Source organism: Panthera leo, chromosome A1, assembly GCF_018350215.1.
Source record: "Panthera leo isolate Ple1 chromosome A1, P.leo_Ple1_pat1.1, whole genome shotgun sequence".
Classification (NCBI taxonomy): domain Eukaryota; kingdom Metazoa; phylum Chordata; class Mammalia; order Carnivora; family Felidae; genus Panthera; species Panthera leo.
Genome location: NC_056679.1, coordinates 189,351,023 through 189,423,111, shown reverse-complemented (window position 1 = coordinate 189,423,111; position 72,089 = coordinate 189,351,023). Strand labels below are relative to the sequence as shown.

Below are 72,089 nucleotides of genomic sequence, written 5' to 3'. Positions count from 1 at the left end.
GTTCTCAAATGTCCCAGTTTACCCCCTTTCTTCCAGGTTATAGGTTGGAAAAGACCCAGATTGACTAAATAAGTCCTGGGGTGTGAGAGGTATCCCCTCAGGAAGACTTGCCCTCCATAATGATTTAAGATCCTGGGTTTAGGGGTACGAATGCCTAGGTTTGAATGTGAATTTCTGCTCTTTCACCTCTTTGTGTGTGTGTGTGTATGTGTGTGTGACCTTAAGCATATTACTCAACTTCTCTAAGTCTCATCTGTAAGGCAAGAATAATATTAATAGTAGTAATTATAATAGGTAACATTTATTTGCTTGTTGTGTTCCAGGCAGTGTTCTAAGTGCTTTACCTACATTGGCTCCTTGAACCCCACGAGGAAGGTAATATAATTGTCTTTGGCTTACAGATGTGGACACTGAGGCAGGAGTGGTTAAGGAGTGTGCCCCAGGCCACAAGCTAGTAAGAGTGAGCCAGGATTATTCACTGGGCTGAGCCTCTGCTCCTGCAAGCTAAGTGGAAGTAAGCATAACCAGGCTTACTTACAAATCCAGGCTTTGGGACAGGGGAATTTTCCCTTTAGGATTTTGATTAACCCAAAGTAAACATTTTGAAGTCCACATTTTCAGGCCCAGGGAGATTGTTGGTACAGATAATTATCCCTACTCCACTCAACCTCCAGACCAGCCCTGTACCTTAAAGGCAGGTTTGGGCTTTGCCTCTCCTAAATGTCAACCCATTGGCTGGACAGACTTTGCATTTCAAGATTCTTTACAGCCCCCAGAGCATTGAAAAGTTTATCCTCAGTGTTGAGAGAGTTTTAAAGTCCACTCTGCATGATGGATGAACCCTTGTGTGAGAGCCCTGACTCCCAAGCCCTTCCTCTCCCGATCTGTGTAAAGTGTGGCCTGCCCATGGCAATTCTCCTTTAAGCTGCAAATATTCTTGGTTGGAGAAAACTTTGAGACATCAACTCTTCAGGTGCCTTCATTTGTCAGATCACTGTCCTCTCTGTTGTGAGGAGCCAGTCGCTGTACCCAGGTAGAAGAGAAGTTGGAATTAGGTGTTGACTGTCTGCGTTTGCTTTGTGCTGGCCACCCCTGGCTGGCCTGGACCACAGACTCCATCTGGAAAACTGCCCTGGGTTGTGGCATAGGATGATATTTCTTTTTCAGTCATGGAAAAGACTAAGGGGGCCCTCTTATATTTTTGACTAGCTGGGTTCTGGGCTGGGGATCTTGCATTTGTTGTTTTCCACACTCGCTGCTGCCTCGTTGCTCACTTGTGGACCTCCTAGAGATGAATAATTTAGCTGGCATAGGAATAAAAGTCCCAATACTCTCATCTCACTTCATTTCAGATTCACATTTAGCTACTAGAGGTAGAAGGGGACTGGGAGAGTGACTGAGAGAGACCATAACCTGTGATATGTCACAGCTTTATGGCCTCTCTCATGAAGGAAGCTTGCCAGTCTCAGGCATGAAATGGCCCAAATCCCAACCGTGGGAAGCACGTTCCAATAGGACTCCTGGAAAACGATTCAGCCACACTCACTCCTAATCCGATTTAATGATCCTATTTTGATAGTATTACGTATTTATTTGCTGGTTAGGAGAAAAACCACCACCTCACAAGGTCTCCCTGCAGGTGCTCTAAAAACAGGGCTACTGGAGGAGCCCTCTTCTTGCTCCATGCCAGGGGCTTAGGGCTTTAATGTGAGAATGTGGCCTTCAGACAGGCTGGGATGTTTGAAAGGGCAGGGACCAGGGAGTGGGGTGGCAGTGCTAAAAGTTCTAAACAAGCCAGCTGGGGCGGGAGCATGGTCGTGAGGGAACATTATCTGGTGTGATTCTTTGTTTTCACGGCATCACCTCCTATTCCTCAGCCCAACAGAATCACCAAGCTGTAAACGGCACACCTTACAAATCAGGGTTCCCTGACGTGGCTGGAGCGTTCATTACCAGCCGTAAAGGCACGCCAGCAAGAGAGGTTGCTGTTCTGTAGCCCAATTTTCCATTGCAATAACCCAATTAACTGGTGTGTGTGTTTGTTTTACAAAGCTCCAAGCTACAATAAACCATACAGATACGTGGGCTGCAGAAAGCTCTGTAATTAGGACAAGGTGTACAAATTAAACTACTCTTTTTAAACTTCAAACCAGCTAACTTCTGACATACTGTACTGCTGGGGCTTCTGGGACTGAACCCAATTAACATCTTAGTATTTTATAAGCATCGTTTTAATTGCATTTGTATGCAATCTTCTCTCCAAGTGCCTTTCAAGGTGCTAGTCCTTGGTTCTGCTTTTATTACTTTGGTGATTTAAATCTTCTCTCTCGGAGGTTCCCGTTAATAATGACTACTGCTACTTCAAATGCTGGTCCAACATAAAACTCGTCTCTCAAAAGAATTATGCATTAAAACAGTTACATTTAACTTTATTATTACATTTTTAATTTTTTTCTCTGTTTGAACATTATGCCTTGAAACATTTTATCAACCTGTCAGCCCTCGTAATGGCTAGAAAAGAGATTCTTTTTGGAAGCTAGGATGATGGCTTTTTCCCCACCTCTTCTCCTTACCTTTAGTCTGGATTAAAGGTCTTTGGTGCCATTGGATGGTGTGATGGCAAGGGGGTATTTAAACAAGTAAATTTGGGGTCTTTAAATTTCCTAGAGGGTTTTGGAGCATCTTAGTCTATTCTGGGGCTAGGAGTAGGATAAGGCAAGTGAGACATTTTATTTCTGGGTGAAATTTAAGTAGGCACCAAAAAAATGCAGGGATCAAGATGAATAATATTTTAATGCAATATTAAGAAATAAAATCAGTGAAATATAACTTGCAGACCAGCTGGCCTGTTTTTGTAAATGAATCTTTGTGGGTCCAGGGCTGAGGTGAGTGAGACGACATTGTACAACTATAGACTGGGTTTCTGTTTTTATTTAAAATTCTGGTATTTTGTTCACTGTGGATTTTTTTTTTTTGGCCTTCATTTCTAATTTTTTTAAAAAAATGCATTAAACTACTCATTTTGGTTCCCGAGTTTTTGGTGTCCTCTTAAATTTTGCACCTGGGTAAGTGTCTCATTTGCCTCCCCTGGTTTAGACCCTCCTATAAATCTAAGGGCAGGGAAGACTTTTAAAGGGATTTAAACATATGAAGAAATCCTGAAGGCAAGTTTTCATGCAGTGAGTCAAAAATGTAGGGAAAAACTCAGCTCTGTGTGTGTTTCTTGCTGAAAACGGTGTCCACAGACCTCACTTTCTGCTTAGAAGCCCTCAAAGAAGTGACCACGCCTGAGTTTATGAGAACAGCCGAATGGCGAACTCTCCTCTTTCATAACCCCAGCCTGCAAAAGCAGAGCATTTCCATAATTTTCCTTTGGTGCTTCTTATTTCAAGAAGGAGTTAGGAAAAATGAGTACTAATGTTGTGTTCAATTAGGATTTCTGTTATCTGGATAAAAATATACAGTCTTGAGCAGGCAGTGAGATCCTCCTGGAATATTTTAAACCTTTTTGCTTGATTGAGTGTCTTGTCAAACAAAACTGGCAACCTCTCTCCCAGAGCTGCCTGAATCTATGCAGATATGATTTCTATCATGCCTTTATTATGTGTAGTCTGTAATAAGGATGAGCACATATAAATCATCTCTGGATGGCAGTTAGGATGCAATACTCAAAGGAGAAAGACATTTCTGCTTTCAAATGTCTAGTGATTTCAGATATTATATAGCAAGTCTCCCCCGAACTGCACAATCTTCAATTCTACTCAAGCTCTTCTGTGGAAGAATGAGACTTTCATATCTTTCTTTGCAAGAATCACTAGTGAGATAAGAATTGTGTCACTAAGACCAGAGCACTGTATCTTCTTGGCTAGTCTGATATCAAAGTTGCATTTGAAAAGATGATCCTTCTGTAATTTGATTCAAGAGGCTGGTCTTGAGAGATGGTGGGGAGACCTCCGATTTTGGGTCTGCTTTGTTCTACTAGGAAATACAGAAGATGTGGAGAGGTACAAAATTCTTTAGCAAGGACAAAGTACACTTCTGGTGACATTTCAGAGGGTTGTTCTTTCCCCTGCATCAGGAACTGAGTCATAAGTATCTCAGGCTCCTCTCCATGACACAAAGGGAAATTTGGTAAAAACACAAAGCAAAACAAAACAAAACAAAAACTGTACTGCAAATCCAAAGGGAAAGCCTCCAGACCTGGCTACTAATATTGTTGAATGCTTATCATATTCCAATAAGCATCTTCTTGTACTATTTCATTTAGTCTTCAGTAGACTACAACAATGTAAGTACTATTAAAATACCCATTGTATAGATAAGGGAAGGTAGACAAGTTAAGTAATAAGCGTATGGTTGCAGGATTAGTAGTAGGTGATGGGCCAGGATTCAAATCCAGGTACATTGGTGCCTGATCTAACTTTTCATTCACTTTATTTTCATGTGCTGTGTGGTCTTGGGACCCTTTACCCCTCAGATCTTGGGAGAGCCAAAACAAGAGTGAAATAGCTGGCTTGGAAATTGAAGCAAGTGGGAGATCGGAGGCTCTCAAGAGCCCTGATCTCAAGGTCAGCCTCTGTTAAAAGGCAGTCCATAGGAATTCTTCAGTTGGGTTGTGGTGTCTGTGTGAATGGATTGAGGGTGGCAGTGGAGAGTCGAGTAAATCCCAGACCTATTGTGAAGTAACAGTTATCTTTAGGCTCTCCAATTCTCTGGTCTGGGGTTGTCTTTCCCTTTCAGTGCCTTCCCTTCCTCTCTCTAGGAGCCTTGGATTTGACTGCTGTAGGCCCACCAGATCAGCGCTCAGCCTTTCTCATGATGCAGCACACATAGAAAATGACAAATGAGAACTTCGTATGAGGGACTAGGCTGTCCTTGTATCTGCTGCCCAGCTGCCTGGAGACTGAGAGGAATTAGGATATGCACTCCTATATCAGAGTTGAGGGAATCTGTGTATCAGACCAGGAGTGCCAGGAGGTCTGGAGCCATGTATCTTTATGCCTATCACCGCTGTAGACTAGATACATCACTAGATCCACTCCTGGTACAAAGGGAGACATTGTGATAAAATAATTCCCACCAAGTTGCTAGAGATTTAACTAATCAATATACATATGTCAGGCTGCCCTTCATTTTGGGAACATTAACTCTTGCAAAAGGGAGATTTTGGGGGGCAAGGGACTTTTCCCAGCACCTGTCATCATGTGAGTGGCTTCTCTGCCCTGCAGTGAGAGGTGAGAGGTGAGAGGTGAGGACTAGCATGCCTCTTATCTTATCGGTAAGATAAGGAAGGAGGCTTGGGGAGAGAGCAAAGAACAGAGAGAAGACAAAAAGACAGGAAGAGAGGAGCATTTCATGGCTGGAGTCTTTTTTAATGGGACTATGGGGCAGTGGTTGTCTGAACACAAACCCAGGAAGTAACTGTGACGTGCACTATTTTCTACCTTATCTTCAGGCAGCTCCGGCCAGATAAGGGGTGTCACTGTAATTTCTCACTCTTGGCTGCTGTGGCTGTGCAGCTGTCCAACCCCCAGCCCTCAATGTCTGTGTAGAGCTTCCCTGGGCTTTCTCAGAAATCCAAGTGGTTGGCATAAGGATTCAGACTTTGTCTATTGAGCTACTGAGAGCTGAAATCCCAGCTGGTAAAATGCATGACTCTCCACAGCATGATGGAAGAAGCATTGCCCTGTCAGGGTCCCAAGATCTCATTCTTCATTATAAACTGGAGATACTAATTTCTTCCCAGACTACTTTCCAGAATTGTCAAAGATGATCCAATCTCCATAAAAGACTTTGAACATTGTGAAGTCTATACAGCTGTAAGGTATTACTATGATTTGCAGTGGCAACATAATTTCAGATTAGGAAGGGAGGCCTGTATCAAGGTCAGCTGACATACCCCTTTATCTTAATGCAAGGTAATTTGCCCTGAAGCAATTTGATACTAAGGGTTGCAAATCCTACTCTGGAGCTCTCTAGGGGTGGGCTTTCCATGGCCTCATTCACTCTTGCATTTGGGAAGTCCTTCTTCACACTTAACCTAAAATTTTCCTGTTGCAGTAGGAGCTCTTTTCTTTACTTCTGATACAGACAGAAGAAAGAGAGTCTAAATCATCCACAGAGACATGTACCTTTGTGTACTTAAAGATCATGTGGAGTGCCTCTCACAGATTTCTTTTCCTTCCAGTAGGGGACCCTGATCTGAGAGGTCTTTTGACTCATTTCCCAATCTTATTTTCTTTCCTTCAGTCATTTGTACTGTTCTTTGTGGAAGCTGAGGTTCCAGTCCTTCAACTTCTGTCGTGTCTGGTGGCCAAAGAATGAGGACATGCTTAGCCTACTTTTGGCAGAGAGGAGGTGTGGTTGAGAAGTTGCTGTGGCCAGCAGTTGGTAATAGAGGAGGGGTGGGCCATTTTGGTCCACTGTGTTGCTGATTGTTGACTTAAGAGAATCCTAGTGGCAGCCCCTGGCCAGATTTAGCCCAGCCTCTGGCAGCTGGAAGCCTGTGGCAGGTGATAGTTGCTGAGCAGATTAACTTTGCTAGCTTGATGCAGAAAAACTCTGGGGCATGGCCCAGATAGACTAAACTCAGTGTATGCTGACGTCTGCATATGGAAGACATTTAATATGTGATTTAGTAATTGCTCAGATAGCAGCCTGAGGTCAGCAAAAGAATTCTAGAGAAACAGAATTCGAAGCTAGTTCTAGCCTTTGACAAACACTGTGACTTGGGCAAGTCACTTGGCCTCTCTGAGCCTTGACTTCCTGATCTGTAAAATGAAGGAAATATCTATTTCACTGGATGATGTGCAAAGACTAGATGAGGTCACATGTGTGAAAATGTGGAGGACAGTTTAATTTGCAAATTATATAAAGGACTGTTATTATTTTTATTAACATTCTCATTCACCTCACTAAACAAACTTGGCTATCTCCTTAGACAGAAAGGAAGGGAAACGTAAATTTGTGGCCAAAAAGTCATTGTGTCAGCTTAGATTTCCCATTCAGCACCTAGAACTCCCACCAAGTGGGGGCATTGCCTTTCCATGGTGGAGACTCTGGAGCTTGGCAAAATTTCCTTGTCTGTCTGGGCCTGGAAGGGCCAAGGCTGGTTGAGGTGCCCAAGCCCAAGGGGGACTGAGCATTGATTTACCAGCTGGCCTTTTGAATGTTATGTCAGGATGGTTGAGGGTCCACTGTCTTGGAAACTCTCCTGAGGCCACAGAAATGGCTCTGACACTGACCCTGCACTCGAGGACTTTCCAGGGTTCAATCATTTCTTCATTCAACAGGCATTTATTATGCTACTATGTCTCAAGCATTGTGTTAATTTTTGGGATACCATTGTAAATAAGACAGATACTGTCTCTGCTCTAGTGGAAGCCACATACTAAATTGCTGTGGATGGACTTTAGGGCATCCACGAACTTCCTGAAATTGGATACAAAATTACATGTGTCTGTGCACTCTTTTTTCCCTTGGGGAAATATTTGTATCTTTGATAGGATTTTCAAAGGGGCCCAGGACTCCCAAAAGGGTTAAGAACCATAGTCTGGTGGGAAAGATAAGCTATTCACATGAAGCAGTAACTACAAGGCAGGAAGTGTCTTGTTGTAGAGAATATACTGTGGGAGTACACTGTATACAAAAGAGGGAATGATTCCTGTCAGCTGGGCTGTTTGGGGGAAGGCTGAGTGGAAAAGGATGTATCTGACTTGATCCTTAAAATATGGGAGAGTGAAGTTTATTGCCTCTTCATTGAATAACTCCAGGAGAAACCATTTACATCATACTTTATTTGAATAGTGCCCCTTGGAGTTGAGCAGTGTACAGCCTGAGTAGCCATATATGATGACCCTGATTTGACTGGACGAGCGAAACCATCCTTGTGTTGGTGAGTTATGACTCTCTTGAGCAAGTTATTCCAATTACTCCTTTGTCATATCTTGCCAACAGAATAGAAAGACTAATAGGAGAAACACCAAAGAAGAACTCTGTAATATCACTGCTTGTGGAGCAACCTCAGTATGTAAATAGAATCAATTTTCTTATTTTTCCATGTAATTGGTTGAAATCCTCACATGACTTATTAAAGGAAACCCAGAGTCTCCCACCACCCCTTAACTTATCCCAAATCCCAGGGCTAACTTACTTAGCCTGAAGGGTGGTTAGTCTTTGTTGGATACTTACTGAGGAGGGTATTGGAGTATGGTCAGTCTTCTACTGATGTGGTTTCTCACTGGCCCATGGTGTGACTGGTAAAGCATAATTCTGCACCATTCTTGGGGGGAGGATTCAACTCAAGTCTGGTCATGGTTGCACTGGGAACTTAGGCTCTCTTAGCTTGTCCTCACTTGCTCCAATGTCAGAGTTGTCAATAGTATCATTGGTTAGGGGCTGACTTCAAAGTCTACCTTTTCATCAGCCTAGAACAATGATCTCACTTTGTTTTCACTGACCCCCTCCCCTGGGGTGGGACTGCTTCTTTCTCAAACCCTCAAAAGGCAGAAAGTTTATTACATCCCTATGTGAGAACAGTTGAGTACTCTCACAACACCTCCCTTTTAAAGAAAGTTCCCTTCAGGGATTTATACTGTAACACAGCTGGTAAGAAAGAAAAATAACTTAGCTGGAGCTCAGTCTCTGGTAGGCAGTCGTCTGATGGGCTCCCTCTCTACAAACAGGCTTCATAGACAAGGTTGTGCAAAGTTTAGAGTATGACTTTGGATTTGGATGCTGTCTCAGATCTGTGACCTTGGGCAATTTATTTAATCCTCTCTGAACTTTAGTTTCTTCCTCTGAAATCTTTATATATACTCAGAGGGCTGTTATGCAGATTAAATAAGATGATGCATATAAAGCACTTAACATTAACTTGCCTCAGAGGTAGTACTCAACAAATTTTATCTAGAAGTAGTAGTAAGAGATGAGGAAGAAGAGGAAAAAGAGGAGGAAAAAGAAAGAAAATTGGACAACTGGCTAGGAGGTAGCAGGTAGACAGCCAGCACCCTACTCTGCTCTTACTTTATGTACAAGCAGCTATCTCCCCATTCCTTCTTTTCCTCAAGAGTAGAAAAGAATTGTAACCAGGGTTCTCTCCCAGTTCTGGACCATCATGGATGCCATTTTTGCCTTGGGAGCTTTTACCTCCTGGTTTTCTCAGTGGATAACATTCCTTTGACACCCCAAGCTGACCTTTTCATCTGTGAAGCTTCAGTTATCCCTGCCCCTGGGCAGCCCAATGCATCCTCCACATTCTCCCCAGTAGGTCTGCCCTGGGAACCCCAGCCAGTCTCCCAGTCAGCTTCTCACAGCTGATCCTTCCTGCTTATGGCATGGAGGCATTGGTAGTCTTGGTTCCCTTAGCTCTGTTCTGCCAAGCATCATTGTAGGGATTAAGGGAGCTCTTTCCAGGAGCCTTGGGCCCTCCAGTGGGGTGTCTTGTGGGACTGGGGCCTATGGCCAAGGGATGATCCCAGTGACATAGTGACAGGAATCAGACATGTATTCTGTGCTCTGGTTGCTGCTTCCTGCCCACCGCACCCCCCCCCCCCCCCCCCCGCCGCCGACTCCTGCCAGTCCAGGCAGTGACCCAGGGTGTGTTTCAACAAAACTTGGCATTTGGCTATTGAGCTCTTCTTGGCACCCACTGGTCAAAGAAGAGTGATGTGCTATGGCTATGATCTCCCTGGTAAAGGACAGAGGGACCCAGAATTCTCTGTGCTTCTTTAGGGGTTAGCAAGCCACTAGACTCCAGAAAGGCACTGTTTTGCACCCTGAATCCAGTTGTGGACATGTGGCATTACTTGGTGCTGCCATTTCTCACGGTGTCTAGCCAGATCCCGTGATAATTAGAAAATAGTTACAGCATGTCAAGAGGTGGAGAGGAGGAGCACTCTCCCTTGCCCTCACTTACACATCGACATTAGTTCTGTCACCTGGAGCAAGTCACTTCCCTTGTCTACAGGTTTTCTAATCTGTAAAGTGGCGATGGTAATGGTGATTGTGATAAGATGATTGACACAGTGCCTGGCATGTAGTAAGTGATTAGCAAACATTTGTTACTTATTATTATTTGCTTGGATAGCTCTTTTAATTCCCCAAATCTTTCATACACCTCTTACTTAAAGTTTCAAGCCTGGTAGAACCTCTTGGTGGGAAATCAATCTCATTTGACTGTTGAAGAAATGGAGGCATAGAGAAGTAAGGTGGCCTGACTGCGATAACACAGCAAGCCAGGATCAGGTCAGATCTCCTGACTTCAGGGGTGCTCCCTTCTGGACCCAAGAGAATAAATCCAGGGACTTGACCATCTCTAGGAACAGCCCAAATGCAAAAATTTCCACAAGAGGTTTTGTTCCTCTGGCATACGTTGATGCTTTGGTGAGAGCTTGCAGTAAAATCTTATTCCTTCCTCAAAATCCTGCTCAAATATTATTGACTATGTAAAGGGAAGTTTCCAGCTCCCCAGGCTGAGTTAATCCTTCTTGCCTTGTATTTTGGACAAATATCTTGTGAGACACTTGATGTTATACTAGAACTGAATTATGATTGACTACAAATTTTGTAAAATAAAAAACAATGTTTTATGCATATATGTATCCTAATCAGTTCAGAATAGGTATTCCCTAAATATCTGTTGAATTAATTATACTGATAATGGTGCCAGTAACTATGGCCCCATTTAATCTTACAGCAACCCTATGACAACTATAATTATTCCCATTTTTTAGACAGGGATACTGAGGTCTAGGGAATAAAAGAAATTAAGTAACTTTCTGAGGTCACACAGCTAGAAAGTGGCAGGATCGTGATTTGAATCAAGATCTTATTATCTTCAGCATTGAGCTCTTAGCCAGTTTCAGGTCCTCATACCCATTCACATAGAACTTTTTCTTCCAGGTGATAAATACCTATTTCAGAAGTTGTCCAGGCTTGCCTGCCAAGAGGGATAAGTAAGAGGGAGCTGGGGAGTTGTGAGCTGAATGGAACAGAAGAGCCTGAAAAAGACTCCTTTTCTCTGTATGAAGAGGCAAACGTCTTCAACTCCTCCAAAGTGCCTCTCCCTGAGCAGCCTCATGGCTCAGCCACATATCAGGTTGTAGCATGTTGGAAAGCCTTTGCAAAATAGTATCTATTCTCTTGTAGTTGACCTTTTCCAAGGCCCATGAGCCAGCCAGCTGACCTTTGCATGCCCCCTCACCTGCAGTGGCTGAGGGATCACTCTTCAGCAAACATTCCTTGCCTGTTGCTGCATCAAGTAAATGGAAGTTTCCAGTGTTTCGTCAGGACTAGGAGTTAGGTCTCCAGAAAGGAGATTCTACAGGGAGAATTACCAGTGATAAGTTCAGTGAGACTGGAACTATGGTTGGGTAGCTAGAGCTTCTGGGTCAGGAAGTGACAAAGAAGGCGCCTGTGCAGAAAGCCCTTGGATTAAGTCACATAATTGTGTCTGGGCATCAGGATCATCATGGCATGTCTCTTAACCCAACTTTCTAGTTAAGTTCAAGGAAGAAACCCATGGCACCTGCCCAACGCTCTCATCATAGAGTCTTTTGACTGGAAGGGACTTTAGAGATTATCTAGTCTAGCATGTATGTAATATTCATCTTCCCACTCCCCAGTCCTGTGCCCACAGCAACGGCAGACATCACTAACTGGTGGCAGTATTCTCTCTGGAAAGGCCTAGATACAGCCTCAGAATCCTTTAATACTTAGTGGTCTGTGCAATCATGGAGTTGGCCATAGATGCCAACCAAGACCTTTAATTTTTGGCTTAGTTCTCTCTACATGGTGCCTTCTTGGGTTTGTAGGAATAGGGGACTCGGGGAATCCTTGGGAAATATAGAGGTTTGAATATTTATTGGATGTCACTAGGGGTAACATGAGGTCTTGGAAAAGACACTAGATCAAAGATATGAAGTCAGCACCTAGCTCTAATGTTGTCACAAAGGAGTTGAGTGACTTAGGCAAGGCATAACCTCCCTGGATCATTTGCCCCACCTCTAAAATGAAGGGCTTGAGAGGAGTGCATGATTGCCATGGACCCTCTTTCAGTGGTGTGGCTATGTTGAGATATGGCATGTCCTTGCTTCTAGGGGGCAGTGTCTATATGCATGTGGACATTCACACTTCTATTCCCCACTCCCACGCCTGTAGCTTACATTAGCAATGTGGAACCTGTGTAGACTTGGTTTTAGAGTCCTTTTCAGCCTTTGTGGCAAGGGGTATCCAGGCAGCCACTACCAGTTGATCAAGGTTTGCAAGGAAAATAAAAACCATTTCCTCTGTTATGGGCTGAATTGTGTATTCCTCAAAATTTCGTGTTGAAGTTTGAACCTTTAGTACTGCAGAATGGGGCTGTATTTGGAGACAGGGCCTTTACAGAGGTAGTTAAATTAAGATGAAGTCAATAGGACGGGCCCTAATTCAATATGATTGGTGTTCTTATAAGAAGACAAAACTTGGACAGAACAATGTACAAGGAAGACGATGTGAAGACACAGGAGAAGATGGTCATCTGCAAGCCAAGGAGAGACACCTAGAACAGATCCCTCCCTCATGGCCTTCAGAAGAAAGTCACCCAGCTGACACCTTGATCTTGGACTTCTACCCTTCAGAACTATAAGAAAATTAAACTCTGCTGTTAAAGTCATCCACTGAAGGATATTTTGTTGTGGTAGCCCTAGCAGAATCATACACCATCCTTGCCTACACGGAATCTGGCAGGCGAGAAGCAAACAAAAATACAAAATAACCAGACCAGTTTACTTTTGTACCCATTTGCTTTGTAGAAGCCTGGCCTTGAAGACCTGCTGAGTTTTGGATTTTACTGTTAAGGAGCTAGGAAAGGAGAATGTGGAGAGCTATTCCCCTATTCTATGGGCTTGGGTAAGTCCTTGAATTTCTTGGGACCTCATACTCCTCATCTGTAGAGGGAGACATTTAGATTGAAGCAGATGTTTTCAAACTTCTTCACAAGCATCAAAATTCTTTATTCAAATAAAATTTAGGCAGACATCGAATAAGTAAAACCTAGATAAAAATAAAGCTGCTCTGATAGAGGTAGAAGTGTGTGTGTGTGGGGGGGGGGGGTGGTGGGTATCTTAAGCCTGTCTTCTCTTCTCTATTCCATAGACCCTTAGCACAGCCAGAAATACAAAGTCCTTATCCCGAGTCAGACGTCCTGCAAATCTGAGAGTCTAACATCTGAGTCCATTGGACTGTGGGACACTTGAGGGAGGAACTGTCTCTTAATTAACTTAGCATAGTGCCAGGTATACAGCAGGCACTGAATACATGTGAAAGGAGGGGAGGAAGGCAGGAGGAAGAAACAATTGGAAAAAAAGGAAAGAATAGCAAATGTTGCCACAGAATTCCAGAGGTGGCCTGAGCAGTTCTGCAGATATATCTTTAAGACGTTCCAATTTGTTTGCTTTGGAGAAGTCACCTGCAGTTCCCCAGCATCAGGCAGAGCATGTTGGTTCACCTAGAACTTCCTTGCCTTTTCTAGGAATGAAGGCCACAAACTGAAACTAAACCAGGTACTGGAGAAATAGGCATGCTTGGAAATGGACTAAAAGCTCCAACAAAGCCAAAGGTTAAACTGTTGTTTCAGATCGTTGGGGTTTGACTGGCTGAGAGTTAGAAAGAGAAGCTGGAAGCCTGGGATAGGTGATTTTCTTCTCAGCTCCTAGCTAAGGGTTTGGCATTTCACCTGCTAGATGGCGCTGTCCTCTAAGGAAAGACACTAGCTCTGCTCCACCGGGGACTCAGTCCAAGAAACAGGAACAACTGAAGTTGAAAAGAATTGATGGGGAAGAGGTAGAAGGGATGGAATAGGGTCCTTTCCCTGGGGCAGCAACATCTCCTTTTGTGGTGGTTCTGGTTTCCTTTATAGTTTTTATTTTGCAGTATGGGTGTTTCACACACTTCATCTGAAAAGTCACAGGGTCTTTTGCTCCTAATAAAAGTGAATAAGAAGTGAAGTGTGTGTGTGTGTGTGTGTGTGTGTGTGTGTGTGTGTGTGTGTAGGGATGGTCACTGGGGTTCTACCCTAAGGCTGCAGCTTAAAAATGACGTGTCCTGGCTCTGGTATTTGACCTTGATTTAAAGGAGATCAGTTGGGGGAAAAATAGTCCTTTCTCCATTCTGCTAGCTGAGCTGTATCCCTCAGATTCCGGGTACTTTCTTTATACTGAACCCTTAAAGTTCAGCTCCAATCTGTGTGTAAGGGGTGGGAACTGCATGTAGGGACTGAGACTCCCTTTCTCTGGGCAATGTTAGCTGGCTCCATCCGGGTCTGCCTGTGAAATCAGGGCTGCAGCCTGCAACTACTCCCACTCTATCAGCGGCCAGAAGGAAGGAAAACAAAGATAAGGGGGGGGGGGAGTATGGAAACCAGGAGGGGACCCAAGAGGAGGGAGGGGAGGGCTGAGGAAAGACAGGAGACAAGGGAACAAAGACCAGAGGTGAAGGGTGAAGAGGGTGGGGAAGGGCAAGAGAGACACGAGGGACCAGGTGTCCAGAAAGAAAGGGAAGGGCCATGCAGAGGAGCTGCAGTGGAGGAGAGAGAGTGGACCAAGCAGGGAAAGGGGAAGACGAAGAAGCTGGAGTGGAGCTTTCAAGTCTGTGCTAAAGCCGGGAATCTGCACAGGCAGGGGAAGGACGCTCTGCCAGGCAAACAGGAAAACAGAAGGAGAGGAAGTCTAGTAATTAGAGAAAACCTGACCAAGGGTCTGAAAGGAAGGGAAAGCTACTGCAATGGGGACATTGCAGGAAAGCAAGGAGTGAGACAGTGGTGAGGAAGCTTTGAAGCAGGAGGGTGAAGCAAGGGAGGCAGAGAGCAGAGCAGCGAGGAGGTGGAAGAAGCAAAGCAACACAAGTGAGAGTGAGGGAACAGGGAAGGAACCATTAAAAGAATGCTTACCTTATAGTCATAAAAACAGGAATGTGTGTGTTTTGGCCTGTGGCCATAGTCCAGGAAACACAGTGTGGCTTTTAGGCAAATTGTGGAGTGGTTGGTCCACACATTGGTAGCTTGCCCTGGTCTGCTGCTTTGAAATGCAGCTGCTCTGAGCTGCCCACTTGTTGGCAGGCAGACTGCTATTAGGGACATCAGATGGAACCTGCTGTCTGTACCCAGGGTCATTCCTGCTCGATTTATGGTGCTCTAAGTTCAGAGGCACCGGCTTCTCTTCCAGGGCACTTGCTTCCCTTTGGGGGGCAAGAGCTGAGATGTGTATCATGTGGGTGACTTGCTTGCTGTCTCCTGAATCAAGGGTTCCTTTGAGGATGTTTCTTGGTGGGACTGGCCGTGGGAGGGCAGAGGGGGAGACATGTTAAAGGCAGTGAAAGATGGATGTTAAGGAAAGGGCCCCTGGAGTCTGACAGCCATAATTCGGTTCCTAGTTTTACCATTTGACTGTGTGAACTAGCATATATTCTTTAATGTCTCTGAGCCTCATCTGTAAAACTGAGCTTATAATCACAACTGTCTCACAGGGTTCTGTTGAGACCTAAATGAGATGATGCATATTGCTGGCAGAGTGGCTAGCTCGTATTAATGCTAACTAAATGTTAACTGTTCCTGTCTGTATTATTGTTAAAGACCAGATAACCCTGTGTGTATGTATGTGTGTATGTTTGGAGAATCAGCCCTTGAATGCAGAGTCATGGGCTTAGATTTGAAGGTATTTTAGCAAGGGAATGATTGCTTGTGAGGACAGATCTAACAGTGATAGGTATGCTGCTTTGGGGAGTAGGTGAGACCATTTTGGTGACCAGAGCATGCATGAGATAGTAAGGAACTGGACTAGGGATGGGGGGAGCTGGAACAAATTTAGGGGGTATTTTGAGATGCAGCCCAAACCTAAAGATATTTATGATGGACAGGTGGTGTGAAAGGAACATTTAAAGCATGACTCTAAGGTTTGTGGGCACAGGACAAGGTCAGAGGGAGCTCTCAAGCTAAGAATGACTTTTTATGTTTTTGAAAGATTGTAAAAAACAAAAATGAAAACAAAGAACACAAAGAGACAAAGAATATGGTGACAGAGACCATATGTGGTCTGCAAAGCCTAAAATATTTACTATATGGCCCTTTATAGAGTTACTCCACCTTTGGCCTGGTCTGGCCTAGGGTATCAAAAGAAGACTCTGCCCCCAAATGGGGAAGCCTAGAGGGGTTTAGACAGACAGCAATGTCCCCAGAAAACTAGAGCATTGAGACTAAAGCAGGAATGAGGTTTGTGTGAATAATATACCAATTCAAGAGTCACATAGTGATTCCCTAAATATTTTTTGAATGTGGGTTCATAAGACAGACAGACCTGGTTGAATCCTGGCTCTTTCTTCCTACCTGTGACTATCACCAGGTTATCAACCTCTGTGTGTCTCAGTTTCCCTACTTGTGGAGTGGAGATGATAACTCTACTTACCTCCTGGAATTGTTTTTGGAAGATTAAATGCAATAAGACATGTAAAGCATTTAAACAGCGTCCAGTGCACAACACACAAGAAATACTAGCTTTTAGAGTTTTGAGAAGATAGAGACCTGGAGATGGAAATGAACATGGCATATGGTAAGCAACAGTAAAATGGTGGATTGGTTTGGTAAATAACAGTAAACAAATATCACTTATCATTATTATCATCAATGCTATGACTCTGTTGCTATTATTGGAACTCAGGGTCTGGTTGAGGGAACCTGGTGTTCTCCTCCATAAAGCATGGGGGTTGCTAAGGTCCCTTCCAGCTCTGTCTTTTTAATTTTTTGCCTGTTTCTCCCTCCTTCCTTCCCTCAATGCGGAACATGCTTAATTCTCTTTGACGTTTCTGATAGCAGGGTAATTTCTTCCCCATCCTCTTTAAAAATCCTGATCATGTAAGAACTGATTCTGTTTTTCCCTTCACCATTCCCAGTGATCTCTCTTCCTTTTGTAGCCCCTCCCCCTCCAGGCACTTCCAACAAAAGAGTCAGGTCATTTTTCATGTGGTATCAGCGGAGCGTCAGCCTCCGAAGCGTTTGTCCTTGTTTCTCTGAGTGTCGGAAGTTCTCCGTCTTCCCACTAGGACTTTCTGAGAGCATGGAGTGGCTCCCAGAATTTCTAATCCTTCCTGCTGCAACTGACCCTCTTCCCACACTTTGAGAAAAAAAACGATTGGGGAAGAAAAAAAGGCCAGCAGAAGAGGGAGGTATGCAGCCCTGGCCCACTCAGCCACACAGGGTCTGTGCTGGTGAACAGGCTGCACCCTGCCTGTTACTCATGGCTGCCTTGAGAGGTTGGTCGGGGGAGAAAGATTAGGGTCATCAAGATAAGGCAGAGAATATTCAAACTGGAAGCAAAGAGGGGCTGTTTTTCCAATAGTAAGCAATCAGGGAACAGGAGGATGTAATTTGCAGATTAGGAAAGTGAACAAAGAACATAAAATTAACTTTATAGCAAAGAGGAGCACAGTCTGTTTGAAGAAATAAACCTCCATAAAGCATTATTGTTGATAAAATCAGACTGTTGATTTAAACTAAGTAGGAAATATGACCAAATCAGGGAGACGATGGGGGCTCAGTGGAAGCTGAAGTTGAAACTTCAGGCAGGGATGGAAGGCTGGGGTGGAAGACTAGGGTGGCCCGCAGAAGCCTACTGGGGCATCTCCGCCCTGGGGGAGAGATTTAGGACCAAAGCAAGGATGCCTGTGCTCAGGGCATAGACAGGAGGGATGTGCCTTAACAGGATGGCCAAGCCGCCTTCACTTAGGGATTGTCTTTATTTGAAAAGTGGCATTGATTTCCAAGAACTCATAAATAGCAAACATGCTCCTGCACACATGCATTCCCTTCCTCCCCCTTCTGTTTTTAATTCTCAAAGACCCACAAAAACTCATCTGAAACACCAGCAACTCTCTGCTTGAACGCCAGTAGTGATCTTTGTACCAAAGCAGAAAAGTCCCAACACAATGCCTTTGATCCTGAGGTGATTGGAACAGAGTTTCTGTCTGCCCCCTTTTATCATACACAAGTTGGCCAGACTAGGATAACACTCATGCAGTGGGTAGTGAGAAATTCAGCTCTGTGCTGTGGCTGCACTTTATTTCCCTGTGCCATGCCTTCGTGGCTCCACATTGACTGGCATGAGAGACTTATTATTGTTTTTTTGCTGTCTTTGACCTGTGGAGGCAGGACTCTTCCCAAGGACTGAGGTCCAGAGAAGCATCCCTGTGTAGTAGTGCACTCAGAAGTCTTCATTTGCCTCTCCCAGTCCAATCTTCTTCCTTTCCTATCCTGCTCTGAGCCCTGGAAGCTGCCTTGGAAACCCCTCACCTTCTGGCATTTGGTAGAATGCCAGTACAGCTTATGGGAGGCACCACTAGGACACAAGTAGACTAGAGAAAGAGGGAGAACAGAGTACTATGGCCTAGATTCCCTCCCTGCCAGCCTGAAGGCTGGCAGTGCCTTTCTTTACCAAAGTTCAGAGTGAGTTAAGGGCCCTGGCCTTGTCCCTTCAGGCACAGGGGTGTTCATAGCCCCCTTTATAGCTCCTACACTTGGATTTCTTCACCATCCTTATTTGGCTTCCCTTAAATGTGCCCTTGCATAACAGTCCCTTCATTAAGCTCCCCACTAATGCTCCCATTTGAGTGTGCCATTCTTGTAGGACCTTGAAGGATACAAATAATGAGAGCTCCTATTTGGAAATCAGAAGGTGTGGGCTACAGCTGAGAACCTCTTACAAGTTGACCATGTGAACTGGGCAAGTTGCTTGTCCTTTCTGGCCTTGGTTTCTTCATTTGTGAAATGGGGATGATGGTGAGGTCATCTTTCAGTTAAAACAGGCTATAATTCTGTTTCCACTAGGGGTGTAGTGGGCAGGGCTCTGGAGGAAAATAAACATTAGTTTCAATCCTGGTTTTTATACTTTCTAAGTGTGTGGCCTTGGCCAAGTCTCTCAATCTCTTTAAATCTGGGTTTGCATCTTCAGTAAAACATGGAAGGTAACTCTTTCCTTGCAAGTTGAGGTGGTGCTTGCTTTGGCAGCACATATACTAAAGTTGGAATGATACAGAGATTAGCATGGGCCCTGCACAAGCATGACACACAAGTTGAGGGGGAGGATTAAATAAAATTACATGTTTGAAAGCAGCTAGGATAGTTCTCATTACACAGGAGGTCTCCAATCCATGATAGAACCTTTCTCTTCTTTCCTGGCTTTCTTGAAGGGAAAATGCCAAAGCACGAGGGTAAAGAAGTTTGTTGGCTCTAGAGATTTCCATTCTTTCCACCTCTAATTCTGTTTATTTATATTTGCTTACATCTTAGCTCACAGACTCCAATTCATTTATCCCTTCCAATCTGTCTGCAGATTTCTCCCTGGAGCCGTTGCTTCAAAAGGAGGGCAGGTCTGTGGTTAGCTGGAGGAAGGGAACCAGAAGGATTAGGCTCCAGGTACCGTGCTACTCGGCTGACCTAGTGTTCTGACTAGGACAAGGATTTCTTTCAGCTCAGAGCTTCCTGGGACAGCTGACACATTTCAGGGACCTTACTTTTCTTCTTTATGCAGAAGTCATCCTCATAACTGAAGGATTGGGCCTCTAATTTTTCACGTAACCATTCATACCTGGATTTTAGGTCACAGGGAACTCTCATCAAACTCAATTATAGTCCTGTTCACCCCCAAACTTCCCATAAGTGATTTTGTAAAATATATAGAGTGGGACTCTTAAAATTTTTGCTTCAAGTTTCAGTATTTAAGTGCATGAACTGCCACAGATAGGTCTAGATGTGGACAAAGCTGTGAGTGAAAGAAAGTTTATTATTAGTTTCTTCCATATATTTTCAGTGTTCTCTTCTTACATTTCAGCATCTCAGCCTCCAGGTACCCAACATCTGTAACTGCCTGTAGTTCACCAGAGACCCCTTGCAGTCAAGTAGACCCCTGTAATTCTACCCCTATTGAGTATATAAACTTATGTGTCTGCCCGTACCCACTGAATGCTCTCAAATATGTGATAACTTGATCTGTTCTTTTGCCTATCCACCCATTCATCCGCCCACCCACTTTAACAGTTAATTGACATATGCTGATTGGAGATGCACAAAATGTGGTGATAGGCTTTGTGTAATCATTTTTTAAAAATGTCAGACATAGTTTCAGAAAATATCGAGTGTATTTGCAGGCCCAAAACAAATTAAAAAGATAAAAAATTCTCTCACAATAATACTAGTGCAAGTAAGGGCTAAGTATCCAAAAGTGAGAATAGACATTGTTGAGGTTCAGAAGAAAGAGGAAGCACAACAGGGAAAGAGTAATCAGGACTGTCTTTAGAGAAGATATGAGAATAGAGCCAGACCTTAAAGGATGAGCAGAGTTTCTGTCAGTAGAAAGAAAGGGGGAAGGTACCAGGGAAGGGATGGGGGCAAGGGAAATGAGAAAGATAGGAGATAGAATTCTAAAAGTAGACCTGTTTGACTGGAGTATAGCATTTGCAAAACTAGCTGTGCTAAGATTGGAAAGGTTGGTTGAGACTGGTTTCTGGAAAAGAGGCTGGAATGTGAAACTGGGAAGCATAAGCATTTCCTACAGGTAATAAAGAGCTCCTGAAGATTTTTCTAGCCAGGGAGAGCTATCTAGTAGAAGTCTGCAGAATGACTTTGAATATGGAGTGTTTGCATTGTCTGTTGACTCACTGATTCACTGATTTCATGCAACAAGAGCTTAATGAGCCCTCCTAAGTGCTTAATTCAATGATCATAGCTGGACACTAGTTATTATGTCCTAGTTCCTTCAGAAATCAAAGGAGCCCTTGCTTTGGGGAGAGCTTCTTAATTCATCATGACCAAATATTTAACCCAGAGAGAAGGAATACAAATAACCACTACAGTTAATTCTTTTTTAAAAAAATATTTTTATTGTAAAATTAAACACAGACACAGAAAACCAAACCAAACCAATGTGTGGCTTAGTGAAATTATTATACAGTGAACACTGTTATAACTACCACCAAAATCAAGAAATAGAATTGCCAGCCACCCCTATTATAACCCCTTCACACGCCTCATCCCAACACAATCCCTTCCTATCTCCAGAAGTAATCACTATTGTGACTTTTATAATAATTACTTATTTGCATTTATTTATGGTTTTATCACTCAACTGGCCATCCCTAAACCCTATAGTTTAGTTTTTCCCATTTTTTAAAACTTGATATGTTTTTTAGGTCTCTTTTAATTTATGGTTTCCTCCTTCCACATCTTTCTTTTCCTTATAGTTTATCTGGTAACAGATTTGGGTCATTTAGCCTGTCAAGTTTCCTACAGTCAGATTTGCTGACTGCTCACTCATGGTACAGTTCAATGTGTTCCTCTGTCTTCTCTATTTCCTGAAAATTGGGAGCTGAATCTAGAGGCTTGTCCTGACACAAGTCTGATGCCTTTAACAAGGTTAAGGTAGTATTATGTTTTCTGTCTGGTTTACGTTGTTCTTTAATGTTAGTCCTAGCAGATCTTCAATGTCTACATCCATTAATTCATTGGGAGTTGAAAAATAGTAATATTTTAATTTTATATGTCCTTTTAATTATCACCTGGCATACTTTTATAAAGAGACACTTTCCCTCATCTACTATTTTGTAACATAGTACTATAATTCATATAGGATAGCTAGGATGAGGTTTGATTATTTCCTTTTATTTACCCCATTTTCAAGATGACAGTTGGATCATTGTTTCTTCAGAAGGTGACCAGTTATTATTTTTAAGATATATGTCATAATCTCTTGGATTTATATATATTTATATTTGATTAGTTTCAATCTATTGTAAAGCTCAAATCTTTGGCCAGTGGAAAACTCTTCAAGGTGCTTCCTGAGATCTTCTGACATGAGCCTAGTAGTTTTTGATAGCTTCCTTCTAACTGCATGTCAGGATGTTCCAAACTCATCATAAACATTTCCTGCCTAAGACCTGGAATTAGCCATTTCTCCAAGAAATCCTGGTTTAGTTCAATGGGCTGTGTCATTTGAAGATCGAATCTGAATGCTGGAGATGAGCACTGCTGTTGGGTTGACTTTGTTTTTAAACCCTTTTAGTGAAAAGAGCTGGAATAGACAAATACTCCATGAGTTTATACTGATATGTCTAATTCAGATTCATATCTACATTGTTTATTTAACATCTTCTATTATCTACATAGTTCCTTTAACTAAAAAATCCTTTGAGGCGTGGGAGATGGTAGAATTAGAATGTCCCATAATTAGCATTTGCTTTTTTCTACTTTATATATACAGCATCCTCAGAATAATAATATTTGTACTATTACTGACATTATTGTTAGTGAAAGCAGATAAAATGTTTTTTGCATATGCTAATCATCTCCCCAATTTTTATAGTTGTAGTATATTTGCAGTTGAATCGTATACTAGACTATCTACCTTTCAACCCTCATTTAGTTTTTTATCTACAAGTAACTATATATCTGATATTCACCAGCAGTACCTGACTGAAACTTGTTCTTTAGAAGACTCCTTAGGAAGGGCTCATGGGAATAATATTCTCTGAGTCTTTACATGTTATTAGCAGCTTGTGATTTCCTGGATAAAAAATCCTTAGTTCACATTTTCTCTCCTTGAATATTTTAAATACATTACTCTAATTTCTTCTAGCAAAAAGCTTTGCTGTCAAAAAAAAATCTGAGGATAAATTAATTTGATTTCCCTTGTAAGTTATATGCTCCTTTTGCTTAAATATCTATTTTTTTCCCCTTTTCTTTTAAATACAGTTTTTTTTTTCCTGGAATATGTCTTGGTTTTGGTCATTCTGGGTCAATATTCTCAGGTACAGGGTATGTTTTTTCAACATATAGTTCAAATCACTTTATTATATTAGGAAAACTTTATTGAATTACAGTTTTCGGTATTTTCTTTGTTCTCTTTTTCTCGAGATTCTTCTGTTCCTTTGCTTTCTTCTTTAGGGTTTCCTAGTAGTTGTATATTGGATCCTCTTTGCCTATCTTCCTGTTGACTCTTTTTAATGTAAACTCCTATTGTTTGGATTTTACCATAATTCATAAGAGGTCTGGGCAAATGTGCACCTATTCCTAACTGATTTGTGATTTGGGGATAATGACTGACCATGGTCTTTTATATTATTTTCTTCCTACTGCAGGGGCAGGAGGGGGAACACTGGAAAAACTGAGCTGTAATCCCCAATGGATAGTATACATTTCCAGTAGAATAGTAGGCCAGTAGAAAAGACAGTTTGGTGTCCTGAAACTTTTGTTTTCACTCAGACCATGCAGTCTAAAAATCTGAGATTGGTACCTCCTATCTTTATGAGATTAGAAATCTTTGCTTTTTCTAAATACTAATGCCCATGGGGCACAGAAAACCTCACTTTCATCAAGCATATAAATTTAAGAAGATTTCACTTATTTGTTTCACCATAGAACCCAAAATAACAATGATGAGAATGGCTCTTAAGGCTATTCTTGATATGAACAAATGCATGGAAGCCAGTCTGAGCAAAACATGACTTATGGCTTAATAGAATATTTTCTAATGGAGAAGGGATAAAATAATTGTCCTCCAACATCCTGTGTTCTGTATGGTTCAGAGAAAAACCACTCATTATAATAGTGTGAAGTTGCTGGTCCACATGACCTGGACTTTTGTTTCTGAATTACAAATTTAGTGACTTAAACAATACAGATTTATTCTCATACAGTTCTGGAGGGAAGAGTCCAAAATGGATTAAAATCAAGGTGGGTTAAAATCAAGTGTTCCTTCCTCAGAAGGAACCCTTCTGAGACTGGGGGCAGAATTTGCTTCCCTGCCCTTTTCAGCTTCAGGTAGCCATCAGTATTTCTTGGCTTGTGGCCCTTTCTTTCCATCATCAAAGTGTATCACTCCAATCTCTACCTCATCACTTCACTTTCTCTCTGCAGCCACATCTTCCTTTGCATTCTTCTTATAAGGACACTTGTGATTACATATAGGGTCCACCTAGATAATTCACAATATTCTCCCTATCTCAAAATCCTTCACTTAATCAAAGTCCCTTTTGTCATGTAAGGTAAAATTCATAGGTTATGGGGATTAGGACATGGATATCTTTGGGGGGCCACTATTTAGCATACCATATGCATAACAGTTTTGCACCAGAGAATCCCTAATAACAGAGGGAAGTACACTCATTTCCAGGTTGGTGATAAGGTTGAAGCTCAAAATAGTCTCCTGGAAGCCTGCAATTTCTTTGAAGACTTACATTTTACTTTAAAAATATTTGAGTTTTGCAGGGTACTCTACATGTATGCTTGCTTCCTAATAAGAATAATCTCCCTAGCATAATTTTCTGCAACAAAAGAAAAATTGGTCTGGGAACACGTGCCATAATTCTTCCATGGCTGTAAGGACTCTGGAATACCACATTACACCATAGTAGGAACTGTATCTAATTCGGATGGCATGACATCCCACCATAGGAAACAGTGCAAATTAAGAGGTGTCATTAGCCTCAACTACAACTGACTCAGGCCTAACCCAATAATTGGTGGGGAGAGGATCTCCAATAGATTCTGATTTTCTCTTGTTCAGAATCCCCAATCATGCCTGAGTCCCATGAATGAGGCAGGAAGTCTCAGTGGGGCATGAGGTAAAGATGGCAAGTCATACTTGTTCTTCAATTAGAAAGTGAGTCCCAGGAGATCATGGATACCATCTACTCTACAGTGTTGAATCAAGAGCTGATTCTCATGGAATGCTCATCTGTGGATCGAGTCTCAGAATGGACCTTCGTTGTTTTCCTGACCCAGAGTTCATGGATGGGATCTCCTGCCTGTCACAGGACTTGTCATGCACAGAATCAGCATTCTAGGCTTGATTTCTACTAAAGGAGAGGGAGGAGCTTTTTTTCTGTCCTGCAGTTCTTTGCATGATAGGCCATGCATAGTTATTATTCACACTTCTCTGAATCCTTCCTACTCTTCTCCCCCCAGCCCCTTCTGCTCTGTAACTGCTCAGGGTCCCAGGACAGTTGAAACTGGACCATCTGGGGTACTATTTTTAACTTCTTTGCGCACAGCTGAGGACTTGGCCCCCACACCGTTGCATCCACCGTCTGTTTCTTCCTCTCTGAGGATATAGACAGAAGACCAATACCTGTGCCTGGAGTGGAGGGGGCATGGGAGGCAGGAGGCCCAGTTGTTGTCTCTCAACCTCCTGGTCTACCCACCTCTGCTTTTACTGCAGTGTGTAGTGCAGCAATACGGCAATTCATAAAATGTGACATTCATGTGTGTGGCACACTGCTGTGAGCCTGTTTTATTCCATGATAAAGGCTACATCTGTCAGCCTCTATCTGCTCATGTTGGGGTCAGGAAGAGAATTATATTGCCCAGAATTGCTCTCTCTTTTCCTCTTACTAGAGGCAGACCTCTCCTCCCTCCCTCCAGAGTCAGCTGAGAGGACCTCTTTCAGGGGGCGGAGGGAGTGGGCAGAAATCTACCCACTGGGTGGATATCCGAGTATATAGAAAAAGATGGATCAACTTCAAATTATTTCTCTCTTTAAGGACTTGCCCTAGAGTGTCAGAGAGTCTCTGTGACCTATTAAAAAACTGATACCATATATCTATATGCACACATATAAACATATATACACACAATGTATGATGCAATATATATTACATATCACATTATTATGTATATATGTGTGTATAATACATGTACATATAAAAGAATTTTTTAAACTGATTTTAGTTTTGAAACTTTTCACCAGGCATTTTTGTTTCAGTTAATCACGTTTCTATTGCAGCCTGGGGACTTTTTAAAACATTTCTAGAACCCTCTATCTTGCTCCCAAAGGCTTAAGCATTATTTGATAATTAGCCTTCACAATTATGTTATACGTTTTGGAGAGAAGTGTGGGCTGGGGGAGGGTGGGAGGAAGAAAGTTGTGTGTGTTAGTTAATGTGGGAGGAATGAGGGTTATTATCTAGGGATTGGAGGGATGCTTATGAGAGAAAGAAGTTCACTCTGTCAAAATTGTGTTGGTTGCCAGTTCTCTGTGAAACCCTCACTTAGACACAGGGAAGGATGGTGGGGGGAACACTGGGAACTTTCTCGCCTTTCCTAATTAAAATGATGCCAGAAAACAGGATCCACATAGGGGCCAGCTACATGCCACTTAAAAAGAAATATGCTTCATTATATTTTCTCTCCATTTCCTGGAACTCACAATGGGAATGAGAAAAAGGAAGAAGACGTGTTGAAATTCTGGACATAGCATTTTGGTACTTACCCGACTGTTAACTTGAAATCACAATAAAGTAACCACTGCTAAAATGACAGTTTTTCTCTCTTTCTTTCTGCCTTGTGTTCCTATACTTTCTGCCTCTCAAAGGCCACACACTTACATAATCAAAATGTGCTATCCTGTGCTCTTGAAGACTATTCCTTTGGATCATGCTCTCTCTGACCCTCCAGAGGAAACCATCACATTTTCCTCTTCAAAGAGGTATATTTGCTGTGTGTTTTAATTTTATGAAAATTATTGTATTTTTTTTCTTTTTTAAGGGGAAAATTTCATTTTTGTTGATTGGGTCAGATTTCAACAATGTTGGGCATGTGGCTGATTTTGAGAGAGAGGGAAAATGAGAGAAGGGATTGTGTATTGTACTGTATATTGTGTGTATGTACACATAGAAGGTCTGAGCATTCTTAGTAAAGAATTGCCCTCAGGCAAAATATTAAAGTAGATGAACGTGTGTGCTAGGAACCACTTCCTTCTTCATCACTGTTATTCCAAATCCAAGATGTTAGAGAACCACAATACTTAACCCAAGCTACAGTGGGATTTCAGGCTGTACCAGAAAATGAGAAAGGCTTTTTTGTGTGCTTGTTTGCCTGCAATTTATTGTTGTTATTATTATTATCATTATTATTATTATTATTATTATTATTATTATTATTAGGTTTTGGTTAGGGGTAAGGTGAGAGAAATTACTGAATTTAACAGTTCCTCTAGAATCACATCACTTACAGTGCTGCTTGAGACTAGACATGCTAAATGGTTTTCTTTTGGCCAGGGCAAGAAGCCTGCTGAAAAGTAGGGCTTCTCAGTGTAAAGACATAGGGCCATGACTGTGATGGAGATGAGTGGGGCCAGCTGAATGTTAGGCAACTGAGAGTGAAGGGGACTGTGCAAACAGGAGACCATGCCACCCAACTCCAACCATTGCTGGAGTGTGAGCCCAGGGTTGGCAGACCATTGATTTCTTTTCTGGATTATTTTGTGAAGTTTCATGGTTTTAAAATGCTGATCACTCTTCAAATTAAGATTTGGGGAAAACACTGTACCAGCCAAATAAAACACATCAGAGGTCTGTCTGGATGTCTCTGCTACAGAAGAGAGAGGGTTGAGTGCATTATGATCCATTAACATGCAACATGACCTTGGAAAGTCTGCCTACTCCTTTATGAACCAAATGAATTGGGATAGATGAGCTCCACAATTTCTTCTTGCTTGGACCCGTTAGGATTTTTTGATTCCTGAGTCCTGTGTTCAGACCTCCAAGATCCTTTTGTCTGCTAGTATTTCATGAAGAGCTCCATAGATGCCCAAACGAAGAAAAGAGGAGAAGAAACATATATAGATGAGGGTCAGAAAGGATTATGTAACCTGAAATATTGCCTGCTCATGTGCCACTATGTGCTTTTGCACAAAAGCCTTCCTTCTTTGAATCCTTTATGATAGCCATTTTTTCCCCTCCCCTTAACATCCATAGTCCTTTTTCCAACCCTTTCCTTCAACAAGTATGTTCATTCAATATATTTATTAATTGCCTGCCTGGGGCCAAGTGTACTCTTATGGCTTCCATCGCTTTCCTGCTTGTATTATATTTATTTGAATAAAATGATGGAGAAAACTTTATTCCCCCAATTCCCAGGATACCAGGGAAGGAAGACTGGTCTGTGAGATGTGCTAGCTATGAGAAGAGCAGGGTGGGCTTACACTTCAGGGGAATGTGCACGGTGAGGCAGGCCATCTCCTGGAGAGCCCAGACTTTGGGAGCCAGCGGAGAATGAGGTAAAGAGCCACCAAGATGGCAGAAGACCATGTGGTGCTTGATGCCACCCCTCTCCACTCATTTCAGTTCTTCCACAGAATTACCAAAGTCATGAGATGCTGGTGCCCAATCACAGCAAGAGGCTTAAATGCACAGCAGAGAAAGAAGGCCGGGGTTTTGCAGAGCTCATAGGGCCAGCTATGGATTCCAACAAGCCATGATATTGTCTGAACCAATTTCAGAGGTGGATGAGGCCCCCAGGTGATATCTGGGTATATTTGGGTACGTCCAGGCATGTTATTGCCTTGGCTAGACTGTGAGCAATTTCAGAGCAAGACCCTTAGCAAAGTTGTTTCTGTAGGTTAAATGCAGTCAACATGGTGCTTTGGTACACAGCAGATTCTCAGTGAATACTTGCTGACTGACTGACCAACTGAATGAATGAATTAGTAAAGGAGAAAGCTGTTAACTCTAGCCATGAATGTGAATGCAGGCATTGCATGGACAGACAAGAAAGGAACCAGTCAGGAAAGGGTTAATTTCTGCCTTCAGCATTCACAGGAAGGATAATGTATGCTGGGGAGGGAAAGCATTAGTCTTTCCCTTTTGAAACCCTGAAAAGATTTGTCTGAAGCATGTATTTAAATGGGCAGCATACAGGTGTTTTCAGAGCTGTTCCAGCCCCAGAGAAGGCCTCAGGCAAACCAGAGAAGACGATACTTAGTAACGAGAAACACTCCTCAGCTACTCTGCATGCTTCAGTGGGAAAATGCAAATCAACTCATTTTCGCTTTTGAGGACAACTTCAGATAAAGGGGTCCCCGGGCAAAGTAACCCCTTCAGTGTGCCTGGCTGTCTTTCCCCATTGCTATCTTTTCCTGCACTACCTGCTGAGCAGAGCTGTAGGGGGTAGGGAGGGGCTGTGGATTGACTGCATGGGAGAAGGAGAAGAGATCGGAAGTGCATAGTAATAAGGAACTGAGGGAGGAGAGAGAAGGAAGGGGGCGTTTGTGTGAAAGGCCTTGAACTAGGAGGTGGAATCACCTCCAGTTCTGTCTCTGTGGCCACCAGCTGAGGGTGACCTTGGGCAAGAGGTGGGATTCACAGGCAGTCAAAGCTAAAGTGAATGTTGAAAGTCATGTCAATTCCACCGTCTAGGTTTTTTTTTCCCCCACATAGAGTAACTGAGATTTGAGGTATCAGTGAGGAGTAAGTAGAAAGCAAGGATTAGAATACAGGTCCCCTGGCAGCCAGAACAGAGTCCCTCCGCCCTTCCCAAGTGTCATGCTAAGAGGCACCTGGATAACAGGCATGGGTTTCCATGTTTTATAAATTTGGATGTGAATGTTTGCATGTGTCTCAGGGCTCAATTAAGATTTTAAAGATCTGAATAACTCAAAAATTGTGGTTACCTCTCCATTCCCAATTTAGGTGATTGAAAATAAAAACAAGGCAAAGCTATAACAGAAGTATAAGGAAGTAGAATAAATATTTTTTCCCATGATGACTACTCTGATAATTTTTAAAAAAATGTTTACATATTTATTTAGAGAGAGAAAGAGTAGGTGTGTGCAAGCAAGGGAGGGGCAGAGAGAGAGAGAAAAAGCAGGCTCTGCGCTGTCAGTGTGGAGCCCGATGTGGGGCTCGATCTCATGAACTGTGAGATCATGCCTTGAGCCCAAATCAAGAGCTGGACCCTTAACTGACTGAGTCACCCATGTGCCCCTACTCTGGTAGTTTTCAAGTAGCAAATTTTATTTAAAATTTTTATTTTGAGTGTTCCTGTTTCACAGGAGGTACATGCTTTTTCTGCTTATTGGGAAATCCAGTATATTACTTCATGTCATCGGGTACTTATTTTTGGGGGGTGCATGAGAGGGTTGTATGAACACACATTTGGGCAATTGTCTGTTATTTTTGTGTTTATGTGGTTTTCTATGGTATTAAGTGCATATGTTTTATTTTTGTTTTTGTTTTTTCGGTTTTTTTTCTTTTGGTTGAATATGTATGTATACACATGCAGTTTTCTCTTTTCTTTTTCTACAGAGTGAGACTATCAAATGATTGCTAAAATTGGCAGGCTCTAGTTTGCCAAATGAAATAACGTTTGTAAAAGAGTCTTGCACACAGCCTGTATTCAGTGCATGAAGGTTACTTTTTCTCACCAAGTAAAAGAGAGAGCCACTCTAAGTGAATTTCAATCTAAACCTGAAATAGTCTGAGTTCTAAAAGCATCTGGGACCTGAGTTTTTAGAGAAAGTTGTGTGTCATAGGAGTCAAAGATTGGACAGGTCAGTTTTAGGCTTTAGACATTTTCATAATTTGCTTTTTATGGGTAGAGGAACTTACAATTTTCTGTCAATCAGCAGAGTTCACTGTAGTTTTCTGTGCTTACATATTGTAAACTTATGTGTATGATATATCTATATACCCCTATCTATATCTGTATCTATGTATATAGACACATACAGACCTACGTTACTTTATATTGGTGGCCTTTGGTTTTTGGCTTGGTTTGTCTCTCCAGGAACTGGAGGTAAGATGGCGCCTTCATGTCTTGGTCTGTAATCCATAACCTGCAGTCATTTTACCCCTACTTGCTCCCTATGTACTTCGGAGACTTTGGCCTCCTTTAGAAAGAGGTTTCTGCATGTTAGTGTGAGATACTCAAACTAAAGCCTGGAATTATTCCCAGTGATCATAACAAGAGCTGGCGGAATTCACTGTGGAACACCCTACGGTATTACCCCCCACCCCCACCCCCACCCCCGGAAGCAGCTTTCTCATTTCTCCTGCTAGGTGATTCTCAGAAAAGATCATCCTAACACTGAGCTAGTGTTTTTTGGGTCTTTAGTGTAGACCAGTGGTTCTCAGGGGTGGCAGTTTTGCCTACTACGTCTACCTTCCCCTTCCAAAGGATACTTGGAAATATCTGGAGACAATTTCAGTTGCCACAACTGGGAGGGGAGGAGTGCTGTTGGCTCCTATGGCTAGAAGCAGAGATGCTGCTAAACAGAGTGCAACGCAGACATTCCCCCACCCAGCAAAAAATGTCAGGGATACCGAAGTTGAGAAACGCTGGTGAATGCCAAACTCTGTGTTCCTTTATTACAGGCAAGTGTCCGTTAATCTCACAGATCCAATGGGCTAGGTACCATCATCCTCCTTCATTTGGAAGTGAAAGGTAATATGGAGGGAAGAAATGACGTGACCAAGTCCACTAAGTCCTAGGTGTAGGACTGCGTGTGAGTCAGATGCATCTGCTTCCAGACACTCTGTTTTGAACAGCCTTCTGTGCTGCAGACGTCCTTAGTTACGTCTGACCAGCATCCCAGAGAATGAGCTATTTCCACTCAATACACTGGCACCCCTTGTAGATAAAGATGAATTGTTCCTGCCTTGGAGAAACTGGTCTAGATTTTGTTGTTCTCTCCTACCAGATAGTGCGTTTCTCTGCCAAAAGTCACATTGTAGTGTAAACGTTGTCCCTGTTACCCCCTTTATTTTCTTTCGTTTCTTTACCTTACCCTTTTGGCTTGGCTTTTCTTGGACTGCAATAATTTAGCTCTCCTTCAAAACTATAGCCCCTTTCTTAAAGACCGGTCCAAGTAGCTGGAGGGCCAACTTCACTGATGGCTACCTGAATGGTTGTCCTGGGGGAGAGGGTGTTGATGATTGCCACCAGGCAGGAGAAGAGGACAATTTCCTGTGAAACAGGACAGTCCCTGACATTCATTAAAAATTTTTTTTGATGAAATTCTCTGGCTGTCCAGATTCCAGGAAAACAAAAATAATTCTGAATTTAGGTTCCAGATTGTGCCAAGGTTTCACGGGAAAGCTTTCTTCCATAAAAGCCTTCTGAGGAATTCCTTTATCAGGAGAGAAAAGCATTCCTGGAGATCTCATTAGGTAAATTACTCTCAGATTAACATATTTTATTAATTACCTATTATGAGACCCCAAAGCTAAACAATCATAAAAACAACAAAAAGAAGTAAATATAGTTCCCAGTGACTAATAGATGCCATAAAAGACATAATCAGTAAAATCAATTATATGCATTATTATAATGAAAGGTACAGTTAGTGCTTTAAAAAAATAATTAGGTTATTGGCTAAGAGGAAACTAGCCCCCTCCATTACCCCTGGAGCAAGCCCCGGAGGCTTCACTCAAAGGCTTTTAGTATAGAAATCATTGGTTTTATTGGCCAGGCAAATTAGTGACTCCATTAGCTTCACCAGTGGGGGACTCTGGTTTTCCTAAGTCACCAGGTGCTTTTGATCTGGTTGTGCATTTTCTCGAGTGGAAAAATATAGGGTTGGAACAATGCATCAAGATGTGTACAAAATATCTGCCAGTCTACATGTGCAGCAAGGGTAGGAATCAAGGGAAAGGAAGTAAAATAGGGGGTGATGGTTGGCCTGTGTGTGGACTGTGCAGTTTGCGTAGGGTGTGCGGTATGCCTCGTTTGTGCACTGGGTGTGCATGCCTGCCCAGTGCACACGTATGTGCCACTCGAGAGCTTATCCACAACATTTCCAAACCTCTGTCCAGAGCTCAACTTGGCCATCTTGCTTTGTATGTAAAAAATATTCCACTTAAACCTGTAGCAAAGCTACCTCCAAAGTGCCAATAAATAATATATGCAAAGTTTTTTTTTTCTTATCAATATAAAGAAATGTGGAGTTGTGAGGCTGGTGAAAACTCGCATTAGACAATGTAATGAAGCAGGAATTAGAACAGCGTAGTTCCTCTGGCCATTATAAATGAGGACGGCAGCTACCTGGAGAATGGGAAAACTGATGAGTACAGTCTGTTGGGGAGAGCAGGAGGAAAATTTCCCTCAGGAACACATTTCAAATTACTTATTTATGAACTGATGAACTGGGAGACCACCTATCGAGACATCGGCGTAAGCAGTCTGCTGCAGACAGCTACAGAACTCCAGCTAATTGTGTGGCTGTTTTCTGTTAGAACTCGTGCTATCCAGCTGGGCTTTGGAGGCAGGAAATTTAGGCTGTGACTAGAAGTTACGCTTTTCCTCTTTCTTGTCCTCATAAATATATGCATACATATTTTAATCCACTTGAATCGTTTGGTGGGGGCCTGGGAAGAAGTTGCTACAATTGGCCCAGGAAGGGCTGGAGTGGAGAGGAGGTTTTGGTGTTGAAAGGTTTGCAGTTTATGTCCCTCAGTCTGGGAGGGAGTTGAGTTCTGGACTCCTGCATCTGCTCTCTAAAGGCTATTGGATCAGGCTGTGGAGAGCCATATCTTCCTCTTTCCCTTCTTGGTCAGTGTCCCTCTCCCCTTTCTCAACACCTTTATTGCCATGGTGACAGGGTATCGAGTGCTTCCTTAGTGCTGGGCTTTGTGCGATGTTTTACATGAGTGATCTCATTCTATCCTCCTAAGAACCCTATGGCAAAGGTACCATTGTTGTCCTCATTGCATTCGTATATAGACTGATGAATGAGGGAAGTGAAGTGATTTGGGCAAGGCCATGAGTCCAAGTCCATCTGACCCCATAATCACATAAGCCTCCTAATCACTTCCTGGATGATTATAAATGTTCGTGGTAAGCAGTAGCATCTTTCACTGGGGTGTGCTATGGACTTTTCTCTGTGCTGCAGGCAGTGGGGTGAGGGGAAAGGAATTCAACAATCAGGAACCATGGGTATTGTTGGGAGACAGTGTAACTGACTGGTTAAGAGCTAAGTCCCTTAGGGATTTTTATTATTATCTCCGTTTTACAGATATGGTAACAGAGACTCAGAAAAGTGCTGCAAACTTGTCCTAAATCACATATGCAAGTTGGAGAGATAGGATTTGAACTGGGTCTAGGCTGAGAGCTTCCTACTAGGTAGACTAGCTCCTTGAGGGTAGAGTCTAAATCTTATTCAAACTTTAATTCCCAGTACCTGAGAAAATGCCTTTGGAAATGGATCCTCAATACATATTTGCTGAAATGAGTTTTCAGCCTTAAATCCAGCAAGCTTATGGAGTTTGTGCAAAGATCCCCATTCCTTGGCCAATACTGCAATAATAGCAGCATATATTTATTGACCATCTAACTGTGCCAGGCCGTATGCCACACCAGTACCTGATCATTTCATTCAATCCTCAGAACCTGATTAAGATGGTATTTTTATCATTATTACCTCTAGATTATATTGAAGTCATTGAAACTTGGGGATGGTTCTCCAAGTGGTTGTCAACTGGTAGTGATACCCCCCATTCCTCGCTGCCGACAAAGGGGACAATTGCCATTTTGGACACACAGCCAGGGGCGAGGGAGGAGGTCAGGTGTGCTATTGGCATCTAGAGGATAGATGCTAGGGTTGTTGTAAACATCCTGCAATGCACAAAGTGTCTTCCTACAACAAAGAATTATCCTGCCCAAAATGTCAATATTGAGATAATCTGGGTTAAGCGCTTGCCCAAGCTATTAAGTAGCAGAGCCAGGATTCAAATTCCCTGTCTGACTCCAGGGCCTGTGTGCTAATCATCTACTGAACAATTATCCCAGTCCTTGTTTTCTTGGGCAGGCTATGGTTTGCTCAGAAGACATAGTAACATTATAATGCGAGTGAGAGGGTGGTAAGTGCCTCGAGGGAACATATCAGGAGCCTCTGGTGTGGATCTTTTTGCAAAGTAAATCTTTAATCTCAGCCTGATCTTTGGGTCCTGACTACACCAAATAAGTAACTGCTGTCTGCATGGCAATTCTGTCAGGGCCAGATGAAGCTGGAGCCAGGAGGACTTGGTGGAAAGACTACAGGGCTGGAGGACCCCAGATGGCTGACTTCAATCACTCTTACTGTGTAGCCTCTGGAAATCCCTAAGCACTCCCTGAGTTTTTATTTCTTTAGCTGTGGGACAGAGAAGGCTCCACTCCGCCTGTTTCTCAGAGCTGTTTACAAAAGCCACATGAGAAAATGGCTGCCTGAGAGTTTTGAAAAGGGCTTACACATCGACTGGGATTCCCTTCATTACTTTGACAAACATATAATGATAACAGTAAAAACTTACACCACTACTATTGAGTATTTGTTCTTTGCTAGACATTTCTTTAAGGACTGGATGTACTCATCTCATTTATTCTTCAAAACAACTCCACGAGGAAGGCACTAACTTAGAATGGCCCCATGTTTTGTTCAACACCCTGATGTAACCATAATTCTGGTATAAATTCTTAATAATATTTGAACAAGAGTCCCTGTATTTTTATTTTATAATGGCTCCTGCAATTTATGTATCTGATTCTTCCCTTTAGAACTATCTGATTCTAGCCTAAGTGTATATTAACCCCTCATTAGTGCACCTCTCAGAAATGACCTATTGCTCACTGTAGGGTCAGAGGTATAAAGGTTTTGAAAGTTGATTCTTTCCCTATGAAAAGGAGCAGTGACATTTACCAGGTTTATCAATCAGTTCTATCTACACATTGATCAGGTAGAGAGGACAGGAAACTAGACCAGAGGCAATAAAATAATAAAGAATTAAGTAGTTAGGCTCTGAGTTCAGATAGCATCATGACAACAGCCATGATAATAATGATAACAGAAATAGTATAATGTACAGCAAAACTTTCTCGAATTTCCTGTGTACATAGCCCTATGCTGTGCTTTGACATGCATGATGCTCTTTAATGCTCACAGTAATTCTTGGGGGTGTGCAGTATATTATTATTCATATCTTTCAGATGCAGAAGTCATGGCTGAGTGCAGTGACTTATCCACCACATCATGTAGCCTGAGATGGAAGCCTAGCTCCATTTGCTGGCTATAATGCCTTGGGCAAGCAACCATTCTGTGCCTCACTTTCCTTGTGTGTTAATGGGAATATAGCATACTTTATAAAATTATTATACATTTTGAATTAGATAATATAATCTGGAATACAGAGGAAGGGCTTTGCCCATTTTGTTTACTGCCCTATGCCATATTTTAGAACAGTGCCTGACATATGGTTGGTATATCAGCTATCCATTGCCAAAATGCCATGTAATAACTAGTCACAAAACTCGAATGGTATATAGTAATAGACAATAAAATGTGACATTATTGCTTTTATGTTAAGAGTCAGTTGATATAGTCCCAACAGTACTTTTGCTTTTGTTTTCCTTGTGTTAGGAGGTATACAAAGAAAAATGTTGCTATGGCTAATGTCAAAGAAATCACTACTTATGTTTCCTTTCAGAAGTTTTATGGTTTCGGGTCTCGCATTTAGGTCTTTAATCCATTTTGAGTTTATTTTTGTGTATGGTATAAGAAAGTGGTCCAGTTTTATTCTTTTGCATGTGGCTGTCCAGTTTTCCCAGCACCATTTATGACAGAGATTGTCCATTCCCCATTGTATATTCTTGCCTCCTTTGTCATAGGTTTATCGACCATATAAGCATGGGTTTCTTTCCAGAGTTTCCATTCTGTTTCATTGATCTATTTTTATTTTTGTGCTGATAATATACTATTTTGATTATTACAGCTTTGTAGTTTATTTTGACATCTAGAATTGTGATATTTCCAGCTTTGTTCTTCTTTGTTCGGAGTCTTTTGTGGGTCCATACAACTTTTTGCATTAGTATTTGGTAAGGACTGCATTTAATCAGTAGATTCCTTTGGATAGTATGGACATTTTAACAATATTAATTCTGGGACTACACCAAAATAATAAAAAAAAAAAAACCTCTTACACAGTGAAGAAAATCATCAACAAAATGAAAAGGCAACCTACTGAATGTGAGAAGATATTTGCATATGTTATATCCAATAAGAGATTTTATCCAAAATATATAAAGGACTTATACAAGTTAGCATCAGAAAAATTCAATTAAAAATGGGCAGAGGAGAGGTGCCTTGGTGGCTCAGTTGGTTGAGCATCTGACTCTTGATTTCAGCTCACATCATGATCTCACAGTTTGTGAGTTTGAGCCCCACATCCAGCTCTGCACTGACAGTGTGGAGCCTGCTTGGGATTCTCTGTCTCCCTCTCTCTCTGCCCCTCCCGCACTCACATTGTCTCTCTTTCTCAAAATAAATAAATAAACTTAAAAAAAATGGGCAGAGGAGCTGAGTAGACATTTTCCCAAAGAAAACATACAGATGGCACACAGACACATGATAAGATGCTTGGTATCACTAATTATGAGGGAAATGCAAATCAAAACTACAATGAGATTTCACCTTGCACTTGTCAGAATGGCTAGAAATAAAAAGATAAGAAATAACAAGTGTTGGTGAGGATGTGGAGAAAAAGAAACCATTGTACACTGTTTGTGGGAATGTAAATTGGTGTAGCCATTGTAGAAAACAGTATGGAGGTTCCTCAAAAAATTAAAAATAGAAATACCATATGATCCAGCAATTCAACTACTGGGTATTTGTCCAAAGAAAATGAAAATATTAACTGGAAAAGATATATGAACCCCCATGTTTATGGCAGCGTTATTTACAATAAAGAAGATATGAAAACAAACCAAGTCCATTGATAGATGAATAGGTAAAAAAAGAAATGGTAACATATATACAATAGAATATTACTCAACGACAAAAAGGAAAAGGATGAGATCTTGCCATTTCTGACAATATAGATGGATCTAGAGGTCATTATGTTAAGTGATATAAGTCAGACAGAGAAAGACAAATATTGTATGATTTCGCTTGTATGTGGAATCTGAAAAAACAAAACAAATGAATAAACAAATAAAGAAACAGACCCATAAATACAGAAAATAAACTGATGGTTGCCAGAGGAGAGGGGGTTAGGGGGTTGAGTGAAAGGGATTGGGGATACAGGCTTTCAGTTATGGAGTGAATAAGTCATGGGAAAAGGTACAGCATAGGGAATATAGTCAGTGTATATTGTAATAGCATTGTATGGTGACAGGTGGTAGCTACATCTATGGTGAGCATAGCATTAAGTATAAGCTTGTTGACTCACTATGTTGCACATCTAAAACTAATGTAACATTGTGTGTCAACTACACTTCACTTAAAAAAAAAAAAAAAAAACGAGTCATTTCGACTCTATCTAGATAGGTCTGCTGATCTTGTCTGGGCTTGCTCATGGGTCTGAGGGTCAGCTGTCGAGGGTACCTGAGACAACTTGGTTATACTCCACATATCTTTCCTTCTGCAGAAGGACAGCCTGGGCATATTCTTATAGTAATGTTAGAGTACTAGAGTGCAAGTGGAAATGCACAAATGCTTTTTCAAGCCTCTGGTTGTTTCACATCGGCTAATACCTCATTGGCAAAATCATTGCCTGGGCAAGGAGTCAGGGAGTAGGACAGGTCACCTGGACCAGCGTAGGAGAGGTGAAGATTGGGGCCAATATGCAATCAATTTACCACAATTGACTCTCAATAAATATTGGAAAAAAGGATTTGAAAGTGGTTAGGCATGATAAAGGATCAAAAAATGGTAGTTCACCATTTTGGGCAAAATAGTTGAAGGGAATTAAGAGGTACGAACTTAAAATAATAAGTCATGGGGATTAAAGTATAGCACAGGAAATATAGTCGATACTGTAATAGCTTTGTATGGTGAAAGATGGTGGCTACGCTTATTGTGGTGAGCATTTTGTAATGCATATAAATGTCAAATCACTATGTTGTATACCTGAAACTAATATAATATTGTATGTCAACTATACTTCAATTAAAGAAAAAACCCTGATGGTTAAGAAAAGCATAATAAAATAAAAAATGATAGTCAAAACAGTTATAATAATTATCTGATAAACAATGGATTTTGTAAAAGTTTTAACCCAAGAGAGGGATTTGACCGTACATACTTTTTTGACCTATTATGCATTTTTATTGTTGTTGTTTTTTTTTTACATTTTCAAAATATATTGGGGGTGTCAGCTGGACATAGTGCCACTTTTCCTTCTAAGAAGAACTAAAATTTCACAGGTCACAAAAGTAACTGATGAAACAGTTTCTCCAGAACCAAGGTAACCATAGGGCTCTTTGAATTTGTCAAAATAAATTCCATTCTCAGCAAATTTCCCCTGATACCTTTTCATATCATGGTTCCATTCCTTTGTTTTAATCCAGTGGGGCATGGACTCGGGTTCTGAGAGTAGTGATTGTTTAAACCTTCCTTTTGACAATTCCTGACACAGCCTAGGGTGGAAGCAGCTCACCTTAAACCTGAATTTGGCTGGCCCCCTCTTGCCATGCCCTTTCGGGCTGCTCTTGAGTGCTGGCTGTGGAGCAATAGCCACCCCCCCACCGCCCCAATTCTAATTTCTTCTAACGGGTTAAGGAGTTTGCTTCTAAGTGAGTGTGTGTGTCTCTCTCAGAGCTACTGCTCTGTGCAGCGACAATGATGACAGGTTGGTTTAATGCAGCTCTTGCCAAGATTAAGGGGTTGTCAGACAAGTATCATGGGAGACTGAGGGATTACTCTGAAAAATCACTCTGAATTGCTAACTAACAGAGAGCTGGCATTCAAGTGGGGGTAGGCTTCCTCATATTTGAAGAGCTGCAAAGAGGTCCTTAGCAGATCTGACCTCTCTCCTCACTCTGAGAACAGATTAAGTGAGCCACTGAGATGCCCCCAGCCTAGGGTTATATGTCTCAGGAGGGCAGGAGGGCTCAGGATTAGACAAGGGGCTCCATATCAGCCTTATAAAACAGCATGCAGAAGTATATCCTCATAAACATATGACTTTTTCTGGGAGAGAGGGCCATAGCTTTCAGCAGCATCTCAAGGGTTTGTGACCCCCAGATAGAGGACTGTCCTGTTCAGTGCTTCAGGCAGGGCTCTGTAGTTAATTTTAAGGAGTTTTGTCTGGACACTAAAAGTAACGAGCAGCCAGTAAAGAGTTTAAAGAAGTGAGATGGCATGAGTAGGCCTTATTTTCAAAAAAGGTGACTTTAGGTATAAAACTGATATAAAAATTTCTATAACTATTTTTTTTATCATTTGTGTATTCCATAAATATATATACTGAGTGTCTTTCCTATGCCAGAGACTGGGCAATGAGAATGATACTCAGCGAAATTCTGGCGGTTGAAGTGTCTGCCCTCATGAAGATTAAAATCTATGTAGAGAGCTGAGTAATTCTAGTACAGCTGGAAATTCTAGCACAGTATGAGAAGTGATATTTGTTCATCTATTCATTCATTAATTTGATAAATACTTACTAAGCCTCTACTGTGTACCAGGCCCTGTGCTACATCTGGGGGACATCAGGGAGTTTTAGATAAGCATAGTCTCTGCCATCATAGAATTCACATTCAAATGGGGGATACAGACAGGTGAACAAGCCATTAAAGCACATGGTAACATATACTAAGAGGATGTACAAAGGCAGTGAGGACATAGGGGTAATACATCCAACTTAGCCCCCAGGTCTTGGGGACAGTGAAGGTTCACACACCATTTCATATAGAGACAGAGGGAACCCAGATGCACACTATCCGTGCATTTCCTGCTTAGTAGAAACTTGGATACTTTGAATTAGATGTCTCCTTTCTTGCTTATCAACAGGCATGTGGATTTGCTGAGGGCAGAATGAAGAAGGCTAAGTAGGTTTAGTAGTCTAACTCACAAACCATGAACTGAATGTCAGAAGGCTTAGGTTCAATCTTATTTTTGTGTCACTAGCTGTGTGACCTTGGGCAAATCATTTCACCTCTCTGAGCCTTACCTGTGAAACAGGGTTAATAATGTCTGCTTTGCCTATATCAAAGGGATATTCTGAGTATTCCTGTCTCTCTGCCTATGCAGAGGCTGTTAGCACTTTACAAAGAGTCTATTGCTCTTTTTTCATAGCTGAGGCATTCCTGCAGGCTCTGCTCCCTGACTTTCCACTTTGTCTCTTCTAACCAGGATCTGTTTTCTCTGGATCCATCCTATGAACTTGTGTGTGATTTCTCTCACCCTCTTTGATTGCTTGTAGATTGGTGCTGGTTTCAGTTTCAACCTTGGGATGTTGCCTCTCAGAACACTCACCTCAGTTTCATATTCTGTAGCCAATTCCTGACCCCATACCCTAGTTAGGCTCCTGGGACCCAGCAGTCCAACTTGGGTCAAGACACCTGGGCTCCTGCCGGTCTGGTAAGAGACTGAATACAACAAAACAAAAGATGTGGCAAGGATAACATCTTACTCACCACATTGTTTCCTTTTTGTGAGCGTACAGGGAGATTACATTTTCCAGCCTCCCTTGCTGCTAAGTTGGTGCCATGTAACTGAGTCTGGCTAATACAATGTGGGCCTATGTGATGTACACTATTTCCAAGACTGCACCTTCAAATTTTCATGTGTGATTCTCCAACCCTTTCCTTTTCTGCCATGGGGACCATGTGTTCCAAAATTGTAGCAACAAAGTAGAGAAGAGTCACCTGAGTCCCATGGACTATGATGTGAATGAAAAATAAGCCTTTGTGGTGCTAAGCTTTTAGGGTCTATCTGTTGTAGCAGCTTGTATTAATAACCTGATATAGGTGATAACTATGAAAGTTCTTTGTAAACTTCAAAATAACTTATATTTTATATTTTAACTTATTCATATTCATACTCTCTCACTGACAACAGATGTCCGGTGGTTGTCACATTCTCCTAATTGCTCTTGTTTTTGCCTCTTTATGTTGCAAATGATAGAATCCCAGGGTGCCTGGGTGGCTCTGTTGGTTAAACTTTGGACTCTTGATTTGAGCTCAGGTCTTGATCTCAGGGTTGTGAGTTCAAGCCCCATGTTGGGCTCCATGTTGGGCATGAAGCCTATTAAAAAAAAAAAAAAGAATTAAAAAGACAGAATACCATTCACATAAGGTCTACAGAAAAAGGGGAATTTGGGGGGATGGTGCATATGGGTTTGGGTGGAGAATTGTTCAGGCCCAGGGTTCTAAATGTTATCATGAAGTCTTATTGTTTGTTTCTGTCTCAGCTCTTTCTTCCCTTCCGTTGACTTTACACCCTCTCCACAGGGTGGCCCCTGCCTGCTCTAACCTTATGTTCTACCAGCTTGGAAGAGAAACAAAAATCTGAGACCACTTTTTTCTGTTTTGTTTTGTTTTTTATTTTTAAAAAAAGTTTATTTATTTTTGAGAGAGCACAAGCAGGGGGAAGGGCAGAGAGAGAACAGAGAGAGAATCCCAAGAGACTCCATGCTCTCAGTGCAGAGTCCAACGTGAGGCTTGATCCCAAGAACCATGAGATCATGACATGAACTGAAACTTAGAGTTGGACCCTGAATCAGCTGAGCCTCCCAGATGCCCCAGTGAGCATACCTCCAGGGAGTGCTTTTGTCACCAGGCCTGGCTTGGGTCACCTACTCATCCCTGAACTGGTTAGGCACTGTGCAGTTATTTGCTCAGGCTTAGATTATGGGGTCACCTTTGGAGCCTGGAGATGGTGACAGCTATCCACTCCCAATCATATGGGTTAATATTGGTGTAGAAATGTTTTTGAAAGAAAACTGGATTGTTTGTATCCAAATGGATAACAGATGTTCTCGATAGCCAAATTATAATAATTAGAGCTAATGTTTACTAAGTACTTATTGTATCTTAGAAAAGTACAAAACATTTTTTATACAATATTTCATTTAGACTTTCTAAGAACTCTAGGAGGTAGCTTTTGTTATTTATGGAGTAATGGCAATGGGATCATTGATCATTTTCCGTAATGTAGATTTGATGTGAATTTATACATTTTTTGTAGTTCTAACATGATTGCAGCAGTGACTGTATCCATTGATAATCTAATTGTTCTTGCAGCAAAGGAACAATGGAATTCCAAGGGGAAGAATTGTCTGGCATAGGAATGTTCTTGCTTTAGTGATTCAGGCCATTCTAATGAACAACAAGAAATATGGGGCTTACATTGTATTTATTTGTGGAAAGATATTCATATAACACTGTTCCAGTGTCATCAATACAACCATAATTCATGATCCTGACAACAGAGCAATGGATTCTGTGTGGTCTCACCATCCAGGAAACCTGAATTTGAAGCTGAATCTGCCAAAACAAAAATAAAAGCCATAAATCACAAATATTCAAATTCTTCCTCCTGTTCTGACATGTACAACTTTAGCATTTCAGGGCCACTGAGATGAAAGGAACCTCCTGTTTCACACCTCCTAAATTCTCCCTTCCAGCTGGACTTAGGTTGTCAAACGGTTGGGCACACTTTGAAGCTGATCATTGAGAGTAGAAAGGGGATGGGGAAACAGTCACAGCTCAGCCTATCAGCCAACTCGCTGAGAGATGGGGACTGTTAGAGGGTCACTTAATGAATGTGTGAAAAAGAATAGTGCAAACAGGGCAGATTTCTTTCATCCACAAGCAAGGAGACATTTTCTCCTTGGCTACGAAGGGCATTCTGTCCTTAGGTGTTTGCCATGAATTTACCCTCTGATGTCCTGTTTGGAGAATTGAGTTCAGTGACACTTTGATTAATGCTATTCCTATTTTCACTGACAGAGCAGTAGCTTTTACTTGGGGCCATGTATTAGGTGCTTTCCTTAGCTCAATGTTAGAATCCCAACAGAGGGCTAGGGTTGGTTGTGGCAAAGATGGATAGCTGTCCACCAGAAATTTGTTATCCTCTTTTTATGGTGTGTAGTTATCACTGGGAAGCAGTTGCTTAGTCAGAGACTACATTTCCCTGCACCCATTATATCCAGTGGAATGTGAAGGAACCTTTTTTGGGGTGGGGGGAGTTTACTAAGAAGTCAGTGTGACATTTCTATTTTCTCTCTTTCCATGTACTGCCTAAACACAGTGGCCACCAAAATTTTACAGGATGCTGTAAAGCTATCAGAGGAAGGTGCCTGGGTCCTGAATCACCACATGGAGAAAGAGAAAGCCCTCCAATTAGGAAAGTCCAAGCAAACTTTCAGGACAATGGCAAAATTTTGGAGAGTCTGACACCAGAACACCACAACCTCACAGATCCCGAGTTCCGAGATCTCTTCTCAAGACTTGTCTCTCCTGGAAACATTCTTAATTCTAGACCTGTGCTGTCCAAGATGGTAGAGACTTGCCACATGTGGTTACTAGACTTAAATTTAAATTAATTAAAATAAGTAAGACAGGGGCACTTTGGGTGACTCAGTCTGTCAAGTGTCTGGCATGCTCAGGTCATGATCTCATGGTTCTTGGGTTAGAACCCCATGCTGGGCTGTGTGCTTACAGCTCAGGGGCTGGAGCCTGCATCAGACTCTGTGTTTCCCTCTCTCTCTGCCCCTCCTCTGCTCACACTTAGTCTCTCTCTCTCTCTTTGTCTCTCTCTCAAAAATAAATGAACACTAAAAATTTTTTTTTAGTAAGACAAAAAATTCAGTTCTTTGGTTGTACTATCCATATCTCAATTTGACATGTGGCAAGTGGGTATAATATTGGACAGCATACATATGGAACATTTCCATCATTGCAGAAAGTTCTGTTCGGTAGTACTTCTCTAGACGGTGGGAATTCTAGATGGCAAATTTATCTAGAAGGAGTAGCAGGGAAGTCTGTAAGTAGTAATAGGGCTTCAGCATCTGGGCTACAATTCATTTATTTTTTTTACTTGTTCCTCTTCTTGCTAGAGGTTGTGAAGTGTTTAGAGCAGGGATTACCTCATGCATCTTTGTAGCTCTAACATCTAATGTACAGGAATGTTTTTTGAGCAAATGAAAGAAACTCAATTATCAGTATAATTTGGGAGGGAATTCCAAAGAATTGGTGACTGGCATTGCTTAGATCCTTCCTGTTCATATATGGTGAGGACTGGTCCTAGAGATGGAGCTAAACCAAATTATTTCAGGTGCAGGGAAGGGAGACACAGAGAGCCAAGAAACTATAGAGAGCTTGACACTATGTGAATTTCTTTGAGGTTTTTAGCTGGCTCACCTAACAAATTAAATTATTCTAAATGACCTCCCAGATAACCTCTCTCAAGACCTATGCTGACTTTATACATAATAGGCTCTTCATTAATATTGGTTGAATGAAAGTATTTTAATAGTATTCTATTACTTTTGTTTATTTTCTATTTCCCAACACTGCCATTTGTCTATTCTTTCATCCCATAATGGAAGGAAAGCTCTGTGATGGTAAGGTCTTTATCTATTTTGCTTATAGCCTCATCTTCAGCACTGAGAACAGTGTCATAGCTAATATGTCATAGCTCAACAGATATACCTGAATAACACTGGGAAAACCTTTAATAACTTAACCCAAAGAACTGCATAAAGGTGGAAATTTTAGAGACTGTTGCAAGACAAAGAAATAATTTTGAGGACAGAGGAGACACTTTTGAAGGTTCTCAAATAACCTCTTAAAACGATCCACTGACTTTGCCGATATACAAGCCTAGGCCAGCCCTCATAAATGATGTGCCTCAATTTGAAATTTAAATCCCCATAGGACTCTAGGTGCATACACAGCGTAATACTAAATGGCTGATAACTTATGACATTTATTTCCCCACATGAAGAACCACAGGGCAGCATCTCTTGTCAGGAAGGAAACAGATTTGTCAGAAAGGAAACCAGCCATCATATGCTCTTTGTATTTTTATGATTTATGTATTTATTGGATGCACCCACCACTTAACAACCTCTGGGTACTTTTATATGTTTCATAGACAAAAGGCAGACACTGCTATTGTGGATTATGAGGTGGAGAAGTACCAACAAAATAACATCCATAAATCCCAAAGCACATCATAAAATCATCAAATGCTACAGAAGCTGTATTTAGACTCCCCCCATGTAATGAGACACCTAAATGGGAAATACTGAAGACCTGAGCTGTGGTCCTGGCTCTGGCACTTATTAGATTTCATGGACTTAATCCCTCTTAGCCTCATTTGTTTATCTCTAAAATGGGCATAATAATAACAGTAATTGCCTGGCTTATCTGGCAGGGTTGAGGAATCAAATGCTCATGGCTGTGCTTTATGAATCACAGAAGTCCCCAGACGTAATAGACTAGCATTTAAAAAAAATTAAGTTCCTTATCTGTGTGAATTTGAATTTCCTTTTGACTCTCTGTGATGTGAGCCCCAAAATGATGTTTTGTTATTATTTTGTGTTGTACTCTTCCTTAAATGTGATCTGTGATCCCTTCCTCGATGACTTTGATCATAATCTCTGCCTGCAATTTCTCTCCCTGTCATTCTCAGTTGTTGAGATTCTTCATAAGAATTTGACTTTAGCCTCTGGATTCATACCTGAACTACTAAAAGGCAACAAATTGTACTAATTGGTATCATTTATTAAGTCCTTAGTGTATGCCTGACATTATGATTTTATGCACATCATCTCGGTTCATCCTCATAAAAACCCTGTGAGGCAAGTGCTATTATTATCTCATTTTATGAATGAAGAAACTGAGGTTTAGAGAATGCAAGTAACTTGACTAAGGTCATGTAGACAATAACTGGCCAAGTCAGAACTGCAGCTTAAAACTTATGTTTTTAGCCTTTAGTTTTTTTCTACAATATTAATGACTATGTTCTCTATGCTGTACTTTTCATCTCCAAGACTTATTTATTTTATAACTGGAAGTTTGTACTTCTTAATCTCCTTTATACATTTTGCCCATCTCCCACCCACCTCCCCTCTGGTGACCACCAGTTTGTTCTCTGTATTTAAGAGTCTGTTTTTTTTATTGTTGTTTGTTTTTTATATTCCACGTATAAGTGAAATCACCTGGTATTTGTCTTTTAGCATTTCACTTAGCATTATAGCTGCTAGGTCCATCCATGTTGTTGGAAATGGCACAATCTCATTCTTTTTTGTGGCTGGTAATATTCCACTGTGTGTGTATGTGTGTATGTGCATGCGTGTGTATTACATCTTCTTTATCCATTCACCTATCAATGGACACTTACATTGCTTCCTTATCTTGGTTATTGTAAATAATGTTGCAATAAAGATAGGGGTGCAATATCTTTTTGAATTAGTGTTTTTGTCTTCTTTGGGTAAATACTCACTAGTAGAATTATTGGAACATAAGGTATTTCCATTTTCAACCTTTATTTATTTGTATTTATTTAATTTTTTAATGTTTATTTATTTTTGAGAGAGAGAGAGAAAGAGAGAGAGAGAGCATGAGTATGGCAGGGAAGGGGCAGAGAGAGAGGGGGAGAGAGAGAGGGGGAGAGAGAGAGAGAGAGATAGAGAGAGAATCTGAAAGAGGCTCCAGGCTCTGAGCTGTCAGCACAGAGCTCGATGCAGGGCTCGAACTCATGAGCCATGAGATCATGACCTGAGCCAAAGTTGGATGCTAAACCAACTGAGCCACCCAGGTGCCCCTATTTTTAACCTTTACTTTAAAATGTCTTTCTGCATGAAATAAAAATTTCTCCCTTTTGACTTTGGTTTCATGTACTATAGTTTTCCACACAAGGCACACATATAGTGTGAAGAGAGAGTACTAAATTGGGCATTCCAGTTTCTAATTTTATTTCTACACAGATAAATTTTCTGTCTTTGGACACCTGATTTCATCTCTTTCAGTCTCAGTTTCTCTACTTCGAAAATGTCAGGTGAGTGGCAGTTGAGGTTGATTAGATGATCTGGGGTTCTCTTTATTTCTAATACTTCTGATATAGCTTAAAAAAAATCAACTCCTCCATTATGCCAGAACATTGGCAGTATAACTACTTTATTTTTTAGGTTTTAGTGGAATTGGATAACCATCTTACCTCTGAAGGGTCAACTTGTTCTATCACAATTTTAATAGCCTCCCGTTGGTCTTCTTGCTTCTATTTACTCTTATGGATGAATTTCCACACACATAGCTGCTCCCCTTTATACTAAACATCTCAAAAGAGTTTACTATATTGTATTTACTACGCTCTCTTTTCTTTCTAATCATGTTACTCTTTACCACTCCACTGAAACCTTCTTGTCAATGGCACAATGTCTGCCGTCTTGTTAAAATCAGTGACTGATAATCAGTGACTGATGACTTACTCATCCTGTCAGCAGTGTTTGTTACAGTTGACCACAGTTCAAGAAACTTCTTGAAAGTTTCTTTACATGACTTGTGCTGTGTCACTGTCTCCTGCTGTTCCTCCTATCTCACTGCCTCTCTCTTCTCAGTGGGGTTAGTTGCCCCTATGGCTCTTTCTTCAGCCTTCTTTTTTCTCTCTGTTCTCATCCCCTAGGTAATCTGATTCAATCCCTTGGCTTTAAATATCATCTCTATAGTAATGACTCACAAATTGATATTCTAACATCAATATCTCTCCTGAGAGCCAGACTCCCACAATTTCCCTCTTCATTGGTCTATTTGGATTTGTAATAGGCATCTCTAATTTAACATGGCCAGAACTCTTGATTTTCCTTTCACACCCAACACAATTCTCACATCTTCCTCAGTGTCTCCTGTCTCAGGAGAGAGCACTGCCATTCACTCACTCATTTACTCCGCAAACCCAGGAGTCATCCTTGGTTGCTCCTGGCTTCACATCCCCAAACTAATCCAGCAACAAGTCCTGTTGGCTCTCCTTTCAAATAGTTTCTCCCCCATCAGTGATAAATACTTTGTATTTTAATATTATTTGACTTTTATCATACCAAGATTGGTATCTGCAATGACTAGGAAGCAGACATTAACTGCTAATACAAAGAATTTACTGCTGGGAATTTTGAGGTGAAATCCCTCTAAGCCTTTGCATAATTATGAAACATTCACCATATCATATGGATCCACATGGCAATGACTGCAGGAGGAAAAGCCGCACATCATTCTGTCTCTGCTATATTGAGGTTGCTGTGTTAGTGTGCAACAAGATCACTTTCATTGCAATGTCTGGGTAGTTTTGAAACATCTACCACTTGAGAGCGTGGATTACAGAAGAGTGGGAGTTTATGCTGTAGTTGAGTTAGTCAGGGAAGGCTTTGTGGGAAGAGTGGAACTTGAATTAAGCCTTACTATATGGATTAGAGTATATTAAATACCTAGAAAAAAAGAGTATTCAAGCAAGAGGAGTTTTGGGGACAAAAGTATAAAATGCGGGGCTATACAATTTATATTTGGCTAGTCTACAGGAGCAACAGGAAGGCTAACGTAAAAGGTTTAAACAAGATATAGGTGAAAGTTTCACATTGTAGATTTTGCATTTTTTTAAAACCTGTTGTTTATGGAATATATATTGTATAGGCAATCACTGTGTTTTACATGTGTTGTTATATTTAATTATTGCAAGAGTACTACGATGTGGGTACTATTTTATTTTAATTAATTAAGTAAGTAATTTTTGTGGGTACTATTTTAAATCTCATTTTGCACAAGAATAAACAATGGCTCAGGGAGGTAAAGAGACTTGCCTAAAATCATGTAGCAAGGACTAGAACAGGCACTTAACGCCAGGCATTTGGATCTTAGAGGCTGTGCTCATCACCACTCTGCTATACTTCCTCTTAAAGCAACATTACTCCATAGGGATGCAAGTGTAGAGACAGTAGAGCTTTGAGATATGCAGAAGGAACAAATTTTTGTCTTTAATACTTCTAAAAAGAGACAAGCTTAGCCTATCTTTAGAAATAGGCATTGTTGCGAATTTTAGTCACCCTTCGTGGACACAATGTTCTGGATTCTGATACTTTCAAAACTGGGATATATGGCAGACCTTATGGAAAACTGACAGCTATTTCAAGCCGCTTCACAGATATGTCATACTTTTCAAGAGAAAGAATCTAAATCAGCCAGTTTGTCACCACTCAGCATGAGGCATCTGTTGGGTCGGGTTTCATGTCAAGCCAAATGGAGATGGTTTTGACTTTGCCCATATTCAGTCCTTAACATGGATTCTTTGTCAGTACCAGGGGAATAGAAGTGGTTTCTCTCTATACAGGCACTTCATGACAGCAGTTGCAAGTCGTTGCCTGAAGAGGCCAACAGTTAACATAACATGCCAGGAGGCCAGATAGAGGTTATGGGGGTTGCATGAAGATGTAGCCATTACTTAACTTGTGCTGTTACTCACCATGTGGAAACAGAAGGTCAGATGATCTTCAAGAGATGCAAAATCTGAGTTAAACATCCTGATATTTAAAAAAAATATTGATAATAAATTAAAATGAAAATAACAAAGCACTGTTTGGGCTAAAGAAAATGGGCCAGTTTGTTACTGCTGACTTTAATATGCTTCTTCAGTTTTGGGAGATATCTAGCTTTTCAAAACTGGCTTTGGGATTAGTTTCTCCAGGAGACGTCTTAATGGAGTTTTCAAGAGTGATTGAGAGACTAAGTTGGATTGCCCTTGGTGTCCAAATCTGATGCATCCAAAGCCTTTTCATTTTATTTTTTATTTTAGAGAGAGAGTGCACAAGTGGGAAGAGGGTGGAGGGAGAGAGAGAGAGAGAGAGAGAGAGAGAATCCCAAGCAGGCTCCACACTTAGTGTGGAGCTCAACACAGGCTCAACCCCACGACCCTGGGATCACAACCTGAACCAAAATCAAGAGTTGGGCACTCAACAGACTTGAGCCACTCAGCGCCCCACTGTTTCATTTTCAAGGCCACCAATTCTCCTATGTCCATGCCAACTGACCTTCTAAATATCCCTCTGTATTTGTGGAGGTTTGAAGAATTTAGAATCAATGACCCAGTAGTGTGTTTCGGGAGTTCCACATCCGGAATGAATCACCCTTCATTCCCTTTAATAGATCAGTCATCAGGGGAACCTGATTGCTCCCCTATCCATATCATACTTTGATTCATTTACACTTAAGTGATGAAAGTGGTCTTTTTTTCCTCTCTCTTTAAATGGATACTAACCCAGGAGGGGCTTGGGGAGTTGTAAAGGGGAGTGCTGACTCCTTGGACACGCTCTTGGTTGCATTCTCAAATGGCCCACTCAATTAGGGGTAATATTTCATTGACTTATGTGTATGATGACTCCCTAGCCAGCAGTGTTTTCTAAATGGTCCTGAGGCAAGACTTTGGGCTTTGAAAACAGCCCTTCATCACCTTTATGTCTGGGGCTGCGTTGGCACAGCCCAGATTGAAGCAGTTGTTTTCATCAGGGGGAGAAGCCACAGTCTCTGGCTGGAATGTCTTGACTTGGCTGTTTTCACTTGTCAAAAGAATGGAAGTTCTGACACTATCTAGAGCTGGGTTCATGCAACTTCATTATCTACATGTTGAATCTAGCCATTCAGGTACCTGTCTGGATTTTCTATAAAGGTAAAAAAGAAAAAAAAATGTTGGATCAAAAAAAAAAAAATCAGGCTTCTTATATCCCTTCTTACACAGATGGTATAGCTGCATTTGGATAGCCAGTTGTTCCTACGGAAGACTTTAGGTCAGTGCTTGATCCAAATTGACCTCAGGTTCAAGAGTGAAACATGCAGTTGCCTTGTTTGGTATTTCCATTAACAATAAACTTTCACAGAATGAGAAAGTGTGTGTGTCTATCTTTGTGTGCTCTAGTCTCTAGGTGTAGAAGACAATGATGGAAATTTTCCTAGTGGTTGGGAGAATGTATGATGTAGGTAACCTTCTACTCTAACTATAAGACTGGCTTTATCTGAATCTATATTAAGTAATTGATTTGATTCAGTGATAAAATGTTTTCAGTAGAGAAACATCAAACATCCTTATACGGCTATACCTTTGTCTCTGAATTAGTGGCTAGGTATAATCTGTGGCAAATACAAAGTTTGGAAAGCAGCTGCCATTGAAGGAATATGGTAGTCTTGTGAGGGCAAGGACTACAATAATAAAAACTAAGATAAACTCAGTGTACTATGTAGAGATACCTTTCTGATAATGTCCATGGATTTATTTAATCATCACAGCAAAGCTACGAGATTATTATTATTATTATTACTATTTTATAGATGAGAAAACAGAGGTATGGAAAGGTAAGTCACTTGTCCAAGGCCATACAACTAGAAGCAGCAAAACTTGGGCTTGAAAATAGGCCACCCGATTCTATGCTCAATTTCTCTACCCTACCTACCCTGCAGTCATGCTTTTCTTGTTCCACAGTTGAATCCCCAACTCTTGCACAGTGCTTGGCACCTAGTAGATGGGTTGGATAAATGTTAATGGCTGGATAAAAGCCATTTAAAAGATGTGCATTTCCATATAAATGTCAATTTTTATTGTTATTGCTGATGCCCTTATTGTTAATAACAGTTACTATACATTGGGCTGTTTCTTCTTGGTGCCAGGCACCAAGCTAGCAACATTATTTAAACATTGTTATTATTGTTATTGTTATTATTAAACAATGTTATTTAAACACTGAAAACATTATTTACTTTCCTCCTCATATCAATTTCATTTGGCAAATAGGACCACTGAGGCACTGAACACATAATTATTTACATTTAGGAGTTCTGCTAGAAAATAACAGTACCAGAATTTGAACAGTGGTCTGCTGTTATTCCAAAGTTCATTGCCTTGGCTTTCGGTGGTTATGAAAGCTTTTATTTATTTATTTGTTTTGTACAATGATTTTCTTCTCGATATTTTCTCAGGATTAAAAAAAAAAAGCTACTGGGATGATAAGCAAACAATAGCATTTGAGATACATTCAATTGACAAATATGTTGGATGATATAAAAAGTATTGTGCTAAATGGCATAGGATAGCATTTTCCAACACATCAGTCTTTGTGCATCATCTTCATGATTTTTGCCATTTCTAATTTCCATGTGAACTTTGACTTAATATTTTTCTACATAAGTTCATTTTTGAAAACTATTATATGTTTATATTCCATTGTCATGATGTTTTGAGGAATTCTTAATGTGTGTATTTCTAAGACACATAAAAATAATATTGATATCAACAGAAAATGCTTTCTACTTAGTATATAGTAATGTTTACTCTTTAGTGATATTTTCCCTTTAGAGAATATCCACTTACTACCATCTAAAGCCGTCTTTCACACTACCTTTACTTCACTTATCACTCTGTAGGAAACACAGAGGATACAAAGATACATAAAAATTCACTCTACCTGCATATAAAGCCAACCTCAGGGTACTCTGTGAAGCAAACAATAGTTTGGGAAGAGGGAAATGAACCATGCAGGCTCCTAATAGCTTCCATTCAACTGTCCCTCAAGGAGCTCACACTATCTTTGAGGGAAGCAAGCTCTATGAACACAGGGATGGTCCAGATAGCAAGGAAGGAGTTCATAAGAGCCAGTAGACACTGGGCCGGATAGTAGAGTTTCCTGCAGGGTGGCAGGGTTAGGGAAGAGATATGAGGTGTTTACTATCTCCAAGTGCCCTTAGGAGCCCAGTTTCCTGCTAGATGGTTCTTTAACTTCCAATTTGCACCCCACTCCTTCAGTGTATGCAGCTCTGGCCTAGAGTCACAAATCAGATCCAAATTCAAGTCTCAAGGGCAAAAGGGTCATATTTCAGGTCATCTCCCTTTTGCATTACACTGAAACTGACCTTTTTCACTTTCTTTTTTTTATTTTTCAGTCTGTAGTGTATACATTTTGTTTTTAGTTTTGTGAAGAATAACAAAAAAAATCTAATCCAGTTCTTCAAAACACTTAATTTTTAAAGGAAAAATAGTCTTTTTTTTTTCATTTTAATACTTTAGTGCTTAACAAGTGGTATTTACTTACCAATACAATCCATACAATTTTTCACCAAGATAATGCATCTGTTTTTCTCTCGTCCATTCTAACACTTACTGTCTTCTAGTGCTTGCTATTAAAGATTGAGAGGAGTTAAAGATGTAAGCCAAAGCAGGTAATTTCCTGAAGAGAAGAAATGTACCTTAAATGATTTCTCTTTGTTAGATCTTTTTATTCTTCTTTCATTTGGCTCTTTGTGGAAAACAAAAAAGGGAAAAATGGGTGACAAATGTATTTTGGATCCAAAGAGGTGACAGGAAACCTCTGAAAGCAGAATTTTAAAAAAAATTAAATTAATTTCCTAGAACCAGAGTTGGAGCTGGCCTTTTAACACTGTTGCACATTAATGCTGCTTCCCCTCCCACTGGGGAGCTAAGGCCCGAGTGGCAATCATTACTGCCAATAGCACAGTTACCCAATGGATTCCTGGAAGGGCTCACTTAAAAGATTCAGCCAGATCCTCTCCAGGGGCTTCCAGTTCCCATCATCCCAGGAATGAAATATTTAGTATCATCTTTCTGCACCTGAGGCTGCCATGGATTAAATTCTTGCTGCCTCCATTACTGGGGCAGCCAAGAGCTCAGGCTGTAGCGACTGGATGTGAAGTGCTTAATGGCTGCACTTGGCTGAGAAAAGGAGAAGAAAAGAATAGGCCAGAACCATAGTCACTAGTGTTGATGAGAGGCTGGAGAATAGAACTTCCAGAGATGCCATGGCCCAAGAAAGAATGTACCTGAATTCCCCCTCTTTCCCCCCCACCTTCCTGCCACCAGACAGTATATTTTGAGATCATATTTTTTCTATTATCTATCTATCTATCTATCTATCTATCTATCTATCTATCTATCATCTATCTATATCTATCTAATCAACTATGGTCACCCATTAACACAAACAAACCTGTACAAATTGTGCTGCATGATAGGTCTTAAATCTGGACAAGTTCACATTGGTTTTCCTTTTCTTGTCTGTTCCAGAAATGTGTCAATTTCCCCCAAAATGTTGTCTTCAGTTCTCTACTTTTTACTCTCTACACTCTCTTTACATAGACTCCCATCACTTATGAACTATGGGGATGAGTTCCAAATCCACTCCCTTGGTGTAATTATCTTCATAGCACATATTCACTGCTGAACAAATGTTTATTGAATGGTTGAATGGATGAAGAAATATCATTTACCCCAAGTTCCAGACTTACGTCTCTGTGTATAGAACATCTCTTTCTGAATGTCTGTGGTAGGCTAAATAATGGCCCCCCAAATATGTTCATGTCCCAATTCCTGGAACCTTTGAATATTAACTTAGATGACAAAAAGTGCTTTGCATATGTGATTAAGTTAAGCATTTTGAAATGGGGGGATTATCCAGGATTATCCCAGTGGATCTGTTGTAATTACAAGTGTGGTTGCAAGGGGGATGGAGGAGGACAGAGAACAACTAACTATGTGATGACAGAACCGAAACTGGAATGATGTGCCCAGGATCCAAGAAATGCTGGCAATCCCCAGAATCTAGAAGAGGCAAGGGATGGATATTCCCCTGGATCCTCCAGAAGGAACCAGCTCTGCACACACCTTGAGTTTTATTCCATAAGACTCACTTTGGGGTTCTGATCTCCACAACTGGAAGAAACTAAGTTGGTGTTGTTTAAAGCCACTAAGTTTGTGGTAATTGGTCATAGCAGTAATGGGAAACTAATACAATGCCTTAGGACAACTCTAACCTAACAATCCTGAAGACAAACTCACTACTTCTCCAAATTCCACCCGCCACCCTTACCTAATGGCTAGCTCATCCTTACAGTCTCTTGCACCAGGAAGATCGAAGTCTCCTTTGCTTTCCCTCTGTTCCTTAACCTTTCAGTCATTCTATACCTGGAATGATTTTCAAATCTGCCCCCTTTATTTGTAACTGTGGCAACATCCCCTGTAGCTAGAACATACCGCCTGGCATATAGTAACTTTTCATGAAAGTTTGTTGAATGAATGTGAGTTGTGACTCATCTTTCCTGATTCCTTTAAAATGTTCTTTCCATTGTGTGTAATTACCATTATGGAATCTCTGAGGAGAGGGGCAGTGTCTTCTCCTAATATTCCATACAATTCTGGAACATATGGTCACCCAAATATGGTGATTTAATAATTGGACTTACTCCTTGTCACCACTCGACTAGTGAATAATGTTAGTGGGGTGGTGAAGAGCACCCATTTGGGAATTACATGGAACTGGGTTTATATCCATGCTCTGTAATTATCTTGTTGTGTAATTCTTTCTGGCAAGATACTAACCTTTTCAAACTGCAGTTTCTTCAACTATAAAATGGGATACCGATTGTAGTCACCTTTTGGGTTATTCTAAGGAATGCACTGGGGTCTGGCTCAGGATAATAAATGGTCAATAAGTATGAGCTCCTATCATTATTTCCCTGTGGACAAGGGAGGACCCACATTAAGCCTCTTAGTTAGCCAGTGGCTGGAGTGTGGGTTGTATATTCATGTGTATGTGGGGGTGGGGGGGTGGGGGGGTACAACAGCATTAGCAGAGAAGGAGGGCAAAGCATGGGGGTGGGGAAGGCAGAGAGGCACGCATTTTGCATTCAGTAATCGAGTACAATTTGGAAACACTTGCCTTGTGTAGCCCTCAGCTGCCTGTGAAATTCATCTGAATCTTGTTCCGTTGGCCTATGGGGTATTTTCAAATACAAATTAGGTTGGCCAGAATTCCTTTTCTGCACCAACTCTCCTGGGTGCAACTTAGAGGTTATTAAGATGCCTAATAAAAGGAGAGAGCACATTTAATAACATTACCATGAGCTCGACGGAGCTGAGCTATGCGGGCCCACAGTGCCCCAGAGCCCACAGCCTCCTGCCACTGGTGCACTTGCTTAGAAGAGGCCCTATAATTATCCACATTTAAAAAGCACCATTAAATCCATCGAGGCAGTCATGTCCCATTTGCAGGGCCTTTCTGCCCACATTCCCCCGGAGACTCAGGGCCTGGCTTCTCTAGGTGGGAGGAGGAGAGGGAATAGATGAAAGTTCTTGGGCTAACATGATGGCTGGTTAAATTCACAAAATGGCAGATCTGCTAAGCACCATTGTCATCCCTGTAGGACTTGTCCTCCCTTTCAGTATTTATTTACCAGATGTTTATTGAGCATCTGCCGAATTTCAGCACTATACCACCGCCTCTCCTGCAGAATTCTGTTTAATCCTTACAACAACTTATTAGGTAGATCAGTAGTTCTCAGTAAACCGTGACTCCCCCACCCCCACCCCCAGGGGACATGTGGCAATGTCTGGAGACATTTGTGGCTGTCACATATGGGGTGAGGGGTGCTACTGGCATCTAGCGGGCAGAGACCAGGGATGCTGCTCCACATCCTGCAGTACACAAAGCACACCATGACAATGGAGAGTTATCTGGCCCAAATGTCAATAGTTGGGCAACTTGGTGGTAGATGCTGATCCTTCCCTCATTTCCCAGTGAGGAAACTGAGGCCCAGAGTGTTTGTGGCATTGTCTGATGTCACACAGTGGTAAGTGGTGGAGCTGTCAGAGCCTGAGGTCTCATCACTGTGCTACATGGTTCCTAGTGGCCCCCTCTGCAGCCACGATTGCAGCTGAGTTTCCTCTCTGCCCTCACAATAGCCAATTGCAATTACATTTATTGGGAATAATATGATGTTTGCTTTGATGGGAGCTATTTCCTATAAAGAAGATTCCTCTGAGCACACATAAAATTGTTGCACAGCTTGAATGAATTAGAGGCCTGTGCAAGAGTGGAGTCTCCATTTAGCTTTCATCTACATGAAATGTGAACATATTATTCTTTTTCAAGCCCCTGATATCTGATTTCAGAGATATTTCATCCCAAATAAAGAGCCAGTAGTGGTTTTACAGGTAGTGATCTGTAGGGGGAGGATTTGTTGGCTTGGAGCAGAGAAGCTGTAGCACACTGGAAATGATACCCATCTGGAGCTAGGTGCTCTGCTCTGTTTGGCCTCCGGGCCTTTGCACAACCTTTTCCTCTGTTAGAAGCACTCTTCCTTCTCTTCTGGCTTATGTTTTTTCTTCCTTCAGATCTCACTTTAACAATCATCTCCTGGGAAGCTTTCCCTAGATCTTGGTTAGGCATCTTGCTCTCTGTTTTCTGAGCACCCTAAGTCTTTTAGATCAGCTCTATCCATAAGGAATATAATGAACTACATATGTAGTTTAAAATTTTCTGGTAGCCATGTTAAAAAAATTAAATAAGGGACAGATGAAATTAATTTTAACAATCCATTTTATTTACATTAACATTAGCATTTCAACATATAATCAATACAAAAGTTATTGAGATATTTTACATTTTTTGAACTAAATCTTTGAAATCTGGTGTGTATTTTATACTTATAGTTCAACTCAATTTAGATGCTAACTTTTCAGTGGTTAAAGTGAAATATAGTCCTTCCAAACAACAAAGCTGAATTTAATAGAAAAATATTTTACACTGCCTTAGTTTTTAAATTTAAATTTATTAAAATTAAATTAAATTAAGAAATTCAGTTTCTCTGTTTCAGAAGCCACATTATAAGTGTTTAATAGCCACATGTTCTAGATTATTACAAGTTACAGTTAATTGAAATTGCCTGTTGATTTGCCTTTTCCTCCCACTAGATTATAACCTTTTTGAGGTCAAGGATTAGGTCTTGTTCACTACATTTGCCAGTGCCTGGCACAGATTTTGGTATATAGTAGTCACTCAATAAATATCTGTTGGATGGCTTGAGATAATACTTCTACTCATGGCTCTGCCATTGATTTACTGTGTAATCTTCATAATTCAGGATAGTCTCTAATAAAATCGGAGTTTGGGACACTTTTGCAAGTCTGTCCCACTGAATGGTACCAAATATTATATGATCAAAGGGATTTGTGGTCAAACAACTGTGAGAAACACAGAGCTCAATAAAAGGAGCAGGATTCTTTACTGTACGACTTCTCAGTACACTGTGACTTGCCAGGATTAAAATTTTAATTTAATTTAATTTTAATAAATTAAAAATTTTAAATTAAAGAGGATGCCCTATTACTCTAACATATATGACCATGGACATTTTTATTCTCAGAGCATTTGCAGGACTGATGTTCCCTAGAACACAATCCAGGAATGCCTGTGACATCCCTCCAGATTTAGGGAGATGGTTTTAAGTTTTATTAAATCTATCCCTTGACAAAACAGGGGTGGTAGAGGACCGACTCACTCTTTGCCATCCTGTGACTCAGGATCAATGCCTTACCTTACTTAAGAACAGATTGTTTCCAGGTTAGAAAGTAGGCGTTCTTCAAGTAATTGCACATTGTCAGAGGGGCAGTTAAAACAATCTTCATCTATTTATTTCCTCCTCCCATCCTTCGTGAAAAGGTGCACAATACAAACATGTTACTTGCCCTTTTCTTAATGGCCAACATAGTGTTTGCAATGGAAAGGCAATGTTTGATTCCCATTAGGAATGAATTATTAGATTGAACTGTGTGAATTTACCAATGTTCAACCACTTTTGCCCAACAAATAGGACAATTTCATAGGTTCAACCTACCAGTTAAGTCCCTCTACTCATAACAGTTAGTAGAAAGCTAAGATGGAACTATCTTTCTAAAGAAAAATAGTTTAGGGGCACCCAGTGGCTCAGTCTGCTAAGCGTCCAACTTCCGCTGAGGTCTTGATCTCACAGTTCATGAGTTCGAGCCCCATGTTAGGCTCTGTGCTGACAGCTCAGAGCTTGGAGTCTGTTTCAGATTCTGTGTCTCCTTCTCTCTCTGCCCTTCCCCCACTCTCTCTCTCTCTTTCTCTCTCTCAAAAATAAACATTAAAAATATTAAAAAAAAAAGAAAAATAGTTTAGAAATACATAGCAAGGTTTTTTTTTTTTTTTTAGATGTGAAAGCACTATATTTAAACTTTCTCAAGAGCAAGTGTTGAGAATTATGTTCTCAAATAAAGTAACAGATCAAGCCATGTACACATCATGGATTCAGACTGTAGCCCACAGAATAAATTTTTATGTATCATAGAGTCATTATTGAATTATTACCCACTCCTGTTTTCTTCACGTTAAGAAAGCCTAAGTTTTTCATCCCTCCTCCACAGGTCTAATATTTATCCTCTAACGCTTTTTCAGGTTCCCAGCATTCCACAGCTATTTTTTCCTGTCTAAACATGTACTTAGTGGTCTTAGTAATGTTTGTTTGGCATCTTTAATCAACGGTCTTCATCACTGTGAACAATATTGTTCCAATCAGGTCAGTTAATAACCACTTAGCATCTTTAACTTGTTCACACTGGCCACAGTCTTCTCATCGTGCAATTTTGTACTCATTAGGCCAAATTCCAGGACCTGAATCTTGGACCAACAAGCCATGAAGAGGTCCAGCAAGAGCAGAAAGGACGTTTGGCTTGATGTCCAACAAACTTGTTTTCTAAGGCTAGCCCTGCACTTAACCAGTGATAGATCTTATTCACATTAATTTTCTCAGCCCCATGTTTACCAGCTTATTACGAAAGATTTTATAAAGGATACAGATGAACAGCCCAATGAAGAAATACATAGAGGGAGGTCTTCAACAGTCCCTAGAGGAGAAGCTCTGTCCCCACGGAATTGGGGTGCACTTCCCTCTTTGCATGTGGATGTGTTCACCAATCTGGAAGATCTTACAGCAAAGTTTTAAATATGTGTGTATATATAACTCTGCAATTCTATATCCAGGAATTCATCCTAAGTCCTTAAAGAATAAATACACAAAGATGCATGTACATGGACGTTTGTTGCAACGCTATTTATGATAGCAAAAATTGGAAGCCATTTAAATTTTTACTCGGTTAATCATAGTAAATCTATACAAAATATTAAGGACAGCATTAAAATGGTGATGTGTTCCTGCATTTATTGGCATAGAATGATGTCTATGGCATATTTTTAAGGAAAAATAGATTTCAATTTTAGCATCTGTAATATGTTCTCATTAAAATATTTTTTGTAAGTGTAATGTGTATAGGTACAGAAACATATCTAAAAGGATTTATGTAAACTTATTAATAGAAATTCTATCTGGATGACAGGTGTAAAAGAGATTATTTTCCATATGGGATAATACCTAAATTGTCCTTCATATGTAATGCCCTGACATTCCTATTGTAGGAATTTCAAGGCTTTTGGCCTAGGTAAATTGGGTTGGTGGAAGATGGAGACAAATTTGTTTGTTTTAACTCTATGGACTTTTGACTCAAGCTCTCTGTGAGTTTAACTTAGGGGGGGAAAAAACTCTAGGTTAGCTTTATAATCTTGGAAATGATTCTATGTTACTCTAACATATATTAATACTTTATATGAATAATAATGTCTTGATTTCAACTAGTTTTTGGAATGCTGGCACACACATCACATCACTTCCCTTTACTGAGTAGTTGGTAGGTGGTTGTGCACACATTGCTATTTTTGTTATCCTTCTGAGATAGGAAAACTCTCCATTCTGCTGGTGAGAAGACTGAGCCTCTGGGAGGGCAAGTAACACAAAATCCCACTGCCAGTTGGGACTAGGTTGGTGTTTTTTCCATTGAATCATATTTTTACTTTGCATTATTTTACACTAAATCACCCTCCCTCTGATTCTCTCAACATACTATAGGAGGCTGGCACTTCTCCAAACTTTTCAGCTAGGCACAGAGAAGCACCACGAAGATAGTATTGCAATAAAACACACATCTTTGGCGTCAGACTTCTTGAAACTGAAGCCTACTCCACCACTTATTGGCTATGTAACCCTGGGAAAGTTACTTTACTTTTTCACTCCTCCATTTTTCCTTCTGTAAAATGGGGTAATGATAGTCATGAGTACCTTGTAGGCTTATGAGAGGAAAAATTGAGACAACTCAAGTAAAGCAGTGTAGCTTAGTGTCTGATTCATGGTAAGTGGTAGTGGAAAAACATTAGCCACTGTCAGTAACCTCCTTTTTTTTTTTTTAATCATTATCCTTATAAGAAACCTCACATAGGCCAAGAGGTGGAGTCAGAGGTTACATGCCTTGTCTAAGGTTGCATACCTGATAAAAGATGGGGTAGATCTTTTAGTCTTTCCACTCAGCAGAGGGCACACATGTGTTGTTCTCAGAGGGTAGAAGGTGTAACAGGGGCTCAGGGTAGAAGGGTGTTTCTCCTGGTACTACATGCAGTAGGTGAATGGAATGAAACAGCAACTAATCCAGCCCAGCCCCAAACCACAAATGTCAACAGATATTTTATGGCAGAGAAGGTGCCAACGAACATGTCACATGCTCTTTTGAAAATAAATGAAGCCACATAGGGACTCTAAAGTAAAAAATAAGAACTGTGTTGTTTATGGATCTCCTCTGGCTCCAGTTTTATGGTGTTTCAAATTCCACAGCAGGAAGAGGCACTGTAGGAGGAACCCTGCCATATGATTGAGAGGTCAGTGGGGTCTGCTGTTATCTAATTGCATCGCACCAGGCAAGTCATTCAAGGTCTGTGCTGCTACATCATCACCAGTGGGGTAAATAAACTGTTTGTGGGTTTGTTAGGAAGATAATTTCAGTATCGAGGTCTTGGTTTTGCTTCTCTAAGCTGAAGTTCAAGGAAAATAAATACAGTGGTCAGTTCCCCAGAGGGATTGACACCTGCTTCCCCTTGGAAGCCATGTAGGAAGTGCCTCTTGGAATCAGACAGCAAAGTTCCTTGCGGATTATCTAGTGATCCTAGTTCACTGATTATTTATTTATTTATTTATTTATTTATTTATTTATTTATTGTCAGTGGTAGATCATTTTTTAGAGAGGAAATTTAATGTAGAACCTCAATATATAAAACATAAAAGGAGAGTTGCTTTAGTTGAAACAAGAGGGCCACCTTTGTCAACTTTTCTTGCACCAGAGGCCATCTCTGTGGATCCTCTCCAGGACTAAGGATCCTAAGAACATAAGTTGAAAATGTGCTCTTAAAGCTTAATAGGTACAGAATCACTGCTGGCTACAAAGCAGATGCCTGGGCCCTACCCCAAAATGACAGAATCAGAATCTGAACTTTCAACAAGATCCTCAGGTGATTCTGACATTCTCTACAATTCAAGAATCACTGGGCTCTTCCAGTGCTTTCATTTTACAGGTGAGGAAGCTGACATCCAAAGTAAGGAGGTTACTTGTCCCCGCAGTCACACAGCAACAATGGGTCCAAGCCAAATATCCCACGGGCTCCTGGTGGCTCACTTAGTTGTAAGCAAGAGAAACTCTAGCTAACACAAGCAAAAGAACCCAGTAGATGGCTATTTCATCGTTCATAAAATGGAAGAGAAAGCACGAGACCCAGGAGTCAGGGAAGTTCCGCTGAAATAGATGGCAGGAATCAACAGAGTGCTTTCAGGATACCACTACCAGGAAAAGTCAATTTCCACCAGTGTTGGTTCTTGTGACAATTTATCAGTAGTCCAAATCTCGGGGGGTGGGGGGAAAGTCTGATTGATACAGCCTGGACAAGGAGGTCTTTTGGCTGGGGATCACAGGGAACCTTGAACAACAGTTCCAGGAAGACCTCACTCACTGGGTGTGGTAGATCTCACTGAGGTGATGCTACCATAGAAAGTGAAATGCATGTTAGGAGGAAAAAATGACAAAAACCCATGCACTCAGCCACCTTTTCCACCATACTGCGCTGTCCCTGTGTTTAGGGTCAATGCTTCACACACACACACACACACACACACACACACACACACACACATACACACAATCCAATTAAAATGAAGGGGTTAAGGTAAATTCTGTGGCTTAACTATCAGCCAAATGACATTTTAACAGCCTTTTTAGCATAGCCTGGCTGGACTGAGACCTTCCCTGCAAAATACCTTAATCCTTGGCCTCTAAATAGAGAGTTATTTTCAATTTCTTCAGTTCCTAATGTTTTAAATGGAACTACTGTTCCCCTTAGAGCACCCAGTGGCTGGCTGGAGACCTTTATTGATATATATATAAATTACCCCAATCCCCTCTGCTGCCTACAGATCCAATCATATTGAACTAATGCGCATATAAATAAAAACCTGAAAGTGTGGTTTATGGCAATAAGTAGTGCAGCCGAAGTTTATACCATTCTGCAAAGACACCTTGATACATTGCTGATAATCTTCATAATGTGTTTAAAGAGGCAGTGTGTCAGCTCAGGCTGGAGCACCCTGGAAACTGAATGGGAAATCTGATTCCCAAGCTTCTGATTGACCAAGAGAAGAATCTGTCCTGCCAGGCTATAAGGAGCCCAGAGGCTGGAAATATTTTCCCAAAGTCTCCATAAAGAGATGGGCTGGCCTGCAAAATGTACAGGGGTGGACTATGCATTCTCCTGCCATCTTTTTGCAGCCTGTGTTCTGTAGTTAATCCTGATAGCAGGCTGGCCCCAGAGAAGCTGGGAATAGGCTGGGAGTGCTTTGCAGTGCAGAAGTCTTTTACCCCACCAGGATGTTTCAGGGAACACCCTGGAGTGATGTGTTTATTCCGGGGGAGGCCAGTGTACCCTCCCTTAGTGATGGACCTTCCCTTACCTGTCTTCAATATGTTCTGTGCACTGCAGCCAAAACAATCTTTCTTGAAGGTAGATCTGATTAGGGCTGCTCTGCACACTTTCTTCTCAATGACTTACCTTGTGAGCCTTGCCTTGTGAGCCTTTCAGGTTTTGAGCCAAGCCCACGGCTCAGCCTCATCAAATTCTGCACTCCCTAGCCTGCCTACTCCAACCATTCTACTCTTGTCTTCTTTTACTTTGTTGTGGATGTTGTGGTCTCTGCCTGGACTGCACAGTTCATATAACACAAGATCAACTCCCCACCTGTTGGATCACCATTTGTGCATATCTTCTGTTCCATTTAGGAAGATCCCCTATTTATTTGCCTTCCCCCCTCATTATCCCATGAGTCTATAAAGTGCACTTCCTGCCATTTCTGAGTCCCACCCACCTGTGTTCATGGTCTCCTTATTCATGTACCTTTTCCTTATCTTTTCACCTAAAAATCATTTCTCTCATGTCTCTCATAACAAATGTATTACTTTTAACTTAATATCATGTTGATTTATGTGTGTGTATTAAATCCCTTTCTGGTCTGGATATGCCTGGGACTGGTTCATCTTTGAATTCTCTGAGCTCCTACAGTGCCGTCCCATAATAGAGGGTTACTAAGTGTTTAGAGGTTGTAAGAATGAATGAATGTATGAATGCTTGGCTGTTGGCCATAGCAGGAGATGCCAACCCTGGGCAAGAACTCAAAGTGGGGGACTTGGGCAGGGGTTATGAAAAACAAGAAGCTATCTGTGTGCCTGGGAGCCTGGGTAGAAGGCTGGGAAGAAGGGGTAGGTGGCATGGAGGTGTAGAGTGGAGTATGGGGTGTAGAGGTAGACAGGGGAGGGTGGGAAAAGGGAGTGGTTCTGTTCCTGAGAATTTTTCCCAGGGCAAGCCCTGAAGCTGAGCCCAAAGAGGAAACAGAGGCAAAATAAGGAAAACACATCATTCTTTCTCTGTGTTGTAAGAAGTGGCTATGTGTGCCTCAGAGACTGGGGACAACAATCCCTCTGGGGTTGGGTAGAAACTATTAGAATTTGTATTTGTATAGATTTCTCACTTAAAAATTTTTAATTTTTTATATGTTTTAATATGTCTCTATTACATTAGTGTTATATGTATGCAATATGAAAATAAATACACACATATATAAATAGATACCTATATATTGGATTGGATGACACAACGTTTTGTTTTAACTAATGGAATATGCAATCAAAGAAGTTTACACACTGCTACTTTAAAGATTCAATCCCTGTGCTGAGCTGAAGGCTGCCAATACCTTGTAACCTTGAGCTGATATTAATTTTGCTTATGCAGGAAAAAATGTAAGAAAGTGCTTTAGTTCACCTGTTCAGATGCTGTTTTAGGATCTCAGCTAAAGTTCAGTGTAATGTCATAAAGTACACTGGCCTTGTGATTGTTCATCATTTGTTTGTAATTCTAGCTCTACCACCTGCTAGCAGTGTAATCTTAGGCAAGTCAGCGTCTCGGGGTCTCAGTTTCCTCATTTGTAAAATGGGATTAATATTAGTACTTACTTCAAAAATGAGATAATTCTTATGAAACACTTAGTAACATGCAGGGCACATTATTCAGGCTTATACCTCAGAGCTACAAAAGGACCTTGTCTAGGAATGTCAATCAGCTGATGACCACTTCTTTCCAAGCCCATAGCAGACATCACTAATTGATCACAGCCTTTTTCCTTCTGGACTTAGACTAGACCTCAGGATTAGGTCACATAATGATTTCCGCCCCCCTGGGGGCAATTGCAATCTCTGAAAAGCATTTGCTATGAGAAGCTGCTAATGTACAGAAACAACCTTGTGGACTTTCTAGCAGCAGGAGAGATCCCAGTGAGACTTGAGGAAGAGCTTTTCCTATTTAGGATCCCAGTGGGATGTTATCAAGCAGGTCTTTGAAAACTTTCCTCTAGGGATTTTTGGGGCTATGGCAACAACAATGAGGATAATGCCTCACATTTTGAGCAGTGCTTTATAGTTTTCAAAGCACTTTCATGCACATTTTCTAACTTCATCTTCATAGCAACCCTGCCTGGCAAAGCAGAGCAGGCATTAGAATCAGAAAAATAGCAATTTTTTTTTTTAAGTTAAAAGAACCCTAGAGACTTTGTCCAACCTTCTCATTTTAGAGACAAAGAAATTGATGCCAGAGAGGGTGACTTATTCCAGGTAACTTACTTGAAGCTCAGGCACTTGTGTTCTATTTCTTGGTTATCACCTACTGTTCCTAGTAAATGCTTAATAAAGATTAGTTGAATAAAGGAATGAATGAGGGAATGACTCTAAAAATGAAGGTAGTCTCTTTGTGGCTAAATCAGGACCACTAGAATCTTCTATCTAATGGAGAGGGCAGGGAACATTTGCCCCAGACCCCCTATACCTATCATTGCCATTACCTGTATGTTCACCTGGAAGTAGCAGCAGGTTCCAAATATGAGAAATGGCTCAGCACAGGTTTTGGCCTATACCAGAAACTTCAAGCTCTTGGGGAGGAAATACTACCATTTTGAGGAAAAGTATAGGTGGGGAGTCTAAAATTCCATTGAGTTTGAGTTGGAGACGGAGAAGGAGCATTTGCTGGGGATGATTTTGAAATGCTAGTCTCTTGAGAATTTCACAATCCCATAATGTTGAAGTTGGCTTTACCTGTGGCTATAGCAGTACCTGGGCCCTCTTTCCGATGCTCATGCCTGTCCTTCCCCACCATTGGGTCTAAGGAGGTCCCACCTCTTCCATGTTGCATGTTTCCCTTAGTGAGGAAGGGGGTCCATACATGGCTGGTCTTATAGGAAAGCCTAATTTGGGTTGGCTCTGTGATATCACAGGATCACATGGAAATAATGAGAGTGTGGTTTATTGGTATTTGGGGAAACTAGACTAGCAGCATGAATATTTTCCCTAGAAGCTAATGTAAATTAATTCCCTCCTTTCTTGCTTTTGAATTGAATGCTGACTCTTCCTAGGCACTCTAAGATCATCAGGAAGTAACAATTGGGAGATGAGGCAAAACCTCTACAAGTGAGGTAATGAAGTGATAATTTGTAGATCTGACCAGGATTAAGATGGGTCACAGTGATAGCATTAGGAGTGCAGGGAATGAGTTCACTATGGGCTATCATGCGAAACTTGAACTGGATGTAGAAGAGCAATATCTATATTATTTAACAAATATTATAAAGCACTTTTTACAAACCAAGCACTATTCTTAGTAATTTATAAATATTGAATCATTTAATCCTCATAACAAGCTTATTAAGTAGACAATATTGTCACCACTTTATAGGTTAGGAAATCCAAGTAGATAGAGCTTAGGTAACTCACCAAAAGAGGAGGTGGGATTTGAACCCAAGCAGCCCAAGTTTCCCAAATCTTAGCTATTACAGTGCTACCTCTCTTGGAGTAAGGAATTTGGAGGGCAGAAGATAGAGGTAAAGTGTGAGCAACACATGAAGAAAGAGTTAGTATTTATAATGGGTACAGCATATTCAGGAGAGCCAGCTGGGTTGGAGTATAGAGGTTAATACTGTAACCAGCAGAAAATAATGAAAATAGGTAAATAGGGTCGAGTCTGATTATAGTTAGTGGTGAATGGAATGGAATGGAATGGAATGGAATGGAATGGAATAGAATAGAATAGAATAGAATAGAATAGAATAGAATAGAATAGAATCTGATAATAGATTTTTGGCAGTTTTAGGTTAAGTCCATGGATTCTTTGATATTTCTGCCTTCAAGAGGTAGAGCTTAGTTGCCCTCACCTTAAGTATGGATTAGTGACTCACTTGTAATAGAATACAGCAGAAGTGAGGGTGTGTGACTTCCAAGACTAGTTCCTAAAGGCACTGTGGCTTCCTCCTGTTTATCTCTCTTGGGTCTCACTTCGAGGGAAGCCAGCTGCCAGTTTGTGAGGACACTCAAGAAGCCCTATGGAGAAACCCACCTAGTGAGGAATTGAGGCCTTCTGCCAACAGCCATGTGAGCAAGCCTTCAGCAAGTGGATCATTCAGCCTTGGTTAGGCTTTCAGATTATTGTAGCCGGGCCAACAACTTGACTGCAATCTCATTTTAACAGCCAAGCTTCTCCTGGATTCCTGACCACAGAAACTGGAAGATAATACTTGTTTTTGTTTTAAGCTGCCAAGTTTGGGGATAACTTGCTATACAGTGGTAAATAATGAGTGCAGTCCTCAGTGCTATGTTGAGTTTAGACTTTATCTTATAATTTTAGCTCTGTGCTAGGATATGGAGTGCCTGGTTGATAAATGGGCCCTAAAGTGAATTAAAGATGATAGGGAGCTATTGGACATTTTTAAGCAGGTGAACACCATGATGACAGTAATCTTTAAGAAAAATTAACGCAAAATGGGTGAGCAATGAATTAGGGGTGGAGGACATTTGTGGTAGGGAAGCAGTTCAGGCTGTTGTGAAATGGCTTAAGCATGTAAGGCTTAGGTTTAGGGTGAGGGGAAGGAACAAAGCAAATGTAAGTTCCATAAGAGTTGGCCCTTTCTTGTCTCTCTTTACCACTAGAGTCCCAGAACCTAGCATAGCGCCTGGCACATCATAGGCATTCAGTAACATTTATTGAATGAATGATTGGATCAGCGCATGAGTAGGTGGGTGAGTGAACTGAGTGAGTGGGTGAGGGAGTGAATAAAAAAGATAGAAATGTGCTCTAGAAAACTTTGTTTCTACTTTTCTTTAGAAATGAAAACTCCCCAAAGATTCTATAGGTAATAACCGGAGTAGATCTCAGTGACCTCAAACTCTGTTTTCTATTTCTGTGATCCTGATTGGGGCTAGCTTGTTTTCAAAGCCCATTCCCATTCTGAAGTTGATTTTTAAAATATTCCTTTTCTTTTCACATCATTCATGCCACAAACATTTATTGGGCATCTGTAATGTACTTGGCATTGTGATTGTGATGGGCCCCAGGGAGAGAAGATGAGTGAAGGATGGTCCTGTGGTGCTTCAGTATTTCTTCCTCTGCTTTTATCTCTAGTCATCTCAGAAGTTTATTTTTGAAATAAAGATTCATTTTCTTAGTGGAATTCTTAAGTGGGGAGCGATGAGATGAATTCGGGCTTTTAGGAACTGCTTTTAGAACTTGTGGATGACTTCCACTGTTTGCTGCTCACCCTTGCTGATATGCCCTATTAATATTCAAAAGCTGTCACTTTATTTTATCTTTGTTCTTTAGTAGACTAGACTGCTGGCTGGGAGAACCTGGTTTGTCTGGTTTAGTCTTGTCACACTGTGGGGTAGGACAAAAAGAGACATGGCCCAAGGTTGTTAGTTTTTAAAAAGATTTTTGGGAGTTTCTGCATATTACTCTTGGTATCAAATTCTGTTAATTGACTTCTGTCCTTTTTTTCTTGTAAATAAGATTCAACATTGTCAGGAACAATCCCAGGCATGGCCTGCTGTTGAGTGGACAGTTGCTAGAAGGCACACAGTCTGGATTTAAGGCTGAGGAAAAGCTCTAGGGATGGCACTTATGTATCAAGGCTAGAGTCCTCTTGAATAGCAGTGACTGTCTGGAATGTTGTGTTAGAAAGGATTCTAATGTGTACTTCAGCATGGTAGGAAAGAGCAGGGTCAGTGATGGCTGCCCAGGGGCAAGGGTATGGGACTTTTAACATCTGTTTGGAGCAACTGTTGAAAGCCTGGGCCTCAGTTCAGGTGTTCAAGGTAAGGAACCAGATGAATGGAAGCTAAGAAAATTTTTGTTTCCCTTGACTAATCTTTTCTCCACCTCTTTATAATCTTCTCTTTCATTATGGCCTTCCTTTCTCCCTTCTACTTCCCTGCTCTTTCTTCTCATGCTCCATTGTTTCTCCTTTTCTTCTCTCTGCCTCCACATACTCTTTCAGCTGATTTAAAGAGTACTTCCCACACCAATCCAGCTGCACACATCTGACATAACAATGGCACTTCTGGGCTCATCTAAATATAGTTCAGGGCTAGTTCTGGGCTAGTCTAAATATAGTACAGAACTACCTAGTGGTTAGGGTGATGGAGGTCAATGGCTTTACAACAACCCCCCAGGCTCCATTTTGCCTCTAATCCCTCTGGCCTTCCTGTTATGTTGGCAGAGGCACTAAACAGGGCAGGTCATCGTGTTTGCAAGGCCATGGTCAAGTACATGGTCAAGAAGGAGCTCTCAACACGAGGAAGATGTACACACATGTAACTGCTTCCCCTCTCCACACTGTGCATAGACAGACAAATGAGTCTCCCCAGAGTCTCTCTTCTCTCTGGTTCTTCTCATCAGAATTAAATTCACTTAACGTTTTAAAAGAAAAAAACATCTGAAAATATTCACACAATCGACTCCAAAGGATGAACTGTGTTTCATTTACATTTGTTTTCCATTTAAGTCAAGGTGCACACACTCAAAGCTGCTTCCTCTAGCAGAGGCAGACTCAACCATTATCATAATGCTTCCTTTTTTCCCCTTCTCCCCATTTGATAACCACATTTTACTCTTAAATATTTAGTTTTCTTTTATTCAATCTTTTAGGTTACTATATTGGAACAGAAGGTAGTGAGAAGACAGTCTTTTTCTCATCCAGTTGATATTCATCTGTCTGCCTAAATTTTTTTTTTTTGTCATTTACCACCATTTTGGCTGGTGGATATAGGTTTTTTTTATTTTTTATTTTTTTTAACCTCTAAGCACATTGAATGTCTTTAGGCTTGCATGTTAGACAGGAGACTGATAGGATAATGATGATGGAATGTTAAATGCTATCTATGTAAATCAGCTCCATCAATGGGTACAAGATTTAGCTACTTTAGGACTTTTTTTTTTTTTGACATACATTTTCATTTTTTTTTTTTTAAGGAGAATAATATTGGATTGTTATTAACCTACTTTAGAAGAATCATTGTATTACTAGACACATTACTATTTTGCATAAAGTCATATTAAATTTTGGTATGATGTACAACATGATTTTCTCCTAAATGCTGCTTTTAACCTCCAAGTGGTTTCTTTTGTATTTTTGGTGGAGGATTGGTTTCTAATAGCCAGATCCCAAATAGGAAGTAGGAAGAAAAAAAATGAAGATCTTTACATGCTCTCTGCAGGCAGGGAAAAGGAACTTATATATTTTTTTTTCACTTATTTGAAATATGAAAGTCAACTAGATAGATTCAAGAGTGATTATGTTTTAAGGTTATCAGTGAAACCTCTGGTTCATCTTTGAGTTCTAGAACACAGCCACTGAGAGCTAAGCTTGAAACAGGAATGTATTCGATTAAGGACATTAGAGTGGTCATCACTCTTGGTTGCAAGTAGCATAGGATCCAACTCAAACTTTGTTATAAAGTAGAACATATGAAGATTCAGGTGGCCTCAAGGGTGGACTGGAAGCAGGACCTCAAGCGATGTCATCAGGCTTCTGTCTTTTCTCCCTCCCCACTTCTCATCTCTTGCTTCACATCTGTCTCTCCCTGTTTCTTTCTCACTGATTATTTTTACTTTTTTTCTCTCCCTCATTTATCTCTTTCCCTTCATCCCTCCCTCCCCATCTTTCTCTCCCCATATCACTCTATTTCATTTCTCTCTTCTCCATTTCTCTCTCTCCCCACTCTCTCTCTCCTGTTGTGCTCTCTCCATTTTCTCTCCTTCATCCTTCTCTCACCCCATTTCTACCCACTTCTCCATCTTTCTGTCTCCCATTTTGTCTTTCTCTCTCCTCCATCTCTCTCTATTCTTCCATCTCTCTCCCCTCATTCTTTCTCCCCAACCTCTCTTTCATCTGTCTTTCTCTTGTCTTTCTTCCAACTCATTTTTCCTCTACCCCATTTCTGTCTCTCTCCACCATACCTTTCCCA

The 72,089-nt window shown here is 41.0% G+C and overlaps 1 non-coding gene across 1 annotated transcript; it reads left to right on the top strand.

Moving 5' to 3' along the window:
- The first annotated feature begins 19,017 nt into the window (after positions 1–19,017).
- On the top strand, positions 19,018–19,124 carry LOC122202689. The gene has a single exon (XR_006194805.1). It is a non-coding gene; the product is annotated as a U6 spliceosomal RNA (small nuclear RNA).
- Positions 19,125–72,089: the final 52,965 nt, after the last annotated feature.